Here is a 72089-nt window from a genome sequence, read left to right as displayed (position 1 = left end):
TGGCCTGGCATCCTGACTCCCCATATTTGGCACCGGAATGACTATCACTCCATAACTGGGCCAGTGTCCAGGGAAAGGAGAAATGGCTCATGGTAGGGGACATGCACTTGGCATCGCTTGGGCCATTTCTCAACATTTCAGTAACTGGAATGCCTCATTTCTCTGTGTCAACAGTCCTGAGTAACATAGTAGTACCCAGGAGATCATTTAAACTCTAATTTTATTTTTTTTTTTAAATAGGTAGCTTTTCCAGGCAAGCATAACATTTTGCATCTTAAGCCCTGTCATCACCCATGGGGGGGGGGGGAAACATATATATATATATATATATATATATATATATATATATATGATGTATTTCCTTTCATGCATTTAAGTTCAAGTTTTTGAGGTCATTTTTTTTTTCAAATAATCACTGGATGCAGTCCTTTCCCCCACCCTCTTTCTAAGTTTCGACAGCTTACCCTTAAAAGACATAGATGAAAGAAATGTTAAGTTTCGCATTTTTTTCTAAAATGAAGATTAGTACTCATTGTATGAAGCTAATATCCTTCTATAGGAAAAGAAATCATAACCATTTGAGGATTTCTAAATTGCTGAATAAGAACATGGTGAGTTTTGTTGTTTTTTTTTTAAGTGCATTCTGCAATCTCGCGATGTAGTGTATAGCAAATACAAAACAGGACACTGTCAAGGTAACAGAGAAGAGAACGGGGTGTCCAAATTGCTTATTTCAGTTTGAGAATCCACTACAGGTCTATAACGAGGGTCCGCTGGAAGACCCCAGTATCATGTACTCACTGGAGTGATAAGAGAATAATGTATGATCTCTACGATTCTTATGTTAATTACAAAAGAAAAATAGGGTTCTTTTTAGCTCGGTGTCTTCATAAACACTAACCTATGTGATGGCCAGAATTATTAGTGTAGGAGGAAGAAAACCTGACCAGAATAGCATCAACTTGGTCAAATCATGTTTTTTGAGGTCTTCCATTTGTCCTCACCTGAAATGTGAATACTCACTCTGGGGCGTATTTCAACAATTGATAATTAAATTACAACTTAAAAATAATTTTTGAAACCTTTGCTTGAGAACACACACACACACACATACACACACACACACACTTACATGCATACTTTTCATATGCTAAGTCTATTAGAATAACTCAAGATCAAAAAAATGAGAATGGGCTCCCATATATTAGAATATTCTTAACACTAGCAACTAGAAAATACTGTCATATCAGATCTGTAAGCAGTAGCTCCATCCCAAAGAATGGAAAGGTGAATTAAGTTGGGGGTAGCTAACTTTTTTATTGTAGAATAATCACTTCAAGAGAATTTTAGTTACGGAAGTTCAAATCAGGACCTGGGTTGGATTTGGGATGGGAGAGGTGGTGTTGCAGAGTTTCTAATATTTTGAACTGGTTTTACTTAACAGAGCTAAGTCTGCACAATATTCTTCTTTGATCTTCTTTGATTTTGTATCCTCTTTATCATATTATAATGTCTTTGGGAGGAAAAATGTGTCAGTAGGAGTTAATGAATTTGGTCATTCGTGATTTGGAGTAGAAATGCTGAGATACAATGAAGATGCAATCCTACCCTTCCTCTCCAACTGGGTGACAGAAAAGAATGGACTCAGATAGCTACAGTGCCACATTGTTGCTGTCCTGTGTGCTGCATCTGTAGACTATATGGGCTATCCTTGGGAAATATGTCAAGGTACTTCCTCTTGTGTAGTAGTTAATAAGTGGCATAAGGGAGACCAGAGGGCAAGGCTATCTCTTTAGCTAAAGGTGGGTTTCTATGAGGCCCATGGGCATGGCAAGCTTTGAGGACCCTCATTAAATCATTCCTGAGGATACCAGCTTGGACCATGGCTGTTCTGGGCCCTAAGAGTTTCTGTATCTAACTATTGTCATGAGTTATTTTTTGTATTTTCTTTTCCTTCCATATGTTCTGATGCAAGACATTTCAAAAGGTGCTTCATGGGACATGGGAAAACAGAGAAACCACCCTGATCTTACCCTCCCCTGGGAGAACGTGGATAAAAGACCCAGCAAAACCCAGCATCTTAAGGAGAAATAGGGAGTTAAATATGGCAGACTTCTCCTTCTCCTCATACCTCAATAAAATCACAGTAAAGTTAACATAAAAAGAAGATTACCCGCAAACCCCTCCCCAAAAATTGGAGAAGATTCAAATGCAATTCAGAAATTTCAACAAACTTTAAAGAAACTGCAGATTCAGAGTTCAGGAAGGGAACAGACTTGGCAGTTTGTAAGAATTTGCAACCTGAGTCTGATGGGAATTTGATAAGGAAGTGTTTCAACTGGCCCTGAAAACCTCCTCAGAGTTAGGCTACAGACTATGGATACTATCCAGAGGTGGGGTAAGGGGGAGTGCTAAGTATACAGAAAAATAGTTGAATTTAATATAGTTTGGACTCCCAGAGGCTGCAGAACCCAATGACCACCTCTCACCCTCTTCCTTGAAGATTCTTCTTTGAAGAAATTAAATCTGAGAGGTCCTAGAGACACAAATTCAAAAACAGAGAACCAATATGTAATGAACCATGGTCTCTATGGTAGACAAACCCTAAGGGAAACCTACCAGCCCAATGAGTCTTGTCTTCTAGATTAATACCACTGTGGCATGAATGGGACCTCTGCATTGTTTTGGCCAATAGAATATGGAATGACATGGGAAGTTACTCCCATGATTATGTTACATTATCTAGGACTCAGTCTTAGCTGACTGGAGCTATAGACACTCCCCCTCACTGGCCTTGCAGAAGCAAATTGTCACAAAGTAACTAGCTATGTTGAAGGGGCCCATGTAGCAAACAACTATGAGTGGTCTCCCTATGAATGAAAGGCAGCCTCTAGAAGAAACGGGAGCCTCAGTTCTGAAACAACAAGGAAGAGTTCTTCCAACACTGTGAGGGATCCTGGACGTAGATCTGTCTTCAGATGAGCCTCTGATAAGACCACAGCCTTGGACTTTAGCCTGTAAGCAGAGAACCTGGAGCAGAAGATCCAAACGAATCATGTCCACACCTCTGACTTACAGAAACTGAGTGATCTTAAATGTATGTTGTTTTAAGCCCCCAGGTCTGTGGTAATTTGTTATGCAGCATCAAGAACTGATACAGTCTCTCAAACTCTTTCCCATATCCTCTACCTGGAATACAGAAGTAGAACCCCATCTCAACAAACTGAAGATTGAAGGATTGTTTGCTTTAAAGCCTAAGAGATGTGATTTGCTTGCACAGAGGAACTTAAACTAAAAGGCCAGCCACAGTCTGATCATCCCACATGCAAACCCATTAACTAACATGCATCTTGTACATTATATGTATGTAACAGAATTCCAAAGGGTTTTTCTTGAGTTACATGAGAGGATCGCCAGAATTTTGCATGAGAATTTCCAATCTGAAGTCACCAACAGATTAAAGGTATCCAGAGAAAACAGAGGCAATTCGGGTGAAAGAAAGAAAAAAGAAAAAGGGAGAAAGGAAGAAAGAAAGAAAGAAAGAAAGAAAGAGAGGGAGGGAGGGAGAAAGTGAAGGGAAAGAAAGGAAAGTCAGGGGAGAGGAATGAGAGAGAGAAAAGGGAAGGAGGGAGGAAAGAAGGAAGCAAAGAAAGAAAGAACGAAGGAGAGAAAGAGAAAAAAATTAAACTAAAGGTATCCAGAGAAAACAAAGGTAATTCAGGACAAAGAAGGAAGGAAGGAAAGCAGCAAAGAAGGAAGGAAGGAAAGAAGGAAGGAAGGAAGGAAAGAAAGAAAAGAAAAAGGAAGCTAGAAGTCATGTTCTTAGTTTAAAAAAATCACCTACTTTTTTTCCCCAGATATCCTTTTGATGCTCAATGATATCTGATCATTTGCTGGCTAGGTACTATAATTTCTTTATAAGGGAAGAAAAGAATTTTTTTTCCTTTATTAATTCTTCCTGATTTGGAGATCAATGTTAGTTCAAAACACAAGTCATTTTAATTTTGTCATAACAGAGATCTAAATCAAAAATCTTTTCAAAGCCACATGATTTTTTAAATGTCAAAAAATAATGAATAATGTTTTTCTGAAAATAATTAAATTGAAAAAAAAATGTCAAACAAACACAAAACCAAATTATAATTTTTAATCTGTGATAGCCGAGGGCCGAAGGGAATGTTAGGGTAAATGAAAAGGGTTTTGTAAGATATTCCTGAAGGAGGTATTTTTAAATGTACTAACTTTGTGATATCATATGTCAGATGTATTATAATCTGCTGTAATCTTCTCTGAACGCTACTTTTTTTTTTTTAAGATTTTATTTATTTATTTGACAGAGAGAGATCACAAGTAGGCAGAGAGTTAGACAGAGAGAGAAGGGGAAGCAGGCTCCCCGCTGAGCAGAGAGCCGGATGCAGGGCTCGATCCCATGAACGCTACTTTTTAAATTTAGCTCCAATAAAGCATAAACTGCTAGAAGATTTGCTCATTACAAATAAAAGGAAAAGTTCTTCTGTCGAGTCTCCACAAAACCTGGCACCTCTGTTTTTCATCTTCAAAAAAAATTCATAATTTTTTTTTTCTCAGAAAAAAATACTCTGAAATGTTGAATTAGATAATCAAAAAGGTTCTTCATTATAACATTGTGATGGTGATTTCTAGCCTGTGTGATAAAAATATATAAGGGTACAAAAATTAGATACATATATACTTACATTTTCCCCAGAGTATAAAAATCAAATTAGAATTCATTGGAAAACTCCTGGTCTCCCATTTCTTTTCTTTAATTAGTATTTATACATTATTTAAAGTATTTTCCATTTTTATATTTGGTTGTTTTGATTTTGAGCCCATCATCTGATCTACGGATTGTGATGTCCTGGCAACAGTTTAACAACCAGAAAAAGATCAATAAAGCCCTCCTGCGTGGTTTTTACAGATTTCCTACAGGTAAATACTCTCACAATAGCCTATTTTAAGCGATCAACGTGCTGTCACTGAATGCAAATTTGGGAGCAGAGGCTCACAATTGGTTCTCATGAGCCAGTGCAAGTCAGCTACAATATACCATTGTGTTTAACCGGCCTTTCTCATATTACAGTCCCTTTGACTCTCAGATGCTTTCATTTAAACATGAGTATATGTTTGATTTTAAAATGTGAGTATGTATAACATTTCCATAGAACTTCTGCCAGTGGATGACATACTTTTTTTTTTTTTTTTTTTTTTTTTTGGTGGTGATTTGAAATGTTTAAACTATTTCTGATTTCATGCAAAATAATACCAGGATTGTTTGGATGATTTAATGTTGTTACATATGTTGTTGGTGCTAATGGAAATGATCAAAATTAAATTTTGTAAATTAAAATTTGTTTCATTTTCTCTTCAAGGTTTCTCTAACTCCAGAGCATCAATATACACATCTTTCTAATCTCTAGAAAATATGAGAGAAATATGCCTTTATGAAATTGATAGCATTTCCCACATTGTTTGGAGTTTATAACTATATAAAAATTCAGGTCTACACAAGATTCGTAGGCAGATGAAAAATCAGAGGATGTGATTTGAATGTGGCCTGATTACAAAACAATTCTATGATGACACAAACTCCGAACTCACCAGGCCTAATTTTTCTACATTCTCTTTCCACTATTAACCAAGGTGATCTAATGATGCTCCTGGCTTCACTTCTGCTCTTAAAATTCCTCATGATTCTTAAAGTTAAATGGAAAACAAATATGGAAAATGACAGCACACAAAATTCTTGTGTACTAGTTAAGACTGATACGTGACAAAAAAATGCACCTGGTGATCTCAGAAGGAAAGTGAGCCAAGTTTGTCCCTGAGAAAGTGCTACCTGTTTCCTATACCTACATATTAATAAATCAGTCCCCCACCACCCAAAAGAGATTCCTATGCAGACATGTGTTACAAAAGATTTGCTGGGGAGGGTTCTTGAGACCATCACCTGTAATGAGAAAGAACGGAGGGGGGTGCAGGTGTATCAAGGGCTTTGGTCAATCCCAAGGAAAGCTTGACAGCTGGAACGGTCCTTATAAGATGCCTCAAGTCAAGGCAAGGGAGTTAGACCTGATGCACAGAAAAGTCACTGAACATAGACTGTCCCAAGGGAGGAGACATAACCTCTCTTCAGCCAAAGACAGTCCTAGGGAGGGACTCAGCTGTGTCAGCAGGTAATCCTTCCAGCATCTAGAATGAGTACCAGGAACTGGGAGGGCTGAGGATCCTGCTTAGTGCAAGGACAATCTCATTGAACCACAAGCCTTTTTTTTTTTTTTTTTTAAGATTTTATTTATTTATTTGACAGACAGAGATCACAAGCAGGCAGAGAGGCAGGCAGAGAGAGAGGAGGAAGCAGGCTCCCTGCTGAGCAGAGAGCCCGATTTAGGGCTCGATCCCAGGACCCTGAGATCATCACCTGAGCTGAAGACAGAGGCTTTAACCCACTGAGCCACCCAGGCATCCCTAAATATTCTATTTCAATTTTCAATATTTTTCAATATTTCAATTCAAATTTTTTGAAGCAAAGTAGATCATAATTTGACTCTTAGTCCTTTACGTCCTGTTTGATAATGAACAGTTTCTCTACATGTAATTATTTCTAAAGCTATTTTCTTAGGGAATAACATCCCTTGGTGTAAGATGTTAAAGCCAATGAATGCAAACAGGTAACAGACACATTTTAACAGGATTAAAATGGGTACTATGGGGGCGCCTGCGTGGCTCAGTGGGTTAAAGCCTCTGCCTTCGGCTCAGGTCATGATCCCAGGGTCCTGGGATCGAGCCCCGCATCAGGCTTTCTGCTCAGCGGGGAGCCTGCCTCTCTTCCTCTGTCTGCCTACCTCTCTGCCTACTTGTGATCTCTGTCTGTCAAATAAATAAATCAATCTTAAAAAAATAAAATAAAATAAAATAAAATGGGTACCGTGTTAGAGAGCATGTTTCACTTTCTGTGTTTTTAGAAATGAATTGGTTAGAGTATGATTTTTATTACAGTGCATCATGAATGTCAAAAGTAGAAAAAGCCCTTTGATGTTTCTTAATGAGGTAAATCCAAGCCATTTACATTCCAGTTAACTTACATGGTAACATCAGTCGGGTCATAAATAGTGGGTTGTATTTCACAGGAGCTAACCATAATCTTTTAAAATAAAGATTTCCCAAGGGTACATCTTGTGAACTAGCTACGAAGCTTTCTTGGTAACAAGAGAGGGAACAAGTATTAATTGGATAAAAGATGGTATCCAACATGGATTACAGCTTATATTCTTAGAGTTTTCAAGGTGAATGTCTTGCAGACATATCCTCATTTTTGTGCATGTTGAACAAGAGGTAGCCAGGAATTTATTTCTTCAATATGCTTGTATTAGAACCTGTTTTATTGAGCTGGTGTGTGTGTGTGTGTGTGTGTGTGTGTGTGTGCACATTTGACAATTCTGGCTTCAGTCTGATCTCTCAGAAAAACTAAATTAATGGATATAAACCTACACTTTTCCGCTATGTAGCAAATGTGATTTTCAAAGTGAGGGAAATAACTATTTAGCTTAATGTGGTTAAAGGATTTTAGGGTAGGTAACAGCCATATTTTCTACTTCTCTTTTTCTTTGCACACTGGATTCAATGTTAAACTCACTGCTTTCTAGATGAAGCATATGCAACTTAAAAATTACAGTTCTTGACACATAAGGGCTTAAAATAGTTATTCGTGATATTCTTTCAAAGGCAATTTAATAATATCATCATTGACATCTTAGATCATCATAGATAGCCTAGAATCCTGAATTTTGCCTGAAACAGCATTTGTTCCCAGGTAAATTACTGACCATAATAATCCATGGTGTTCATCTTCTATGTATATGCATGTATACAGTTTTTCTTGATTGGGAAAAAATTTGTGTAATTTATCCAAATATCCCTAATGCATGAATAGAAATATTGTCAACATCTGGTGGAAAACTCCCATCAGAAATTAGCTACATAGTGAAATATTACATTTGACCGTTTCCAAGAATCCACAACTTTTATCATGCTGATAATAGGCAATTGGGTACTCAGGATATTGAGACAGAATAATTTCCTAGGCATTACCCTAGAGGAGGAAAACAGATTTCCATTGGGCCCAGAGCTATTGGAAAGGAAACAAAGAATAAAATTTCCTAGTCTATCTCTTTCTCACTTCTAAAATGTTTAAAACCACAATTCTCTATCCCTCATAGTATTTTATTTTGATTCGAAGTATATTATCTACATATCCTCTATATGTTTACTAATTACCTCTCTAGTTGTTTTAGAAGTTATTGAAAGAGGGCTATTTAAAATTCTCTATAAATACTGTTGGAACAATTGGATGCCCATATGGAAAAAAGGGAACTTTGAGCCATGCTTGTGCCATATACAAAAATAAACAGAAAGTGGATCATGGACCTAGATGTAAAAATGTAAAGCTGCAACATTCCTTAAAGAAGACCTAGAGGGGAAAACAAAAAAAAAAAAAAAAACAAAACAACAACAACAAAAAAACTTTGTTATAAATGGCTTTGTAGAAATTTCTTAAACTCAACACAGAAACCATGAGCCATAACAAAAATTGATAAATTGTACTTTATCAAAATTAAAAATCTCTGTTCTTCATAAGACATTGTGAAGAGAATAAAGTGACCACAGACTGGCAGAGGATTTTTGCAAGCCATGTATCTGATATAAAGGACATGAATATCAAGAAGTTTTGAAACTCAAAAATACAAAAGCAAACAGTAGATTTTTTTTTTTAAAGGGGGAGTATTTAACAGACACCTTACCAAAGAAGGTACACAGATAAGAAATAAACACATGAAAATTTGCTCAACATTATTAGTCATTCAGAAAAAAAATTTTTTGAAACACCTAGGACTATGACTCCGTACCTCATAGAATTGCTAAAATTCAAAGACTGACCATATGCAGTTTTGAAAAAGATGTGAAAGAATTGAACTCCCATACACTGCTGGTGGAAACATAAGCAGATAGAACCACTTTGGAAAAATCATTTGGCAGTTATTTAAACATTTAAAAATAAATCTACAGTTTAACCCAGCCATTCTACTCCTTAGTATTTACTCAAAGGAAAGCACGTACCCATATAAAAACATGTACAGGAATGTATGCCAAAGGATCCCAAACTGACAAAAGTGCCTTTGTCCATCAATAAGCAAATGGATAAAATAATTGCTACATATACATAATGTTCTATTATAATATATTATTATAAAATAATACATGGTGTATATAATTCTATGATTATTGTATAATTATATATTATTATATTTTGACATATAAATATATAAAGTTATTTTTATGATGGACTATTACTCAGTAATGTAAAACAATGACTACTAATAAATACCACAACTTGGTTGAGTTTCAGTACAAACGCGCAGAATGAATACAGAAAGACAAAGAGTACAACTGTCTGATTCCATTGATGCAACATTCTGGAGATTCACACTAAAATATAGGGACAGAAAAAAGATGATTGGCAACCCGGGGATGGAAATGGGATAGAAAATGTCAGGAGAAGAATTATAAAAGGATACAGGAAAAGTTGGGGGCTTCACCTATAGTTCATTGTCTTTATCATGATAATTGCTTTTTTTTTTTTTAAGATTTTATTTATTTGACAGAGAGAGATCACAGTAGGCAGAGAGACAGGCAGAGAGAGGGGAAGGGAAGCAGGCCCCCTGCTGAGCAGAGAGCCCGATGCGGGACTCGATCCCAGGACCCTGAGATCACGACCCGAGCCGAAGGCAGCGGCTCAACCCACTGAGCCACCCAGGCGCCGTATCTAAATATAGCAAAATTTATCGAATTGCAGATTTTAAATATGTTCAGTCAATTATATGCCCATAGAGCTATAAAAAATTTGGTGAAGAGGTTGCCATCAGGGGAAAGGGAGGAGTCTGTGATTGAGAAGGGCTTCTGGGATGTAGGCACATTCTATTTTTTTTTTTTATTAAAGTATAAATAACTCAGGTGTTCTTTTTATCCTACTTCATTCAGTTGAATATAACATGATTTTATGTTTATGCACTGTTTATCTGTTAATTATATGTCTTAACTTTAGAAGCTTAAAAATTAATATACACATTATCTTTGGAAACTATAATTTCAAAAAAAGGTAATTACCCTTAAGACTCATGAATTCATGAATTCTATCATGATTCCTTAATGACAGGTTAATAATTAAATAGTAATACTTTTATAATTATTTCTTAATAGTTGTATAATTCCTTAGTAAAAGTCAACCTGGACCTTAATATGTAATATACATTCCCCTTTATGTGAGCTTATAAATTATTTTAAGTTTCTTTTGGAAATTGAAATTGATTTTTACTCTACATTCCTATGCAATCTGCATTTAAAAGATAAACTAGGAAACTACAATTCAATCATATCTCTCCCAGCCTCTTTAGTGGTCCATGCATCATGGAAATGTCTGTTCATTTTTTCCAGTGGTGCTGCTAGGTTTATGGCAACATTCGGGAGACTGGACCGGCAACTGAGAGGAATGCAGCATTTTATTGTATGTTATTTTTATAGCTTTACCATATTCTGTAGCCATTAGGTACAGTGACTCTCTCATCCCCTGGGGTACAATATTATATTGATTGTACGCATTTATCTTGTCTCTGGTGGTTCATTTTCTTTTCCACCCGTGGTGAATTTCCTTTCTGCCTTCCCCATTACATCTAGGAGTCTTTCCATTCAACTGTTCAAAAGACAGTCTATATGAAGGGCCTGGGAGAAAGAGTTTGTCTCTAAAAATGACTCCAAGAAAGTGTCCTCAGTAGTCAAGGAGAATGACTATCATGTGTACAGAATTTAGAAGGGGGAAAAATCTTATAAAACAGTAGGATCCATAAAGCAAAATGAGAAACACATTCTGATGTTAGGAAGGAAAAACATAGCAGATTAAAAAGAAAGAAACCTTTGACACAGGGATGGGGGATGGCTTTCTCAGGGATGGTCCTGGTCTGCGGCACTGAAGAGTGTCATTTTTCTTCTGAATATGCCCTAGATCTTACGGGTACATGATTAGTTCCATTTTAAAATAGGGGATTTAAGCCGAAGAGTCTTAATGCTCAACGCTAACAACAGAGAGAATCGGATTCACAGTGGAGGTTTGGATTTTTGTACTGTGTATTTTGGACACACAGTAAGATCAGCGGCTATACTAAAATACAATCTATTGTGGCCTAATGAGAGAAAACACACAAATCTGGATATAGGAAAAGAGTATCCCAGGGAACAGGTCCCTTTAGACAGAGAACTAGCATGCGCACTTCAAAGGATAACATTTCCCATTTGCACCATTCACAGTCATAGACTCAGAAAGACATGTTCAAATAAATTGTGTGCTGCAGTGAACTTACTCTTCCCCCCATTACCTTTCTTTTATGCATATTTTTCATTTAACTGTGTACAATCATCTTTTGATTTCTCTTTTGCAGCCCACATTTGAAAAATAGTTAAATAGAAGGTCTGCTTGAGACTTTCAAATTACTTCTCACTTAAATAAATAAATTAATTAATTAAAAAAATTAAAAAACTCTGTTAAGCAAAATGACTAGGTAAACCAATTTAAGTGTTTCAGGGCAACATGGATTTCAAAGACATTTTTCATTTACCCAATAAAATAATTTACCTCTTTTGTTTATGAGGGAACACATTTCACTTAAAGGATTCCCAGGCATCTCCCTACAATTCGGTTGTTTCTAATTTTTTCCAGCTGTAATATCTTAGTTGGGGAGGGGCTGGCTTTAATAGGCTATACCAATTCTCAGAATTACACTGTCACTATTTGCAGATGGCATGATACTATATATAGAAAGCCCTATGGACTCCACCAAAAATTAGAAGTACTAAGTGAATTCAGGAAAGTTGCAGGATAAAAAGTTAATACCCAGCAATCAGAAATGTCTTTATACACTAATAACAGAGTATCAGAAATAGACATTGAAAAGACAATTCCATTCACAATTGCACCAAAAAGAAGAAAACTCCTAGGAAGAGACTGAACCCAGGAGGTGAAAGTCTTGGACTCTTACAACTATAAAACATTAATGAAAGAAATTGAAAACAACACAAACAGAAAGATAGCCCATGCTCATGAAATGGAGGAATTAATATTGTCCAAATGCCCACCCCACCTAAAGCAATCCACAGATTAGATGCAATCTCTATCAAAATACCAGAGTTGGGGGGCACCCGGGTGGCTTAGTGGGTTAAGCCTCTGCCTTCGGCTGGGGTCGACTCTGGGATCGGCTGCCTTCGGCTCTGGGATCGAGCCCTGCATCGTGCTTTCTGCTCAGCAGGGAGTCTGCTTTTTCCTCTCTCTCTTCTCTCTGCCTGCCTCTCTGCCTATTTGTGATCTCTGTCAAATAAATAAATAAAGCCTTAAAAAAAAAAAAAAATACCAGAGCATTTTTCGCAAAACTAGAGCAAATAATACTAACGTTTGTCCGGAACCACAAATAACCCCCATTAGCCAAAGCCATCTTGAGAAAGAACAAAGCTGGAGGCATCACCATTCCAGATTTCAAGATACTCTATAAGGTGGTAGTAATCAAAACAGTCCAGAACTAGAACAAAAACAGACCCTTGAATTAACTGCTTTAAAATGGCAATATATGTGTCCACGAACATTTCAGAGCAACGGGAATTAGAGAGGCAAATGTACATTTCATTCTTATTTGAATCATTAAAAGACAACAACAACAAAAAAGACGTATCAGTTATGTCTGATGAGGGTGACATTTGACACTAATTAATTTCTTATTAAATTGAGAGGAGGAAGGTTGATATTTCTTTGTGATAATCCTACAGGTATTTATAACTCCTGGGAAATTTTTAATACTTTGATTTTTTTAAGAACATATGACACATGTTAGAAAATGCATTGAATTATATTACTTTAGATATATATATATAGTTCTTCCTAATGAAATTTGCTCATGTACAATGCAGGTTTAGATATAAATGATCCCTTTGCCTCATTTTCTACTTGAAAATCTAAGCATGCAACATCACTTTTCATCAGGTTTATGCAAAAGCCAAAACTCTTCATTCAATCAATGGGTTCAATATTTCTATCCTGAAAATTTTCCTGGAATGGAACACAGATCTTGTGTTTCATTTTGAAAATAATAAAATAATCCCCTTTTTCCTAAAATGTCTTCTGAAGAGTTCCCCCACCCCAGAACCATGACTTGTGAATAATACCATGAGTTTGGCAACAGTTTTCATCTTTTCTAGAGAAAAAGAAGGTGGGGAAAGCATATATTGTTTCTAGAGTACATTTTTTTAGTATTTAATAAATAATAAAATGAGACTGATCTTTCTCTACCAGCATTGAAGGTGTCAGTGTAGAGGGGGGCATACCCATACATCTCTAGAGGAAATCCATCTTTAAGAAAAGAATGTTGGATGACTTCAGGTATGATTTTGTCTGCAGGGAGGCCCTAGAGAGGGACATAATCATAACGGGGTCATACGGCACAACAGATCTTCCTAATCAGTCAACTGTTAGAGCAAAACAAATGAGATACTGTTTCATGCTAGCCAGTGTTTACTAAAGGCCTAGCTACATTGTTTTAAACCCTTGAAACATCACAGGCAAGGTCAGTCTTAATATCTCAATTTCATGGATGAACAGACAAAGGGTTCAGAGCGGTGACATAGTTGTTAAAAGAACTGGGTTTTGCTTCCAGGTCTGTCTGGCCCCATATCACATCCTTTTCCCATTCTATTATTCCCATTGCTTCTCACTTTGAAAGCAATATAAAGAAGCTATTTTAAGAGTGGGTGAAGAGGTCACTGGACCTCAGCCTTCCTGTATATTAATGCGCAGAGAAATAAACAGAAGGACAACAACCAAAGAATATACCCTTACAGCCAGCATCTCAAAAAAGAAGCATCCCAAGGGGAACCCAAGTGGATGCCTTCAGCTTTCTCAGAGTTATTTCACGAATGTTCTTTTTATAGGAAGCTGCCCTCAACTTTTTAAAGAAAGTAATTACAATCGTGATGGCGATGATGTTGAAACTTTACATTTCTTTTTTTTCTTTAAATTAATTAATTAATTAATTTGACAGAGAGAGAGAAAGAGATCACAAGCAGGCAGAGAGGCAGGCAGGCAGAGAGAGGGGGAAGTAGGCTCCCTGCGGAACAGAGAGCCGGATGCGGGGATCGATTCCAGGACCCTGAGACCATGACCTGAGCTGAAGGCACAGGCTTAACACACTGAGCCACCTAGGCACCCCTGAAACTTTACATTTCCAACCAAATCCAATGAAAGCTTTGAAATCAGCCCTGATGCACGAGAAATCTTGTAAGAGTTGGAAGGAACACATGTCTACAAGCCTACTCCAATTACGTAACAATAGCACCGACGATAGATGTACTGAGACGTGAAACAATAGGTAAAATTCAAGGGACTTGCATATGTCATTTGTGCCAAATAAAGCACCGAAACATGGAATGCCTTCATTTTTAACTGATTTCTTAAAACAAAAAAAAGCATATCTTGTTGCAAAGCTGCAGTGGTTATGGTATCAGAGTATCATTACTTTATAAGCACAACCCAAGAAAATGATGAATAGTGGAGCAGTCAAATCCGTGAAATTGTTTATCTCTGAGAGATCATGTCTCGACCCTCATCTAGCCTTTGTTGTAATGTTGGCAATTTTTTTATGGATCTTAAGGTTTTTAAAGCCATGTTTTATCTTCTGCCAGATATCGGGACTATTGTTATTCTATTCAGTTCTCTTTTCATGAATTCAGAAAAATTTGAAAATAAAGAGGTTAATTAATTTCTGATGTCTTACAATTGATTGACACAGTCCAAGAGAAAAAGAAATACATTTTTTCCAAGTTTAAAGGCCTGAAATGGGATTTCAGAATCAAACGTGCCTGCGGATTGCTTTTCAATGGTGGGCCTTGCTCTGAGACTGTCCTTTTTCCATTCACCATTCCAGGATTTTTTTCCAAAAATATCCTGTGAGGTCCGAATGGTAGCCAGCATTCTGTCTTTGGTTGATGAGCCTGTACCTTTCCCAGTCCAACACTTCTCCTAAAAAAGAAACATAGAAAGTATATTGCAATTAATTGCAATGGGGGTGTCCTACAATGTTCCAAACCCTTGGAATCTTGCCAGATATTCTCTTTTATTCCTTGGTTGAAAGCAGAACAATCAAAACCTTGGGAAGGAAAAGAGACCAGCAAGCTGCTGGGAGACTCCTTCCCAATCTTAATCCCTGGGCGTCATTGTGTTTTTATGCCATTTAAGTATATTTGTTCATACTAAAAAAGGCTTTCAAAAGTGCAACAATGTTGCAAAACACGTGTTCCTAGGGCCAAACATCACTTTCTCTTTTTCATTCGGTGTGACTCCCTATACATCTGCTTCCATACCTAGTCACTTGTTTCCCAGTGTCTGCCTTACCTCTCCTGCCTCTGTTTCCAGCTGCACTCAGGGCTGGCATGTCCCTGCTTCCCCTACTTCTGCACTGTTTTCCTATCCCTCTTCCTCTGTCTTTTCTAAGAATCTAGTTATTTATAGTCATTGTTGCATACAACATGGAAACTCAAAATGGCCATAGAACCGGCCAGCCACTCCTCTGTTCTGAAGCCCAAACAGGTTCATTCGACCACAGACTCCCTGGAGGTTCCTCGGGTTCTTGACTTCTCAGTTTCAGCGAGGCTGCTTGGCCCCGATGAATTTTTGGGGTAAGTGACAACAGCCTTCCGTAAGCTTGAATTCACTAAGTGTCTAACATGAGTCTAATGCTGGGTGAGGACTTGCAGGCAGTAAAGAATTGTATCAAACCGTCCTTACCCTCAAGACTCAGTAGCAATTCAAAACAGATAATTTTTAAATAATAATAATAACAATAATAATAATGATGATGGAGGAGAAGGAGAGAGAGAAGGAGGAGAAGAGTTTGTGGCTCTTGGTAGAAATAGTAATAGTAGTAATAGTAGTTGGATTCTAATCTTGGGAGTAATTTTTAGGAAAAAAAAATATTCACTGTAAGTCTGGGATAACCAAGGAGGGCTTTATTCACTAGGTGAAACTCCAAGGAGACATCAAAGAGAGGGTAGAAAGGGTCGAATTTTCATGGGCGTTAAAGAATAGAAATTATATTGATTCAAGAACACATGAATCCCCTTTTTCGGGGAACCTGGGTGGCTCAGTCAATTAAGCGTCTGTCTTCGACTCAGGTCATGATCCCAGGGTCCTGGGATCAAGCTCCAAGTTGGGCTCCCTGCTTGGCGCGGAGTCTGCTTCTCCCTTCCCTCTGCCTGTTGCTCCACACTTCCTTGTGGCCTCTGTCTATCAAATAGATGAATAAAATCTTTTTTTAAAAATCCCCTTTTTCCTCTCTGTATTCAGTCTGCAAACATTCCCTGAGTACATGCTAAGTGATATTTTGCTATGGCCTCAGACAGACAAAAAAAAATGAGCAAAGTTCCCACCCCAGCAAACCACAGCCAAACTTACTGAGAACACAACAAAGCAATGGTAAAAATAAATAAATAAATAATAAATAAATAAATGTGACGCCTGCTTGTTTCAAGGAAGTACAAAGGTTTCTGGGAGCAAGGAGTGGAAAAATACCAAAGTACTTGCAGAGAAGTAAATAGTGACCATCTGAAATGCGAGGGGTCATGTGACTGATACTATGATTACTTCAAATATAAATTAAAGAACCAAAGCCATTTGGCTCAGGTCATGATCCCAGGATCCTGGGATCTAGCCCCGCATCAGGATCCCTACACCGGGGGAACTTGCTTCTCCCTCTCCCACTCCCCCTGCTTGTGTTCTGTCTCTCCCTGTGTCTCTGTCAAATAAATAAAATCTTAAAAAAAAAAAAAACAAGAGCCAAAATGTAGGATTCATGCAGAACCAGAGATAAGGAGAAAATCCTCTAAGATCTTCTTATGGAGTCAGTAGTAATAACCTACTGAAAGTGGAAGAGGCCTCACTGAGTCAGATTTGGAGAGTTAACGTTAGAAGGTCATTTAAATAAATATATTCCTGTGGGCTCTTTATTCACCCTAAGCCACAGCTCCCCTTCGGCGGTGTGCTAAGCCTCGAGTGCCTTGTCAAAACTCTCTTGACATTTATCAGCTGATTAAATCCTCCCAACATTACGATGGTGACGATAATGACGATGGCACCCTTTTTTACCAAAGAGGAAACTGAGGCAGAGGACAATTAAGCAGCTCTCTTAAAGGCTCCGGGCTTCAAAGTTTGAGAGGTGGGCCAAGAACGTGGGGTCCTAGAGCGGGTTCTGGAATTCTAAACTGTCCTGCTACCGGTCCTCGGGCTTGAGCCCAGAGAAGGGAGGAGGAGGAGGCAAGAGGACAAAGTGTTGGTTCACAGACTGGCCAGCACACAGAGGGAGGGTCAGGAGAGACAGAAGACAGAGCAGGCAGGGCCACTCCCCATGGGCAGGTGGCAGTTTTAAGTGGCAGAGGGACATAACTTACCGGGTTTGTCTCTGTTGCCGCCAGACCTGTACATCTCCACTCCATCCCCTGAAACACTTCTCCAGAGGCCCTGAAGGGGTTCCATCATGCATCTCATCCTTCTCAAGACTGTATCCATAGAAACGGTTCATTGCAGGGGGTTGAAATATACATTGTGCATTTCAAGGACAGGGAGGGGTAAGGAACCGCTGGTGGGTCACCTTGAGGTTATGTCCTCTCCTTATCCTCCAACTCTACTGAGAACCAACTCCTAGAATCTCTGATGCACCCTCTTCACAACGTGCCCCAAGCAATCGCAAGTTTTGTTAACATGAGGTGGCTTATTTGGTGACTGTCTGGCTTCATTGGAGGTAGATGCTACAGTAACCTTAAGAGAATAAGTACCTTTTTTTTTTTTTTCTTCCATCCAGAGCCCTATAATCCAAACCACTGATTTATTAAGCCCCCTCGGCTGGGGGTAAGATATCTCAGGGCATTCACTTGTGATCTCATGTGATTTAATAAAGATGTTACCTTAGCAAACTCATCAGATCTGAACACATAACGCTGCTTGGATATTGGTGTAGGTAACTCTTGGAGAGGCAGTGATAATGTCCAAGGCTATTCTATTTTGGAGGACAGCTTTTCCCATGGGCGCTCTCTTCAGTGTTCAGTAAGGATGGGTTTTGTCAACTATTATTTAGGAATTGTTGGGTGAATTTATTAAGCAGTTGTATGTGTTCTAGAATGGCCACTGAGTCATTGGAGGGAATAAAGACAGCAGCCAGATGATCTTATCAGAAGAAATGAGACTATGGCCACCAGGTTTTGAGGAGAGGGAAGTTGGCAGCTTTAGGATCTTGACCTGGTTGTATATACCATACCTGTTGGCTGCGGGAGGCAGCACTGCCAGGTGTGAGGAGATGGACAAGGAGCCAGATATGCCGGTCCAGAACCCCTGCTTTCTTCTCCCTTTCAATGGTGCATGTTCTATTGCAAGCACAGTGCATTTCTACAGGTCCAGATGGCGGTAGGACAACGGGACCCCAGTAGAGATGGAGTAGTTTTCCCTCCTCTAGAGGGCAAAGGAACTCCCCATTCCTAGGGGGAAGTCCCACTGCGAATTCTAGGAGATAATGGCTTTCCCAGATATGGTGGGAGTTGGCGTTCTCAGCAGCATGCCTATTGAATCCAGATGAGGGGCAATGATGGTTTCTCGAAACATCTATACATTCATTGAGTGTATTAGCAGGGGTTCCCAGTCTGGTATATTGAGCATAGATCTTACCCTTGTGGCAGAGATAGGAAAAATAGATGAGGAGAGCCTGGGTGGCTCAGATGATTAAGCATCTGCCTTTGGCTCAGGTCATGATCTCAAGGTCCTAGGATCGAGCCCCGAGTCAGGCTTCCCCCACTCTGGGGAATCTGCTTCTCCCTCTCCCCCGACCTATACCCCCCCCCCGCTCATGCTCTCTCTCTCTCTCAAATAACTGGGTGAAAAAAATCTTAAAAAGAAAAATAGATGGTATTTAAATTTTAGCTGTGCATTAAGAAGGCATTCCCTTTCCTTTTATATTTTTCCCTGGAGACCTAAAATTAAGATTTTCATTGCTTCCCAATATAACCTCTGTTAGAGTACCATTTCCTCGAAAGACAAGAATTGCTGAGTCCCAACTATGAGTAAGAATGTGTGATTTGCACATACCTTGGAATCGACTACTTGTAAAATAACTTCTAATCTCCAAGACATATGGAACCATCATGAGTGACAACCGTCAAAGTACAAATGTTTTCCAAAACTCAAAACTGTGACTTACATAGAATAAACACCTATCAAAGATTTTCTGCAACTTATTAATTAATGAGGAACCCAGTAAGATGTTAAAAACAGTTCCAATGAGAATTGGACTCACAAAAATGTATTTTCTCTAAGAGACAAAAATAATTTGCATTGCAACGAACAGGAAACATCTACATTCAAAGTTCAAAGTTGTTGATTCGGCCAAATCAATGGCAAATCACTGAAAAATGATCACCTAATTCCAAGACCCGTGTAATTTTTTTTCCTGACATGAAATTTTTAATAATAAAAGTAGAGGAAAAACTCATAGGAGGAAAATAAATTAAGACAAAGCACAGAGATATGCAACCACAAATATGTTATTGGGCAAGAAAATAAACATAATGAAAAAGCTTTTTATTTAAAATATTAGGTTGAAACCACTGAGTTCTGCAATATGAAGTTGTTATCACTGTTGCTTTTTTTTAAAGAATTTATTTGTTTATTAGACAGACAGAGGTCACAAGTAGGCAGAGAGGCAGGCAGAGAGAGAGAGGAGGAAGCAGGCTCCCTGCTGAGCAGAGAGCTGGGTGCGGGGCTCAATCCCAGGACCCTGAGATCATGACCTGAGCTGAAGGCAAAGGCTTTAACCCACTGTGCCACGCAGGTGCCCTGATGTTGCTGTTTTTAATCTGAAAGTCTTCTCCTTCGCCTGAGTAATGGTAGCATTCTTTTCTGATTTATCTTCCTCCCTTCTAGCTCTGCCCAGACTAGACATTCTCAAGATGTAAAGCTTCTCCCCAGGAAGGTCCAAATAAAGAGGTTGGAATGGCTCTGGAAACTTCTGCTATGGCTGGTGTTAAAAAAAAAGGGGGGGGGAGATCTAGAAATTTTAGGGAAAGTCAGCTGACTAAGTTCTTTAAGTATAGGGAGAAACTTGGTTTCTGTCATCAGAGTACAAAGAAAATCCAAGTAACCAAGAGAATTGCTGAGACTTTCAACCATTTAAATATGTGTAAACCTTCAGTTTACTGAAAAGATCTCCCATCATGCAACAGAAGACCTCACTTTATATGATGTCAAACTGTCAGAATGATTTCAGATGAAAGATTTCTATTTTCCTCCTGGTGTATATAAAACAAAAATTAAAGACTTTTTCCTCCCCCTTTTTCATTTCAACCCAATAAGGCTTAAGGCTTGGGATGCAATTCCATTTATGCTTTGCCATGTTTGGCTGAAAGTTTAAACTTGAACTAGAATTGAGATTGATAGCACTTACAGTCTACCACACAGTGTAATTGTTATCCAGGTTCTGGAAGCCAGACACAATCTGAGAATGGGACTTGCATTGTATATTTTAAAAGCTAGATTCTGTTTCCTCTCATTCACCCAACCCCCCCCCCACACACAAACCCATCTAAAAGGTTTATCAACAGCCTTAAATGTATAATGTACAGCTTATCCTTGCTTTTAACTACTTGGGTGGTTACAAGTAAGGTCAATTTGTTTCTCTCCACATTAAAAATGTATCTTTCAAAGAGGATTTTGTCTGCAAAAAAAAAAAAAAAAGGATTTGAAATGATGATATACAGTTTCTTTTGCTTGGAATTAGCAGCTTTTCTGCAATGGAGTTAAAAATGCTTTATCTTGCCATTCAGAAGAGATTATAAATTAGCCCAACATTGGCTGGCTAAAATTGCATAAAATCATGAAATAAAAGTATATCACCTAAAGTCATGGGATAATCACCAAGAGATTTAAAAAAAAGAGAAAAGAAAAAGAAATTTTTAAAGGTTTGATTTATTCATTTAATAGGAGGGAGAGTACAAAGCATGGAGAGCAGTAGGCAGAGTGGGAGGGAGAAGCAAACTCTCTGCTGAACCAGGAGCCAGATGTGGGACTCGATCCCAGGACCCTAGGATCCTGACCTGAGCCAAAAGCAGCCACTTAACAAAGGGAGCCACCCAGGCATCCCAGAGAAAGAGCCTTCCACTGTGGTTGCTTCTACAGAAAATGAGAGACTGAAGCTAATAGTTGGGAAGGAGGTAGGAGAGAAGGGAGACGTCCTTCATTTTTCCAAGCCCTCACTTGGATACACATCGCTTCTACACAATACTAATAAAATGAACTGAATAGTAACTATATAAAAATAAAGATCATGGCACTTCTGTAAAATTAAGAACATGTCAGGGCACCTGGTTGGCTCAGTCAGTTAAGTGTCTGACCCTTGATTTTTGACTCAGGTCATTATCTCAGGGTGGTGAGATCAAACCCTGCCTTGGGCTCCACTGGGCATAAGAACCTGTCCAAGATTCTCTCTCACTCCCTCTCTCTCTGTCCTCCCACTCTCCAAAACAAATTGAGAAACTTTTGCAATAAATAAATAAATAAATAGAGCAAATTTTGTAGATTTATGTCAACTGTCACAGCAAAGTTGTCATAATATTTGAGTGAGAAGTTCAAGGCACAAATATAAATATGTTTATTGTAATAATCCAACTATATGAAGCCAAAAAGCATTCACATTTCTCTTTACACTTTTATGCAAAACAGGAATCAAATTATATTCAACGATGTCTCTTCCATTTCTTTATTTGGTTCATTGACTCCTTCTTGTTTTCGTTTTGCTGCATGATAATGTAAGGAGTTGCTACTGCTCCTCTTTCTAAACCTTAAATTTTTAAGCTTTATTTTTAGTAGAAGAAACTTTCCTTCCAACAGAAAGCTTTTTTGGCAGGTGTGGTGGGTTAAACAGTGTCCCCTCGAGACGTATGTCTGCTCAGAATTTCAGAATGTATTTATTTGAGAGCGAGAAAGAGAAAGCATGGGCTCGGAGTATGGAGAGCAGAAGGAGAGGGAGAAGCAGACTCCCCACTGAGCAGGGACTCCCCTGACCCCAGCGAAGACAGGGCTCGGATCCCAGGACCCTGAGATCATGACCTGAGCCAAAGGCAGAGGCTTAATCGCCTGAGCGACTCGGGACTCCTTCTTGAAGATTCTTCGGCATGCTAAGAATCTGAAAAATCCTGAGGAAAAGCCAGTTTATTTTTCATTAACATAAATTCTACACTTTTAGAAAAATATGGAATGGAATTTAGAAAAACAGAAATTAGTTGGGCCCCAAGAACACTAGATCTTAGCCCAGCCACCTATGACCACACAAACCAACTATACACACAACCTCTGTTTTCTTCTCCGAAGACAAGAGGTATTAATTGCCTTGTCAAAGCCATGGGACTGCTAGAATGATCAGCCCCCATTTCTGTTGTTCTACTTTATATTTCTGATCCTTACAGGACCGCATGTCTGGGCTGCTGCTAATACCTCTACTACCTATCTAAGAAATCAGATGCAAAATACTGGACTTAGTAAAAGCATCTTGGAATACAAAGTAAAATATGGTACAGGTAGAAGATTGAATTTACTACTTATTTGACTTTTCTCATTTATTGACGCTATGTTAGGAAGTTAAAACTTTTTTTTCATTTATGGACAACGCAAACTAGAAGAAAAAAATCAGTCATTACCTCCATTCCAGTTCCGCGTAAACCTGATGCCGCTTCTGAGGTTAGCACACTTCCCTTGCAGTGATGTTGATAGATGTAGGGACACTGATGACATGTTATCTATCTATCTATCTATCTATCTTTCTACCTATCTATCTATCTATTGTCATCCCTCCTCCAAAGCATAGGAAAAGGGAAGTATTTTCACGTGGTTCTTTTGCACTCTACATTTCTATACATTCTCTGCATGTCCTCGGCATGAGGTGTGTAACAGATGTTTCCGACTGGGAATAATGGCTACATTCCTATTAATTTCACTGGAAAATGAAATATACATATATATGTAATACAGGAACTGTTTATTTTGCTGTGTCACGCCACCTAGCAAAAGGGATCAATGTACCAAGGCCTACAATTGGTCTATAGAGATCCTTCATTATATCTTCAATGGAACATCACAACAAAACAAAAAGCTACCTTTTTCAGAAGATATATGACTCCCACCAAGCAATTAGAACAAAATGAATATTACTAAGGGTTTGATGTACCAACAAACAAAATCTCAAACAGATTAAATATACATGCAGGCAAGCAGACATGTGCATATATAACTGATTTAAGACGATACCTTGTCTAATGTCTTTTAAAGAGATCTTATTTATTTATTTGACACAGAGAGAGAGCACAAGCAAGGGGAGCAGCTGGCAGAAGGAGAGGGAGAGAAGCTGGCAGAGGTGGAGGGAGGCAGGGACTCCTTGCTGAGCAGGGAGCCCAATGCAGAACTTGATTCCAGGACCCTGTGATCATGACCTGAGACGAAGGAAGATGCTTAACTCACTGAGCCACCCAGCTACCCCACATTGTCTAATTTTATTGGTTTCTTAACAGATTTCTTTCCAAATCAAAGATAAGTCTCTCCTTCTGAAAATACGAAGATATTAGCAAAAATACACACATACATACACACACACTAGATACATATATTTAGAAGACTAAACAATGTGATTCAAAAGATCTTTACACTTAAAAGAGAGGATCAGTTCCCTACATAATTCTAATTTTCCAGCTAATTTTTAATTTTGTGGTTTACTTTTGTTCATTTAGAAGTAAACTTTTAACAAAAAAAATGTACTATTTACTGCAGTTCTATACAGATCAAACAGAATTTCACACACACAAACAACAGTATCCAGCTTCTAAAGTTCTTTTTCATAATATATGCAGAGAATGACTTATTACTTGTCACTTAAGAAAAAACACATATTTCCCCTAATGTGGGGCATTTCATGAAACCATCTCTATAACATACTGCCTGTCCATATGTAGACAGTGTGTAAAATAGACTTTGGATATTTTGCCATGGTTAGTAGTAAGTGTGTTGGTGTTCCCTGCCAACTTTCCATTCTCTTTACCAAAGAAGATGCCTAAATTGTTAATGCAGAATATTTTAAACATAGAATGTCATCCAAACCTATTTTTCCCTAATATACTTTTTAAAGGGGAAAAGGTCAGAATATTCCAATCAATTGACGTACTCAATCTAATTTATGCACTGAGGAGCTCAAAACTGTGCGTCATTTGACCATTTTCCATTTGTTGCTGGTGAGATTAGTGATAGATTTCTTACTGAATTTATAATCCAAATTACAAGTAAAGAAAGCAAACATATTACGCAAGACCTGTAGTTGTTGCGGTATTTTGTTTGTGAAGGGCCAGTGACAGACACCTGGAAACTGAATTGGAAAGATTTGTGGGGAAAACAGACAAATCATTAACCCTTTCCATCTTGTCAGAATAAAGAGTAACTTGGGGCGCCTGGCTGGCTCAGTGGGTTAAGCCTCTGCCTTTGGCTCAGGTCATGATCTCAGGGTCCTGGGATTGAGCCCTGTTTTGGGCTCTGCTCAGCAGGGAGCCTGTGCCCCACCCCACCGCCTGCCTCTCTGCCTACTTGTGATCTCTCTCTCTCTGTCAAATAAATAAATTAAATATTTAAAAAAAAAAAAAAGAATAAAGAGTAACGAGTCTGGTAACCTAGAATGATTTTAAGGAATATGGACTGCTTTTTGAGGACATAGCTAGTGTCATCTTTCCAGGGGAGAATATTGGCCTTGCGGAAATGATGGGCAAAATGCTAAAAACGGATTTTCACCACTCGCTGCTATTCCAAATGAGGATGCTACATTTCCAAAGAGTCTTCCATGGAAAGAAAAAGTAAGTTAGCGAAAATAAGAATTTCCATGTGTCTATGAAAGAACCACATGTCCTTGCCAATAGGACCGGTAGCATTCCCCCTCCTCAAAACATAAAACGATAACTACAACAATTTTTTAGAAGATGAATTATTTTTAAATATACATGCTTAAAAGGAAAACAATCAACACTGAACTTCCCACCCCCCGCCCCCCAAAACTGAAATACCAGATTTACTTCTGTGTGAAAAATCTAAACAAATCCAGGCCTTTTTTCAGGTACGTTTAAAGTTTCTCAAGTTTTGTGTTTGTATATCTGGTTTTTTGTTTGTTGGTTGGTTTTCTGTTTGTATCTGTTGCTCATGGTACAATGAACATAGACAAAGTTTGAAAACGGCCCCAACTTTTCACACAAATGGAGTATGCCTCTTTTTAAATCCAAGAGAATCGGTGCAATCCAGTCCAAGAACCCAAGGAACATGGGTTCAACCATCTCCACATCCACCATGGATTCCTGTTGGTCATTTATCATTGTGGATAGGGGAGGGGCATCTACCTCCATTTCAGTGGAAAGGCACGCATTATAATTCCATTTTCTTTTACCCGGTTGTTAATAGGCCGGTGGCTTTTATTAGGTACCTGAGGAAGGTCGAAAGAGGCCGTTTCCCTGTGGATTCCTTGTTCTCTCTCATCTGTAACCCAGTGGGTGGGACTAGTTGGCCTCAGTGAGTCCTTCCAATTTAACTTTTGATCTAAGATGCCATCTCAGAGATGAGGGTCAACTCTAATGAAACAGTGGTCAAGTCCTTGCTTCTTTACACCATGTTAACTCTGTTTTAATTCCAGAATTGTGTGCCTTTCTAAAGATGTCAGTGGCTGGGTGCCGGGTGGCCCCATCATTTAAGTGCCTACCTTTGGCTCAGATCATGATCCCAGCATCCTGGAATAGAGTCCACCCTCCTTCTCCCTCTACCTCTGCCTCCCTCTCTCTTTCTCTCATGAATAAATAAATAAAATCTGAAGGGGGGTGGGGGGTTGGGTGAGCCTGGTGGTAGGTATTAAGGAAGGCACATATTGCATGGAGCACTGGGTGTGGTGCATCAACAATGAATTTTGGGAACACTGAAAAAAATAAAATTGAATTAAAAAAATAAAAATGAATAAATAAAAGATTTCAGGGGCCACAGAGACAGGCCCTTGAGAGGTGATGTAGCTCAGAGTTAAGGGAATTAAGGAAGGAATCAGATTACAAAGGTTTGAATTCCCAGTTTCTTCTTCCTCCTCCTTTAGGAAATTACTGCATTTCTCTGAGTCTCCATTTTAAAAGTGGGCTTCTATCATCTCATAAAGCTGGCTCAGGAATAATGTGTATGCAAAGTACTTAGGGAAGTGCCTGGTGGGAAAATCAGGGCTCTGTGAGTGTTTGCTATTAGAATCATTCCCTCTTAATTCTAGAACTCAAGGAATACGCTGATGGTAAACATTTATATTTAACACAGTTCCTAAAGTACTAATCAATTCATTAGAACTTAACATTCAGTCAAAAGTTAAAAATAAAATGGTGGTAATAAGATTATCATAATTTTCAAATGATAGAGTTGTCTGTGTTGAAAACCCAAGAGACATAAATGTTCAATGATTACAAACATTAACATATTTTTTTAAAAAGCTACCATAGTTTTTCTGAAGTATAATAATAAATGTTTGGAAAAATAATGGGCACAAAAAATCTCATTCACAATGGGAGCAAGGTATAAAATACCTAGGAATAAATGTAACAAATGTTCACTTAACAAATGAAAAAAGAAAAAAAATCTACTGAGAAACAGGATCAAAAATAATAAAAAGGGTAGGCATACACTAATTATAGATGGAAAACAGCGCTCTGTATTCTCATGTACAACAGAGCAATGCCACTAAATGACCGCACCTACTTGAGATAGTGAATTTTATAACATGTAAAATATGCATTAATAAAAAATTCTCCTCATGTGTTTTCAAACTGACAGAATATTTCTGAAATTTACCAATGAAAATAAAAATTTGAAAAAAAGCAAGAGAGGAATAAGTTGAGATGCATTATCCTATTTTAAATAATAATGCATATTTGAAACCCACAGGGATATTCAGTTTCATGGTAAAGAATGGATAATTCATTAATAGATTCAACATGGTAGCCAGCCTCCAAGATAGCCCTGATAGTCTTGTCTCCCGATATTCATTCATGTCCTTATCTTTCCTTTAAACATCGAATAGTGCTGACCTTTGCAAAAATAGGATATTGTAGAAAGGTATATGTATGGCTTTTGATGTGAGGTTATGAAAGACAGTGTGGCTTCTGTCTTATTCCCTTTTGCATCACTTGCTTTGGGAGAACCAACCACTATGTTCTGAGGATATCCAAGAAACCCCAAAGGAAAAGTCCAGGTGACAAAAAACTTAGATTTCTTGCTAATAATCAGAAGCAACTTGCAAGCAATTTGCATGAGCCATTTTGGAAGTAAATCTTCTAACCTCAGTTCAAGCCTTGAAATGACTACAGCTCTGGTAACATATGGACTATAATGTCGTTGAAGACTCCAAGACAGAATCAGTTCAGCTGCCCTCAAATTCTTGAACAATAGAAACTCTGGGAGATGTATAGTTGTTTTAAGCTAAGTTTTGAAGTAATTTGTTATCCCAGCAATAGGGAACAAATACGCCCAGACATACAAGGAGACACATATGGCTTGCACCTTGATAGGAATAGAGAGGCTATCCAACAATCATATCTTATCAAAGATGAATATACCTAACACAGATGTAAATCTTAAGAAAAAGTATGAAACTATCAAAGTATTTAAAAATCACATATTAAGATGCATGATCCTGGACTTGAGGTCTTTATTATAAGCATTACATTGAAAACAGATATCCAAATAAAACTTACTAATATAGTTATAATCACAAAATATAAACTATTTTGCATTAAAATGTATGTAAGCAAAACGAGAAAAGAACATACATACACCTGATAGGTCATTCATATATATAAACATAAATTTAAAAATTTTAAAAAATTAACATACATAATGTAACATTAAATGAAAAAGCTAATACATTAAAACCAATGTGAGTTTATCCCAAGAATAAGTGGATGGTCTGCATTAGAAAATATGCTTTGGAAATTATGATTTTAAAGTAGGAATAGACATTGTCATCTTAAAAATGCAAAAGGACATAACAAATCAATAAGAATTGAAGAGCTTACTAATGAGATATTAAAAGATGTTTGTATTTTAATGTGCAGCACAACAAGCATGTATAACATTACCATTTGTATTTAACATTCTTTTTTTTTTTTAAAGATTTTATTTATTTATTTGACAGACAGAGATCACAAGCAGACAGAGAGGCAGGCAGAGAGAGGGAGAGGAGGAAGCAGGCTCCCTGCAGAGCAGAGAGCCCGATGCGGGACTCGATCCCAGGACCCTGAGATCATGACCTGAGCCGAAGGCAGCGGCTTAACCCACTGATCCACCCAGGCGCCCTGTATTTAACATTCTAGTTGGGTTCTAGCTTCGACCCTTAAGAAAACAAAAACAACATAAACAGTATAAAAATAGAAAGGAATAAAATAAATTTGTCACATTAATAGATGCTGTCATTGTTGTAAAGGAAAGAAAAACATGTAAGGAAATTATGAGAAGAAACTTAAATATATTTCGTTGTCTATACAACGAAATGGACCAAAATAAAATGGAGAAAACTTCACTGATAGAAAGTATCATATTTTTAAGGATGTTTGTTTTACCAGGTTTGACCTACAGATTCCATGCAATTCCAGTATAAATTTCAGCAGTATATTGGCTTTTACAGTATACTAAAGAGAATAAAATATAGATCTGCATGCTGAGGAAAACAAACACATGAGTCATTTTTTTGATGCCACACTGTTACTCGAAAAACATCAAGACTCTGACAGTGAACAAAGCATATATGTATTACTTTTTTAAATTTATTCATTTGACAGACAGAGATCACAAGTAGGCAGAGAGGCAGGCAGAGAGAGAAAGGGAAGCAGGCTCCCCACTGAGCAGAGACCGCCCCCCAATGAGGGGCTCGATCCTAGGACCCTGGGATCATGACCTGAGCCGAAGGCAGAGGCTTAACCCACTGAGCCACCCAGATGCCCCAGGTATGTGTATCACTTTATTTTTTATTTATTTATTTATTTTTTTAAGATTTTCTTTATTTATTTGTCAGAGGCAGAGGGAGAAGCAGGCTCCCTGCCGAGCAAGGAGCCCAATGTGGGACTCGATCCCAGGACGCTGGGATCATAACCTGAGCCGAAGGCAGCTGCTTAACCAACTGAGCCACCCAGGCGTCCCATGTGTATCACTTTAAAGAAATATGTTATGTCCAGTTTTGAAAACTGCTACAACATTGTAACATTAGAAGTCAGAATGATATTAGTCTTCTGGGGCTCCCATAACCAAGGGCCACAGGCTAGGTAGGTGGTTTAAACAACAGGAATGTATTTCTTCACAGTTCTGGAGGCTGGAAGTCCCAGGTGAGGGTATTGGCAGGGCTGTTCCTGAGTCCTCTCTCCTTGGCTTACAGAAGATTCTCTTCTCCCTGTGTCTTCACACGGTCTTTCCTGTGTGCATGCCTGTGTTTTAACTCCCTCTTCTTGGAAGGACACCAGTCCTTCAGGACTGCAGAGATACAGGAATTGGCATTCGGGAGACGATGCTTTGGCTATATTAAGGACTGAATGTTTGCATCTCCCCAAAATCCGTATGTTGGAATCCTAACCTCCAAGGTGGTGGTATCAGGAGGAGGTGACTTTGGGAAGCTATTAGGCAATAAGGCAGGACCTCTCATGAATGAAATTGGTGCCCTTATAAAAGAGATCCCAGGGGCACCTGGGTGGCTTAGTCAGTCAAGCATCTGACTCCTGATTTCAGCTCAGGTCAAGATCTCAGGTGCTCAGTGAGATTGAGCCCTAAGATGGGCTCCACAGGGAGGCTGCTTAAGATTCTCTCCCTTCCTCTTCCTGTGCCCTTTCCACCATCCTCTCTCTTGCAAATTAAAAAAATAAATCTTTAAAAAATAAATGAAAATATAATAAAAAATAAGAGAGGTCCCAGAGAATGTTTTTCTTCACCATATGAGAATCAGGGAGACAAAGGTATGGGGGTATTTGGTAGATAAATAACCAGGGGATACAGGGAAAATCCTAGCAGTAAGCATTACTTTTAGTAGCTGATTTTTTTTTTAAGATTTTATTTATTTATTTGAAAGAGAGAGAGGAAGAAAGCATGAGCTGGGGGGAGGGGTGAGGGGGGGACAAGACAACTCCCCCCTGTACAGGGAGCCCAATGTGGGGCTCCACCCTAGGACCCTGGGATCATGACCTGAGCCGAAGGCAGACACTTAACCACTTGAGCCACCCAGGCACTCCAGCTTCTAATAGTTGAATTTTTAAAAGCACAGGACAGTTATAGACTCCATGTGAAAAAAATTCTGAGATCACTTCCCAACCCAAATTTATGTAGTCCTATAAAGCATAAAGCATCAATCTCCTCTTGGCATCCAATCTATAATTTTCTCAAGGATTTAGGAAATGATTGCCCAGAGGATGGACAGAGAGGTTTTAGTTCTCCTCCGTCTTTATAGTTCTCAGAATGATTACTCTCTTCAAATATCAGTCACCTCTGTTTTGAGACTCCTATTTACATATGACAAGCTTAGACCCTCTTTCCCTAACACCAGTGTTGAAGCTCACATATCATTTCATTTTATAAGCTGGGTGTCCTGAGCTGGTCTGTCAATGAATTTCCTGAATCACAGTAATAACATGACTCATGTCAGCTCGAGTGTATTTTATGGATGTGTTGGGAAATTTTAAAATTAGAAAAAAATCAGTGATTGTTGAAATGAAGAGACGTGTTGATAAAAATAAGGCCATGAACTTGTGTTTGGTTTTTAAAAGGCTCTGGCAGTCACAGATCACAAATTAAAATATCATTCTATCTTTTAAAATGCTAAATGAAGGAAGCCTGATGTAATCTTGGAAGTAATTCTGGAAATGTAATTACCTTTTAAAAATAAACTTAAACACACTTTATTTCTTGGGACTATTTCTAATGTCATCTAATACAGACAATGAACATGGGACTCCCCTCGGGCCCACAAAGAAAATAAAATCTTTTCAAATCTTCAGTGTTTGAATGGAATGGATTAAAATGGAACTATCTGGGTAAGACATAAAAGTCAAAATTTGGTTAATATCTGTTCAGATTTTTTTTTTTTTTCACTTTAACCAGGATCTGTGTTTAGAGCTTCCAGGACAAGCGTCCAAACTCTAAAATTCCAGGGAGAGATTATTTAGCAGAATGTTTGGCCTCTTCAATAAATGAAAAGACAGGTAAAATAACACTGTTATATGACATTTCCACCATCGATTTCCAGCTCAGAGAAGCTTAGATGAGTGTCTATTAGTCTGCGTTTTCCTCCTTGTTTTTGCATAAGGGTACATGAGAATGGCGTGGCCACTGGAATTAATTTGGGACAAAGATTTGCTACAGGATCTCACTTTTCCTCTGCTCTTTCTTAGCTGCCAACTCTGTTTTTTCCCTCTGGATTCTATCGACAAAACATGATGTTAAGGGACCTGGGTGGCTCTGTGGGTTAAAGCCTCTGCCTTTGGCTCAGGTCCTGATCGCAGGGTCCTGGGATCAAGCCCAGCGTGGGGCTCTCTGCTTGGTGGGGAGACCGCTTCCCTCTCTCTCTCTGCCTGCCTCTCTGCCTACTTGTGATCTCTGTCTGTCAAATAAATAAATAAAATCTTAAAAAAAAAAAAAAAAACACCATGATGCTAAAGACATGACTGTGATCCCCATTTCACTTTCTTTCCACACTCAGTCCTCCTAGCTTTTTATTTATTTGAACATTTAGGACAACATGTCCTAAAAATGATCACGGGTGGTTTTCTTTCCAAGGGATCAAAGAGAGGGTTTAGCTGGTAGGAACATATGCCCCACTGTTTTCTGACTATCTGGGCAGCTTTTGTTTTTTGTTCTAAATAATAAAGGTTAAAAAAAATCCTTACATATAGCATGCTAATATTTATTCTAAAGGGCAGTTTTGTTTGAGGAAACGATGTCTGTTTACATCAATTGGAGATGGTATTAGTACGGGCACTCCGTGTCTTCAAACAGTCAATGCACTCTTGTCTAAGGGGTACAAAGGCTTCAGCATAAAACCTCAGTTAGAACTGGACAGTTGCACAGCTTTGCTTTTGTCTGACTCCATTCTAATCTGTTGACTTTAAAAATTGAATGAGAGACATTGTTTCTGGACAGAAGAGTAGGACATGAGAGCCTCAGAGCACAATGAGGAGTGGTATGACTCACCTTGGAGTACCTGATTTCCAGGTGCTTGATGCCTGATTATTCTTGTCACAGGTGAAGGGTTCAGCGGGGAGGTGCCCTGATTCCTAAAATGAGTGATGATAGATAAATTTCAGACAATGAAAATCCTAAAGAGGAGAGAGTAAGTGAATTAGGAAAAGAAAAGAAGAAGAGAAAAATGAGTGGAAATTGAAAGCATAAAATGCATAAGAGATGTGTCCATTCCAACTAGAGAATCATAAGGTGCCCCTGAAAAAGAGGATAGTCATATAACCCAAGTAGCAGATTGGCTATTTTGGGGGTATCTTCTGAAATCCTTAGGCTGAGAGGTGTTTTGGGGGGATGGTATTTCATTAAGCTTAGAATACTGCTGTGGATAATATTTGGGAAGAGACAATGGAAGATGAAAACATGTAAGTAAGTAAGAGTAAAGATGAATGAGAAAGCGTGTGAAACAGGTGGTGTGTATCTTCAAAACCAAACTACCAAATCCTGAAAATTTCCTGTGGGTGGTTCCTCTGTTGACCCGTCTTCCCTCTTCCCACCAAGCCCCTATGGCCATTTGGGTCTGAGTCTTCTTGGCAGCCACAATGTTTATGTGAAAGCTACTTGTTTCCTAAGGCATCCCGTCTGTCTAATGGCATGTATCTTCAGACGTTACATGGGTCACTCTGTGCTTCCAAGGTACAAACCACCCATGGGACAACATGTCTTCAGCATGGTAGACATACTGCTTCTTTCAATATTAGCATTTTGGATAGAATATTGTAGTCCTTGAGATCTAGACTTTCAAGGTAGATACAGATAAGGTAAAGGAAATACTTAGGTATTTTAAGATAAAAAGCTCCTGGCTTGGGTCCTCATACCAACTCTTTAGGCAGCTATGTATGGGAAAGAAATGAAGTCGAGTGGTTGAAAGTAGGGTTTCCCCAGTCAATGTTTTTGCGTTGAAGCTCTGCTTCATGACTTGCTAGATGAGAGACTTTAGCCAAGTTACTAACATCATCTGCAAAATTGAAAGAATAATTGCAACCCCTTCATGGATGTGTGCAAGTCTACAACTGAGCTAAGAAGAGAGATAAAATACCTGGCATGTGCTGAGCATTCCGTCGGGCCTTAGTAAGCTACTGGTATTTTTCTGTGGTGCTGATGGTGATCATATGACTGATGAGAAGGAGAGGCACCGATTGATAGGGTCGTGGCAAGGAGGAAGACCAAACCAGGCATTTGGTCCGGAAGCACAATGAACTCAAAGGGTTAATGTGAGAGAGTTCAGTGGAGGGAACATTGGCTGGAAGGGCAGAATGAACAGAATCATAAAGGAAAGGCCAAGTGCCCAGAAGTGTCTACTGAGTCTCACCAGCCCAGATTTAAACCCTCTAAGCCTGGAGAGGAGAAGGAGAACGTTGGGTTCCTGAACCCAGAGAGAGTTGCAGATGTTAACGAGGGTCACCCTCAAAAGCCATAGTGGAAGAGAGACTGCCTGGCAAGAAACTGTCAGAGGGCTCTCTAACCACTCTCTGTGCCTCCGCTGATAACTCCCATAGGGAGAGCACAGCCAGAGGCCGGGGAGAAAGATCCCAGGCTTTGCAGATCCTCTAGTGGAAGCTCCCCACATGGAAAGCAAGGCTGAGCGTCCGTCTAGAAGGGCAGAGAGAAATGCTAGCGGACAACCACGCCAGATCTATTTATTTTTTATGAACTTCAGATCTTGCCAGTATTATGAAAATGGGATTTAGCACATGGTATTTGAAGAACCTCTCAAGTTGCTTTGTGAGGCCTTTGTGGATTGGAGCTGGGAGCTTGGACTTACAACTCTATCGTCGTATTGCTATCTCAGAGCTCCTGGGAGCACAACCTCTAAATACGTATATTTTGATTTTGACCAGTAAAGAGCCCGGTTCTCTGTTGCTAACAAGCAGACTCTCTATCGGTGTGTTAATTTAATGAAATGATCAAATTTGGAAGTTTCTATCAATAAAGTTAAAAGCGAATAAAATACACAAGATCCAGCTTACTTCTTGGACACGTGGACACATTGGTTGAACTGTGGTAACTGTAGAGTAAGTTCCTACTATGATTTCAAGACCGTACCACCTTTCAAATAAAGTTCTCCATTCTGCTTGCTGTGTTCCTTGAAAATAAAGGAGGCATTATAAGATAAATTTGGAAGTTTTCCTGCTGACTATATGATGAATACTTTATAAGCATTTTGAATGCACCTTGGCTGCTTGGACTTTCATGTTGGAGTCTAATGGCCGAATTAATTTGGGATGGATGCTGACTAGTGTTTAACATTTGCATTTTAAGTTGTGTCTCCCTGAATCATTATAAATCATTGCAAACTGACTTTTTAAAAAGTTTAAGCTAGTATATTCATTATGCTGAACAACTCGTTGAGAAGATGCCAGTATTTTGGAAGCCTTACTTCTCCAAAAACCGAACTCAGAATTTCTTGGAATGAGGTATCGCATCTGAATGCTGAGTCTCTGGAGGTAGGAGTCTTTTTAGCTAGCACTGATCTTTGCTATAATACTTATAAAATAATTGTGAGCTCCATGGACTTTAGGGTAGATGCAGAATGTAGATGCAGAATGAAAATGAAATTCATAACTACAAATACAAATGAATGTTTGCTATGTAATAGAAGTAATATACTCTACTTCAACATGCAATACATATAGATAAAATAGATAGAGTGTGGTTAAGTATGTCAAAGTCAAAAGTCAAAGTATGGCTCAATTCACATGTAAAATATTTCCAATAACACGTATAATGTCAACACCCAAAACTGTCATTCAACTTGTGTCCCACTGAGAACAAAAAATAAACAGTTCAAAGAGATGATCAGGAAGTATTTGGCATAATGATTCTACCACGATAAAATATTTATGATTCTCTCTTTCATCCAGGAAACTATTTGATACCATCATGGAGTGAATACAGTTGGAAGCGAGGAAAGCGTACTGACGTCAACACTTATTATATTAGTGAAACAAATATTGAGAGAATGTGTGGAGAATCCCGTGACAATGAAACGAGCATGTAGTCACTTCCAACTAACAGACCAGGAACATTTGACATTAGATGCATTTAAAAAACAATGCGGTTTTTCTTAGGAAACAGACTCTTTGCTTTATGTCATTATAGAAAAAGGAGTCTTAAAAAATTTGTAAATTGTGTAATCTCTAACCACTCCCCACCCAGAACACTGCCCCTCCTTAGAAATATCACTGCTATTAACCCAACAGGATTAGATCTTTGATTTCATTTGTCCATTTATATGACGGAGGCCAACGCAAACCTTAACAGAACAGTGAAAAGGAGCTGGCAAAGGCAAAGAAAAAATATGAACTCAATTGATTTAAAAACAGAGAGAACAGACGAGGAATTCAGCGATATGGAGCTGTCAGTACATATCATCAATATCAAGATTATCTCATTTAATTCCAATCAGCGTCCTAGTGCTTGTGACGTATGCCTTCCTGGGAAATGGCAGTTATCTTGGTTTCGCAGCTGTCTGGAGCTCATGCTGTTTTTACTGTCTAGTTCCTTGCTTTCAGGAACTGGATGAGAAAGTAAGTACTTCAAAAGCATAAGGACTGGAAAGCCATCTTGCTTGTTGACCTTTCCTATCTTGATGCAACATGTACTTCAAGTGATAAAAATTTTATGCGAGAAGTCGTGATCAGCTCTAAATTCTTTTTCATTCCCCTGGACTGTCATGAAAGACGGAAGGTTTCTGTTCCTTGGCTGCTAGGTACAGAATACATCTGATAGAAAGCTGGAAAAATGCTTGAATTCGATGTCTGAATGCCCACATTTGAAATGCTTGTCTTTGGATTATTAAGGAAATACATGGGTTTTCCAGCTTCCCGCCCCGCCCTGCCCCACCCCCCGCAGTGAGTATGCCTTTTGGGGAAAGTGCCCACAGACCCAAATAGATTTTGATAAGACATGAGAGGAGAGGAAGGCATAATCCAGAACAAGCCAGACTAGAGAGGGACACATAGTCTGGGCCTTCTGGACAGCAAATCGGGCACCCAAGAATCCCAGTTAAAAGGGAGAAGGAGAGATCTCTCAAGTGAAAGATTCAGTGACAAAATCCCAAGGTTAAACAGAACTTTAAAAGGGTATACTGTGAGGGCGCCTGGGTGGCTCAGTGGGTTAACCGCTGCCTTCGGCTCAGGAGAGCCCGGCGGGGAGCCTGCTTCCTCCTCTCTCCACTTGCCTCTCTGCCTGCTTGTATCTCTCTCTGTCAAATAAATAAATAAAATCTTTTAAAAAAAAAAAAGGGTATACTGTGAGAGGATTTTCATTTGTTTGTTTGTTTTAAGATTTTATTTATTTGAGGGGTATCTGGGTGGTTCAGCCATTAAGCATCTGCCTTTGGATCAGGTCATGATCCCTGGGTCCTGGGATCCAGCCCTGCTTAGGGCTCCCTGCTTAGTGGGAAAACCTGCTTCTCCCTCTCCCACTCTCCCTGCTTGTGTTCCCTCTCTTACTGTGTTTCTGTCAAATAAATTTAAAAAAAAAAATTTATTTACTTAACACAGAGGGAGAGATAGCATTAGCAAGGGGAGCCACAGAGGGAGAAGGAGAAGCAGGCTCCCCACTGAGCAAGAAACCGGACATGAGGCTCTATCCTAGGACCCCAAGAACATAACCTGAGCCAAAGGCAGACATTTAACCAAATGAGCCATCCAGGCACCCCCTGGATTTAACCACAGAAATTATAGGAGCCTAATTTCTATCCATTTGTTGAATTTAAAGCAAACATGATAGACATTTCTGGGAAGGATGCTACCTACAGCAGCGGTGTAGGGTTTTAATCTCCCTGAATCCCTTTCCAGAAATTAGCAGAGCAACAAGGGTAGGGTAGGAAGACCACGAAGTTAGAAAAATGTTAGAAAAAATGTTACCTGAGGGGCACCTGGGTGGCTCAGTGGGTTAAAGCTTCTGCCTTTGGCTCAGATCATGATCCCAGGGTCCTGGGCTGGAGGCCTGCATCAGGGTCTCTGCTCAGCAGGGAGCCTGCTTCCCCCCCGCCCCCGTCTGCCTTTCTGTCTACTTGTGATCTCTGTCTGTCAAATAAATCAATAAAATCTTAAAAAAAAAAAAATGGTACCTGAGCAGAGACATAAAGAACATGAAGGAATTAGTCACATGAGTATCAGAGAAAAGAGGAATCCAGGCAGAGAACAGACACTTCCAGAAGGCCATATGGCAGGAGAGAGCCTTGTGTGTTAAAGGAAGATCACGGGAAACATGTTGGCCAACCCAGAGGAAGTAAGCAGTGTCAGGAGAGGAAGTCTGAGTTGCAGTGGAGAGGCTGACCTAGCCTGGATTTTGCCTTTTACTCTGCAGGAAGTGGGGATTCATTGGAAGGTTTTAAACACTGGAGTAGTGAACTATGTTTAACAGCTCCCTCCAGGGGCCGTAATAGGACATATTTGTAGGAACTCTTCCAAAATAGCTAAGAAAAGGGGCATAGACAAAGGGTAGAATGATACACACTGAATTAGTGACAGTAAGATGTGAGGGAGCAGAAAAGGGTAAATTCATGTGTTTTTGTTTTCTTCTTTCTACACCTCTGATTTATTTTACTTCTTACAACAAGAATGTATTACATTTATAACAAGTATAATTGTATATCTATGTGTATATACCTATCAGATATATACGTAATTACATACAACCATATATATATAAGATTTTGTGTCCTGTCTCAACTCAGTGATCTCATTCTCAAGCAGCTTTTGTTCTTAAGCATATTATTCTAGTTCAAATTACAACTTCTCTCCAACCTGTCCGAGTTTTCATTGTTAGGAGGTAGACAGAATGGGCTTAATAATTCTCCAAGACATCTCATCAGCTTACTGCGGAGAGGTGCTGGAAGTTGGAGAAGCCTGGAGAACATTCTACAGATTTCACAACTTAACCGAAGGCTGGCCCCTCATAGTGGGCAGAAGTAAACAACACAGGATGAGGAGGAAATCAGCAAAGAAGGAAGTGTGGTGGGAACATGCACTTCTCTGGGATATAAAAAGAAACATGGCATCAAACATTGGGCAATCTTCTAAAATCGTAGGTAAGTGACCCAGGAAAGCTATTGAGAAATGTGAGGTTCTAGTCTGCTGTGGGAGGGCAGCACCCATGAAGAATGATTGAGAAATGCGATCTGGAGAGGGCTTAACACCCTCTTACTGGTTTCAAAGTGGACTGCTTCTCTTACCAGCATTATTTTTAGAAATGTTATCTCATATTTTCCACGCTTGCATTATTTCTTTTCCTTCTAATTTTACACCTGACTGCCCTGAGTGGGGGTGTGTGCAAGGTGGGGTGGGGGTCAGAGGAGGAAGTGGTAGTTTCAAAATGCAAAGGAATAAAAATCTCTCAGACTCAAGAATAAGAAGCCAACATCTCTCTTCCCAAGAAATCATTCTGCCGTGATTAAACCAACTTACGGGACTCTTCCCATAATTGGAAAAGCACTTAATAAACCGCAAACTATTATAGAAGGGTGGGTTAATTAAATATAAGGGAATGTAATATTTATCAATAAGTACAGAGTGCATTAATCATGTTTGTTGGGAAGAACTCAGGAGGCCAGAGATGGAGAAGAAAATATGAGAATGCCTTTTTCCTCTTGGAAATGAGAGTCTGTGCCCCTCACTGAACCAAAGAGATCCTACCACCTTAGGGAATGCTCTTTATAATAAAACTTTTAAGTAAAAGAGCATTTCTTTGGGGCACCTGGGTGGCTTAGTTGTTAAGCGACTGCCTTCTACTCAGGTCCTGATGGAGACCCGCATCGGGGGGGGGGGGTCCCTGCTCAGCAGGAAGCTTGCTTGGCCCTCTCCCACCCCCCCTGCTTGTGTTCCCTCTCTAACTCTCTCTCTAGCAAATAAATAAATAAAATCTTTAAAAAAAGAAAGAAAGCATTTCTTTTCTGGTTTATGTAAGAAATGGAACTAAAGGTACATAAACTGGAATTTTTTTTTTTTTCTGTTCTCCAGAAGTCTGTCAATGGCAGCCCATGTGCAAACACAAAACCTACATCATGAAATCGACAAGGGCAAACCAGTAAACCAGAAAGGCTAGTGGAAGACAGAACGATCAGAACACCAATGCCACTGAGACCAGTATTATAGGTAGAAAGAGACCTTGGAAATCAAAAAGAAGTTCATTTCTCAAGAAGGGCAACTCTTTGCTTACCAAAAAAATCACTTTTTCCCCCCACGCAAAGCTGAAACCCAGAAGAAACACAAAGCAAAAAGTCTGACATGTTTTTTTTGGATAAGTGTTATAAATACTATAATAATGTTATGCTATAATAATATACATAAACTATATTAATATAATAATATATAATAATACTATAATATACTATAATAATAACCACAACTACTGCCCTACCGTGGGTTAAGCTCTTTTTGTTTTCCAGGGATATGTCTACTTGTCTGATGTGCTTAAGTGAATTAATTCACTCAGAAAACCAATTTAACTTGTCAGAGATCACAATGTCTGGAGAGAAGAAGTTGGTCTGCTTGTCTCCACCACCCAAACTTTGCTATCATCAGTCTCCAGATGACTGTGGACATGTCTGTGTGTCTAGAAAATGATCTGCTGGGGTATAAGATTAAAATATGACAGAGGTTCCTTTTAATTTTTGTGTTTTGTTTTTTAAAAATTGTTTTTGTATATGATATACATTGTGCATAATATAGTAAGTTTGTATGGTGTATAAATATAAAAATTTACATATGCTGTGGGTTGCACTTAAAATATCTAATGATAGGAATGTACAATCTAAAAAGTTTGGAAAAGAATGCTCAAACTATTAAGCCATATGGTCCCCAGATTCAGACCAACCAAAAAATGTATATACAAATTTCTTTCAAGAATTTATTTTAGCACATTTTTATCAATTCTGTTGAACCAAATAAAAGTCTTCATGTGAAATTCAATTCTATTGCATGTTCTAGAAAAATTGTTAGCAAGTCTGCTATTGTAGTAGCTCAAGATTGTAATTGCCAAATGTAGGTTAGAGTTGTGATTTACAAGGGAAAGGGGACTTCTAGAGCAAAATGATATTGTCTAGAGGTTTGAACTGACATAGAGCAAGATAACTATAAAAACCTGTTATAAATAGCAAATATTAAAGCCTTAAAATAGTCCATTTGGGTCCAGTTAATGTATATTTCACTTCATTATAACATAATATAGCAGGCATTAAGCAAAATGAGGACCTTCTTTGTAATGAAATGCCCCCTCTTGGGGGGACCTGGGTGGCTCAGTGGGTTAAAGCCTTTGCCTTCAGCTCAGGTCATGATATCAGCTGCACAGTTTGCCACCAGGTCCCTAAAGATTCATGTTCCATCTCACAAATAGGCAAAATATATTCATGTCACCCCATGTTCCCCCCAAGTCTCAACCCATTATAGCATCAACTCAAATCCAAAATCACATCTAAATCTCATCAGCTCCCAAGTCCCAAATCTCATCACCAAATCATCTAAATTAGGTATGGATGAAGCTTTGGGTCTAATCCCTCCTGGAACAAAATCCCTCTCCATCTGTTGGGCCTGTGAAAGTTGAAAACGGGATTTTCTGCTCCCGAGATACAAGAGTGAGATGGGTATAGGTCAACAATTGATAGTTTCAGATATCCCTGATCCAAAGGGATAAAACAGAAGGGAAAATGTAGTCGCCAGGACCAAGCAATTTCAAAAATTCAGCAGGGCAAATTAGAATTCAAGGCTCATGAATTGAGTGTCCATCCTCTTTCTGGTCCTGTGGCTCTGTCCTCAGATTTGTTCTTTCTGTTTCTTGAAGGATAGGACACGTCTGAGGCAAGCATTTTCATCAGCCAGTTTCCTGCCTATAGGATTTGGGGGGATGTCCTATTTTTATTTTATTTATCTTGTCATTGTGCCTTGAGTCCATGCTTATAGTGTTTCCATTGATGTAACATCCTAAAACCTTTATGGGTCTCCCATTTGTGTCTGGGGAATTCATTTCATCGGACAAGAGGCTCCTTCACCAATCTTTCCTGAATAAACACTTCTCTATTCCTGGCCTCTACTGAGGTGTCTGATGAAATTCATCATCCGTACACCTAATATCTTCTAAGAGCTTTCTATGTGATTGAACATTCTGACCTTTTGGGCCTTGCAAGACATCAACCAAATGTCATCCAGCCACATCCTTGGCTTTCTTTCCAGAGCACACTTAGTTGGCCACGACTCTCCTAATTTTAACATATTCTGAAATTTGGATAAGCTGAGAAGTTTCCAAGTCATTAAGTTCTAGTTCCTTTGGGCTTTACAGTTCTTTTTTTTTTCAACTTTTCTCTTTCCTCACATATTTTATTATAAGCAACAAGAAGAAACCAGGTTGCACCTTCAAAGCTTTGCTTTGGAAATTTCCTCAGATAACTATCCAATTCATTATTTGCAAGTATGGCTTTCTACCTCATCTCAGGACAAAACCCAGTGAAGTCTTCTGTTACTAGCTAACAAGGGTCTTCTTTCCTCCAGTTTCCAAAAATTCTGTCCTCATTCCCTTCTGAGCCTCAACAACAATGATTGAACACTCATATGTCTACTAAAATTATACTTATGATGACATAGGTATTGTCTAGAATGAGACAGGTTTTTTCTGTTGCTTTTCTAATTTCCCTCTGTGTGTTCACCACCAGTATCTTTAATGCCCATATTTTTACCAATGATCTGTTTTTGCTGATCTTTGAATTTTCTAAGAAGATAGGATTTTTCCCCCTCACCATGCTCTTCCCTATTCTTCCAGCCATGGCCCCTTACCCAATCTGAAATCCAGTTCTACATTTTTACATATTTCTTATATACAGCAGCACCCCACATCCAGGGACCAAAAACTGGCATCCCATTTTGTTGAATGGCTGCCATCTTCCAGGCACTTCATAAACACCTGAATTAATTGTCTTAACAACTATCCGAGGGAAATAGCATTATGATTATTTTACAAATGTGAAAGATTATTTAGTATGATTGAAAACTCATAAATAAAAAAAATTAAGCCTTGGGGGTCAGCAAATGGAGATTCAAATTCTGGCTTCATCTTTCTTTTGCTGAGTATTCTTGGGAAAATCACTAGATCTGTTAAAACTTCCCTTGCTTCAACTTCCTCAAAAGTAAAACAGTGCACGTAAAATCTACCATGCAAACAGATTTCCTCCCTCCCTCCCTCCCTTCCTCCCTTCCTCTTTGTTTCTTTCTCTCTTTTCTTTTTTTCATTCTTTCTCTCCTTCCTTCCTTTCTCTCACTTCCTCTTCCTCCTTCCTTCCTTCCTTGTTCCTTTCTTCCTCCCTCCTCTGAGGCTTACATAATATATGCAATATGCTTGCTCATGGGTACAAAATAGAAGTTATTTTTCTCGAAATGTTTGTGTAATAGTGCTACATATGGTATTAACTCATTTGGAAAATAGTATCCCCAGAGGAGAGGAGGTATATGTGGTAAAGATGACCGGTAAAGCAGAATTAAATAAATACATTTAGAAAAGCAGGCTGTTATAGATGATGAAGTTTTCTGAAAGTCCTGTGGTGTTTGAAATACTTTTTATATTCCCCCACACATTTCCATTGCTTTCCTTGAGGATACTTAATAGTTAGGGTATCAGATGTCACGGGTTGCCTGGGTGGCTCAGTTGGTTGGCTCAGGTCATGGTCTCAGCGAACCCTGTGTCAGTTCCATGCTGAGCCCAGAGTCTGCGTGAGGATTTCTCTCCCTCCCTGTCTGCCCCTACCCTGCACTTGCTCTCTCCAAAGTAAATAAATAGATCTTGAAAACAAACAAACAAAAAAGACATCAGACCTCATTACTTGATTAGAGAAAATATGAATTCAGAAAAATTTTTATCTGATGAAAACTCAGATATAGAGAAGCTCTGTATTTCTGTGGAAATGTGTTAATGCGCAAGTGCCAGTATCAGCTTGAATGAAAAGAAAGTGTTATGATAATCTTTGGTTAAAATCTATCTTCTAATTATACTATTTAAGGAAAAAATACAATAGTTGGTTTGTCAATCCTGGGGATTTAAACTGTTTAATAAAAAGATGGTACACTAAGTAAACAGAAAAAAAAAAGAAAAACAAAAATGAAGCTGCCCCTGGGAGTATATTTATTACTTGCTTTCTCTGCAAAGGAAGAATTGTTTTGATACAGTCAGTTTTAACACAAACCAACTCAGGAGTCACCTCAGTCACCTTGGAACCTGTCTGAAAATGGAAGTTTTAGCACTTGTCTTTTTAAAAAGACACCCAACTAGGAAGAACACTTGTAGATTACAGTTTGGAATCCTTATAACATAATCCCCTGGCTTTTTTTTTTTTTTTTTTTTTTTGGTCAAAAAGACTTTTTGGCAGGCAACAAGGGAGGCAGTTAATTTATATATTTATGTATAAATATATATTGTGATAGAGACCTCAAATTATCATTATTTTGGTAAATCTAAGAGAAAAATTATTAACGCTCTTCTTTATTTTTTTAAAGACTTGATTTTTTAGAGTAGTTTTAGTTTCCAACAAAATAGAGAGAAAGACGCAGAGGTTTCCCAAATATCCCTTGTCCCCACATGTACATAGCCTTCTCCATTATGAACATCACTCACCAAGATGGGACTCTTTTCACCAGTGATGAACCTACACTGATACACGACAATTACCCGAAGTCTGTAGTTTCACTTGACGAGTACACAAGGGTTCATTCCTGGTGTTGTACGTTTTATGGGTTTGGACAAAAGTATAATGACATATGTCCATTATTATAATACTGTATAGAGTACTTTCACTGTCTAAAAAATCCTTGAGCTCTGCCTTTTCATCCCTTTTACCACTGCCACCCCAGCAACCATGGATCTTTCTTTTATCATCTCCACAGTTTTATCTTTTCCAGAACATCGTCCAGTTAAAATCATACAACCTTCTCAGATTGGCTTCTTTCCCTTGTATTTAAGGTGCTTCCCTATCTTTTCATGGCTTCATGGCTCATTTCCTTGTAGCGCTGAATAATATTCTATTCTCTGAATGTATCCCAGTTGATGCCTTCACTCACCTACTGAAGAACATACTTACTGCTTCCAACTTTTGGCAGTTATGAAGAACGCTACTACAAACATCCATGTGAAAGTTTTTGTGTGCATATAAGTTTTCACATCCTTTGGTTAAATACCAAGAAGTGTGATTGTTGGATCCTATGGTAAGAGCATGACTGTTTTTTAAGAAGTCTCTGAAGTATCTTCAAAGTGTCTGAGCCGTTTTGTGTTTTTACCAGCAAAGCATGAGCGTTCCCGTTGCTTCACATCCTCAGAGCATCTAATGCTATCAGTGTCCAGGATTTTGACCATTCCAATAGGTATGTATCATACGTCGTTATTATTTTAATTAGCATTTTCCTGATGACATCGGATGTGGAGCATCTTTTCATATGCTTATTTGCTGTCTCTATATCTTCTTTTGTGAGGTATCTGTTAAGATCTTTGGCCCATTTCTTAATGAAGTTTTTTATTTTCTTACCGTTGAATTTTAAGAGTTCATTGTGTATTTTGGATCAAAATCCTTTATCATATGTGTCTTTTGTAAATATTTTCTCTGTGGATTGTCTTCTAATTCTCCTGCTGCTGTCATTTGCAGAGTAGAAGTTTGTAATTTTAATAGAATCCAGGTAACCAATTATTTCTTTGATGGATGGGATCTTTGAAATCATATCTAAGAGGGCATCCCCATGACCCCAATCAACTAAGTTTTCTCCTCTGTTATCTTTTGGGGGATTTATAGGGTGTTTTGGTTTCATCTTTAGGTCTACAACCCACTGAGAGTTCATTTTTGTGAAGGGTGTAAGGTCTGTGTCTACATTTATTTGTTTTACATGAGTCATCAAAGTTCTGCCTTCTTTTCACCTCTACCCATTTCCTGGAGCTCTCCCTCCACTTTCCCTTATGAAGGACCGCATTCTCTAAGTCAGTTCTTTTCTCTCGTTGGCCACCACAGGCTCTGCAGGAAACACTGCTTTGCTAAACCCCTCCTGGTGCTCTAGCTTCTATTTTTTCTGTCCTGCAGAACTGGATGAAAATCTCATCCCTAGGTAATTGCTGGGGTTAATGCAGAACGTGAAATCATCCATAATACCTGGCTCTCTAAAATGTAACACAGAAGCCCCTGGGGGCGAGGAAAGGTTTCAGAGGAGGGCGTAGGTCTTTGGAATGCCAAGGCCTGCCTGATCTCTCTGCTGGAGGAATGCCGCAGGGAATTGCCTTCCCCAAAGCTTCCTTAGCTCAAACAGCCGCCCTGTGATCTAAGAGATGTAGGCATTGTCCCCTAGACTATGTTTAGCAGAATTCATAGCACACACTGATTAGCACATTGTATCTTTCCAGTAACCAATCCTCCTAGTTCCAGTAAGACTCTTTGTCACACATCACTTGTTTGAGAAACAGTGATAAAGATTTATGGTTGACCTGAAGCACCAAGAAAAATGAGAACTAGGAAGAGCATGAATCTTCCCCGCCCCCACTCCCCCACCCCACCCCGAGGCACCAGATTTGTCTCAGCCAATAATCACTCTTGACCTCTGTCTCCATCCTCAGGACACCTTTTGTTTCTTTCAGCAAAGTTCGATTTCCATTATGCTTTTGGGGTCTACTGTTAAATTGCTATTCTAAACATTAGAATACATCCACAATTGAAAGAAGAGTCTTTTATGCTTGTTGGTTTTAAGATGTCTAAGGTAGTATCATCAACAACAGCCAAATTATGGAAAGAGCCCAAATGGCCATTGATGAATAGATGAAGGAGATGTTTATATATATATATATGATGGAATATATCATCTATATCATCTATATATGATGGATATATATATATATATATATATATATGATGGAATATTACTCTGCCATCAAAAAGAATGAAACCTTGCCATTTGCAATGATGTGGTTGGAGCTAGATTGTATTATATAAGCAAAACAAGTTAGTCAGAGAAAAGACAATTACCATATGATTTCACTCATATGTGGAATTTAAGAAACAAAATAGATGAATGTGGAGGGAAGGGGAAAAAAGAGGGAGCCGAACCATGAGAGACTCTTAACTACAGAGAATAAACTGAGAGTTGAGGGAGGGAGGTGGGCATGGGGTGGGCTAAATGGTTGATGGTGTTAAGGAGGACACTTGTTGTGATCAGCACTGGGTGTTATATGTGAGGGATAAGTCACTAAATTCTACTCCTGAAACCAAGATTACACTATGTGTTAACTAGCTAGACTTTAAATAAAAACTTGAAACAAAAAATAAATAAATAAAAATAAATAACATCATAAAACAAAAACAGAAGATGTCTAAAGTAATACCAGTCTTATCATTTTTGGAAGAATAGAACCTCATGCCTAGGAGGCATCTCAGGGTCTTTCATACCCAAAGAGTGCTTTCCACTATACAACAATTATTTTAAGTGTGCCTACTACTCAGCTCTCTTGCCTTTCTAAGCTGGTATGTTTCATATTCAACTCAAAAAAATATATATACTGTATTTTTGAGCTAAATGACACACATTACTAATTGTTTATTTTCACTTATTTTTATCTGCCTCTTGTGGGTTGAGTTGCTGCCAATGTATTTAGCTCAATAAACGTTCTTGTTCTACTCTTCCTGGCTTCATAATCAACTTGTAGCTTCTAGTCACATCTCAAATAAATATTGGCAAAGCAATTCAAATCCTTAAAATGCCTCAGCAGATTGATACATTCTCAGTTAGAGAAAAAATAAAAACAGAAGCCTTGATATGCATCATGTTTGTCAGCCTTTATCACAGGGTTCTTTGACTACCCTGGATTCCATGAGTCAAACAACCTTTTCCATGTTTCTCTCAGGATCTGAAATCTTGGGCTATGCAAGAGTGATGTTTAATATCCTGTGAGTATATTTGTAGCTAATAGTAGTTTCCTGTGAAACAAAAGAGAATTGGGGAAAAATGACTTTATACATTGGCTCTAACCGAACACATTATGGGAAATTCAAAAGAAGCTGGGTGGCAAACATAGCTGTTGAACTGGCAAATGGCCAAGGTCAAGAATGTGTTCTGGGAATTATACTCAAGAAAAGAAGTTTATAAGCCTCTTTCTTTTAATTGGAGGACTTGACTCTCCCTGTCATCCAAGAAGAACCATTTCTACTCCTGTCTTTGTCAGAGTCTTCATTCCCTGAACAGTCAAGGCCAGGTAAATCATCATTTTTTTTTTCCTCAACAATTAACTAAAGTCAGAAAGACATGAAGACAGAACCAAAGGGAAGCCAGAACTCTGGTGTTTGGAAGAAGCTGGAATATGTATGACCATATCATAGTGGTGGCCAGTATAGATATATTTAGGTAAGATCTTCCAGAGTCTTGCTGACACCCTTTGGTTGGCAGAACTCTGCCAAATCCAACTTCTCTATTGGAAGTCAAAGACACAAGTGGCCCCTCCTGTTTTCTTTCCATGCTTGTATCTTTCTTTTGCAAGCTCTGCTTTTTGTAACCATCTCTCAATCCAAAATATAAATGCCTTCAAATCCATTGAAAATGTCAGTTTTATGCTATGTGGTTCAGTTGCTCCAGAGGATCTTGTGGTAGCTGCTCTGTGGGGGATAAATCCAAAAGAATCTGCAGGGTCCATGTGCATTGCTATCTTAGGGAACTCTACCATATAATATGGCAATTTGAGAAGGTAGCCAAACTCTTTCATGGAGGTCCTTGTATTTCATACATGTGTTTGAAAACAGACTAATATTCATGAGTTATACTCATCTTCATTTGCTCATGTGGAGTAAAGGCCTCAGAATTCCTTACGCAAGACAAAATCTAGCAAAATCTGGGTCCATTTTTTGAAACATACATATTCTTAGTTTCTAAAACAGAAAAACTTTACTGCTGGTTTAGATGACAATTCAATAAGAGGAAGTGAAATATCTTGACCTAATACATAAAAGAAAATGCTGAGAGTTTACTGCCTCTATGTGCATAATAATTTTGTAACTAAATCTCTCCCCCCTCCCATTAAGGACCTTTGTAGAAAAATAATTGTCTTTTTTTAAAAGGTTTTATTTATTTATCTGACAAAGAAAGAAAGCGAGACTACAAGCAGGGGGAGCAGCAGAGGGAGAGAGGGAAGCAGGCTCCCCACTGAGCAGGGAGCTCAATGCAGGACTCCATCCCAGGACCCTGGGATCCTGACCTGAGCCTAAGGTAGCTGTTTAACCAACTGACCCACCCAGGCATCCCTGAAAAATAATTGTCTTTGAACAGAGGAGTCAAAGTAATGTCTTTATTTGGAAACTGAGTGGTAATATGCTTAGCTATTCTGTACCTTACCCATTTTCCATTTAGGAGCAAACTGTTATAATTGCATCTTGTACAACAAAGAAGTACATAAGAATGAAAATATTGCAATATTTTTTAATAAAAGTATCATGAAGCCAGGGAATGAGGAGAGTATAGGCTATCATCCATGCTGATATAAATGTCAGGAAGAAATCAAAGTGTCAGGTGAGGTAGGTCATTTGATCTGCAGTAGAGAATTATAATTTTTTTTTTTGAGATTCCTTGACATTTCATTTTTGTGTTTGTTGGTGGCGTATAACTGGGAAGTCTAGAAAGCATACGATCCATTGAGGAAAGAACTTGACCACCTTTTGCAAATTGAAGAAATCAAGAAAAAATATAAACAAATATTCCTAGAGGACAAGAGCATGACCTCAAAATTTGTAAGCATTTGGGTTCAGTTCTCCACTTGGGATTTTACTGACCAAAAATATCAGCCTAGGTTTATCCGTGTATGGGCATAACATTTCAATTACTTGGTAAAGGAAAAGATGCAGTCGCATTTCAAAGGGGGGAGAAAGAGATCTCTATTTGTGTTTTTAAATGTCTTTATTTCTTGGAGCTTCCTGATTTTGGCGAGATGAGCAAGAAGAAGACCGAGAGAATTGAAGTAACTATTCTTATCGTTCAATGTGGGAGTTATTCCTGTTTGCTTCCTCTACAAAACCAGTCGCTCCAACCACATTCTGAGTTCTCCTTTACAAAGCATGTTTCATCTGAAAAACTGCTGGGAAAAGACATAGAAAAGTCTGAGCTCGGTCTCAGAAACACCTTCCATCCCTTCTCTCCCCTCAGAATGCTTCTTTGAGGACCCTTGGGCCTCCCAAAATAAGAGCTAGGAATGTTTTATTTGAAGAATTTGTGTAAGATCACTGAACATGAGGTCATTTGTATAAGAATGGACACCAGGGTATCTGGGTGGCTCAGGTGGTTAAGCAGCCCACTGGTGATTTCGGTTCAGGTCATGATCTCAGTGTCGTGCAATCAAACCCCATGTGGGGCCTCCACACTCAACAGGATGATTGCTTGAGGGCTCTCTCTCTCTCTCTCCCTCTCCGTCGACCCCTCTCCCCCACTTTCATGCACTCACTCTCTCTCTCTAAAATAAATAAATAATATTTTTTTAAAAAATTAACATAATACTCTCTAGCTCCGTCCACAACATTGTAGATGGTGAGTTTTCATTCTTTTTCGATAGCAGAGTAATAGTCCATTGCATAAATGTAATGGCTAGGCAAAAGAAGTCAGTCGGAGAAAGACAAAACCCAAATGATTTCAGTCACATGTGGATGTTAATAAAGAAAACAAACCACCACCATAGAGCAAAAAAAGAGAGAGGTAAACCAAGAAACAGACTCTTAACTTTGTAGAGGACAAACTGATGGATACCAGACGGGTAGAGGGATGGGTGAACCAGGTCATGGGGATGAAGGAGGGCCCTTGTCCTATTGGGCAGTGGGTGTTGTAGATCAGTGGTGAATCAGTACAATGTACGCCCGAAGCTAATATTACACGGTATGTTAACTAACTAGAATTTAAATAAAAACCTGAAAAAAAATAATGGGCAGAGAGTTCCCTTGGTCAAAAACATTAGGAATCTTCTCCTACCTTTCAAGTTTTGATAAATTATTTTTCTTCATTTCGGTGCCCAGAATGAGAACAAATGGTTGCATGATTTATGCAGATATATGCAAAAGCTCTGCCAACAGGTATGTGTGGGAGAATCAGAATCTGCTGTCTCCACATATTCCTTGCACCTCCCCCTCTGCTTCTCTCCAACAAGCACTGTGCTCTGAGCTGGTTATTTTTTCTCATTGGTCCCACTTCGCTTTTATGCCTCTGCCCCTGTCATTGCCCCCATTCAGATTACCTGCTCCTTTTCTTCTCTTGTAACCAAAGCATACCCTCTGCAAGTTTTGAATAAAGACCTCAGTCTTCCAGTAGCCTTCCCCGTCTGGATGCATGTTATCTCATTCCTGGAATATTTAGGAAGCACAACCCAATCGCATGCATGCGTTGTGCGTGTGTGTGTGTGCGCGCGCACGCGCGCTTCTCCATTCCACTTTTTGTTTTCGTTTCTCCGTTGCAAGCATTCCAAGCTTCTTCAACAAAAAGGAGCATATTTCAATAACAGTTACCATCCACTGAGGGCTCCTTATCTTAAAGTAGCAAAATACGTTGGCACAAACATCGCGAAGCAAGTGATGAATCAAACGTAAGCTTCTTATGTAACAGTTTTTGCGTGATGTAGAATAGACATCCAGCCCATTCACATACCTAATACTAAATGTGGCAATGGCAGAAAATTCTGGTCCCCACCGTTACTGTCTTTCCTTCTTTTATAGCCAGAGAGCCACTTCCACATAACGAGATGTGGCAACAGAACGAGATCTGGCTAATGGGATGTGAGCAGAAGTGCTATGTGCAATTCCTGTGATATGTCTTTACAGGGAGAAGGCAAGATCCTCTTTATTCTTTCCAAAATCAACCTGACAGATGAAGCACAGGCATCCATTCTGGGACAGGAAGGAGCTTGGGGACCTACTATGATGCATGCATGTTATCAGCCATGGATAGGTGACAATTTAAGAAAGGAAGGGTATTAAAAATTTATTTTAAAAAGGAGACAAGTTTTTGTTTGTTTTTGTTTTTGTTTTGCCACTGTTGGGTGGGTCGTTAGCATTTGCAGCTGACTATTATTCTTATACCTTTATTTAAGCCTAGAAGGTGCACATTTTCAGTCCACCTGGGACAGTCCTGGGTGGCAGTGGGCTGTCATTGCAACATTCTTATGACAGCTCATTAATCTCAAGAGTATCTGGCTTAGATGGTGTGTTTTATGGTGATGCTACAAAATCCTCTAGATCCCAAATATTTCTAGCTGCAGAAGCATTTATGGAAATGACATTTTTCCTAGGAGCTTAAATGTAAAACAGCTAAAAATGGAGTTACTCTAGGTTAACCAGTATTGGAATGGTTACAGTTTTGCTTAATAACTACACATCACAGGCTGATTAAGCATGTATGTGTGGTTTCTTGGGGGGAGGGCTATTTCTATATTCACTCACTTTTTTTATTTCTACACTGGATGGAAATTTCTAACAACTAAAATTATAATATTGTTCTTCAGGTTAGATGCAATGATAAATATTAAAAAAATGAGGAATATCTATGAGGGTTCAAAGGGCCTTTCCCAACTGTATTCTACTGAGTTCAGCCAATTTACTGAATTTACATGATCCTTACGCACTCAAGGGATAAGTACTTGGATGATCCCAGTTTTACCAAGAGAGAAAAGTGAGCCTTAAGTTTGAGTGACTTTCCAAGGTTGCATAGTTTCTGATGGAAGGACAAAGCTGAACTCAAACCTAAGGTCTATAGGTGAGGAACTGAGACATGGAAACTAGTGAAATACATAAGAAACAGGGAAGTTTGCTTCCTTAGAGCCAACTAATGGGATTCTGGCCTCCTGGGAAGTTTAACTGCTATACTGTCCCTACGGGTGGGAAGGAAAACAACTCTTTATTTAGTTTTGTGGAAATGCTGCTCACCACTTCCAGTTTTCCTAAGCAAGGCAACTGAAGTAACTACCTCTGAGTGATTCCTTCTTCCCAAGTGTTATCCTCAGAGCTGGAGGCTCCAAAGATTACAGATAAGATGGTACTCTGAGTGGTTTGAGGTCTCTGTGTTGTCCTAGTAATGGGATCTTAAGATATTCCTAACTATGCATTAGACTTTCAGGAGAAAGACTGCTGGCGGAAGACGTGAAGAGGGGGAAGCCAAGATGTGAAGCCTGTAGTCAGGCTTCCCATTTGCCATGTGTGGTGCATAGGCTGACACATATTGGGTTTTGGACCTGCCAAGAGTCTGAGCCTCTTTGCCCTTTGGATGGAGCTTGAAAAGCCCAATGTATAGAGCACCATGCGCTTCGGGTCTTTTGCTTGGCACCCTTTGACATTATGGGAAACCCTAGCCTAAAGCCCCTGGCACTGCAAGGACTAAGTGAATAGCAGTCTGGAAAAATTCTCTGAGCTGAAGAACATGTGATTGTGGTATCTTTGAAAATAGTTTCTGTAAATATAGATAGAGTCTTCCCTGTATGCCTAGGGCTTATTCTGGTAATAAACTGGTTGACTAAATAATTTGAGTGCAGTTAGCAAAGCTGGGAAATGCATCAAATCTGGCCCATCCTGGGGAAACTGGGACACACGTCCAGTTCATACTAGATGGGCATTATCTTTCCCCTGAAAACTCCCCTCCCAGAGAGAGTTATCTCAATGGACAGAAGCACAGGCAAGTATTTTCTGTGATGAAAATATTTTTCCTATGACTGCTAACACTCTGTGCCTAAATCCCTCCCAACAAACCGAATACTTCATGATGTTCCCATGAGCCTTAATGTTATTTGACAACGTATTCAGCCTCCCCATCCAGAATTTTCAGAGTAGATTGCTAAAATAAAAGATAAAATACAGGACAGGTTAGTCGAGAATGTCAGAGCACAGGAACTGGAACAGATGTTATATAACTGTTATCACTATGATGGTCCTTTTAGGTCACAGAGGTCACATACGCTATTTACATGAACAGGTGCTGTGTGTTTATTAGAAGAACAGACAGGTGGGCTTTTCCACACAGTGTCTCCCATGTAAGGCTCAGTGGGGGCTGGGCATACTTTAGGTCAGTGTTTCTCAAATTGTGATCTGTGCACCACTGTCAGCCAGGATTAGAAATATAATGTAGCTTGAAGACTTTGGAGTTTCCATAGTCCCTCATGGTTACCAGATGATTACTGTGCCTCTGTCACTGCATTTTCCTTCCAGAGAGGGGAAAAGAGGAACAGAAGAGGTAAAAGGTCATGTCAACCATGATGAAGAAAATAAAAGCATTTCCAGAAGCTGTCTTCCTCTTACATGTCACTAGGCAGGATTCATCACATGGCTGCCATCAATTCATCCTTGGCAAAGAGGAATAAGAGTATGGTGACCAGTCATGGCTAAGGAGACCACCTGTGTGTCAGAGAGTTTTGTTTCCCTTTTGTAATTGAGAATGTTATTGAGAAATTACCTTCTCCATGAGAGGAAGCTGTATTTTCAAGCGTCTCTGGAATGTAGGTGGAGACATGGGGCCAAATCCTGACAATTGAATGTGCAAGGTAGTAACCTTTTCTCTTCCATAAGGAAATGGAAAGGAGTAGGTGACCCTTCCCTGCCTGCTTGTTCTCTATCTCTGTCTCTCACTGTCTGTGTGTGTGTGTGTGTGTCCCTCCTGGATGGAAGGTAAGTACTCAAAGGCCAGGAGACATGATAGACCTGCAAGATGTCCGTGAATTACCATATAGAACACCCCTGGACACACACCCACTTTGATTCCTGTCAAGGAGAAGTGAGCTTTCATTTTGTTCTTTTATGGTGTTTTCTGGATCTACTTGTTACAGAGCTAGTCCTAACTGATACATTGGTTTAGGCCAATCATGATTCAGCTAATTGGAGAGCATCAGGGACTACTTTCTTTGAGTTGTAGGTGTCTCCCCTCTCTTGATTCAGTAATTGAGCTTTTGTTAACAGGGAATATTCAGGTAGAGATATTATAATGGCAATAGAAGGTGTCCACCCCACCAAATGAGAACAGTTTGGTATTGAAAATACCAAGCCCTGAATACTTTTCCTGGATTACTGAATTAGGCTCAGGTGTCTACTCCTTCTTCTTCTACTTCTTTTAAATTACTTGATAGAGAGAGAGAGTATAAGTAGGCAGAGTGGCAGGCAGAGGGAGAGGGAGAAGCAGGCTCTTCACTAAACAGGGAGCCCAATGTGGGATCATGACCTGAGCCAAAGGCAGACACTTAACTGAAGGAGCCACCCAGGCACCCCAGGTGTCTACAGCACTCTAAATGATTCTAATGTCCCGGATTTGGGAGCAACTTCATTGCAAAGTATCATAAAGCAGGAGCCCATAGATTCTCAATTTACAATCTATTATAGTTCTCCAGAGTTCTGATGAATTCGATGTAGAAGAAAGTATTAAAGGCAGAAAACACCTTGAAAAGCACTATGAGAGCAGAGTCTTGATGATGGTGACAGGACATGTAGGAGATCCTGTCTACCACCACCTGGATGGTATCATGAGCATGTAAAGTGCCAGGGAGAGGGGGGATATCCTCAAAACAAGACAGCAAGAAGCCTTCAGTCCATGCAGCTTGTCATTTGTCTAAACACAGTTACCATAGTAACATTACCCAACAGGTTTCAAGTTCATCCAGGCCACCAACAGCCTCCTGTATGCCACATTCAAGTTTTGAGAGCCCAATGCCTAGTAAGGGTGGTGACAAGAATTAGATAAGACATGGATCTTCCAGACAGAGGTGTTAAAGACTGTAGAGCAGGTCATGTAGAAGTGGGAGTGAGTCTGTTTTGATCATCAGGGCACCATAGTTAAAGACGGATCCTTGTCTGGTCCCAGTTTGAGCTGGAAGCCTGAACTAGATCACTAAGTCCAAATGGTTAAAATAGCAACAAGGAGCCAATGTAAGGGAAGAAAAAAATAATAAGTGAAGTCACATGAGCCAAGGTGAGAATGTTCATGAAGAAAGGAAACAGGAAAGGGAGGCAAGGAGGAATTCACTGGCTAATAAGCATGTGCAAGCATCTTTTCCAACGTTTGCTTCTGCCTTTTAGGTAGAAAATGGCCTCAAGCATAGGGATACAGCCTAAAGTTCTTCTGAATAATTCCGTGTTTCACTTGAACTACAAGTGACCCACGGGACCAGGGATGGCTTAATTTGATGAAAGCAGGAGGTTAAAAATGGTGTCGTCTATTTGGCAAGCAGCAGGAATAATACTACTGGTGGAGGCTCAGAGATAAGCTGAAGGATCCGCGGTCGACAGGGAAGGACCCACGGGGACACGGAATGGCCACACTGCACATCCACCGTGCACGTTAGGGAGATGGGGTTAGCGGCTCAAACAGGACTTCAAGCTCTCGGAAATGTAAGGTCTTCCGCCCTCTGGTGGTTACATTCTTTCTCTTTTTTTCATGTTTGAGTAAGAAAGTGGAGTGGGGAAATCACGGAGTGCTCCGTACAAGAATAAATGGGGTCACAAGGTTCATGCGCCAGAGCCACATTGATGATGCCCTACTCCTTCCTACTCCTTCGTTAAGAGCGGTAGCCCTTGAACAAGAAAGGAAAACATGCGTCAGCTTCGCAGAGGGCTGGGAAGCTACTCTCTCCCAGGTTTTCCTCTACCATTCTCCAGGAACATTTTCCCTATGCTTCCATCCTGGGAATCCTTCAGAGATTCCTAAAACTAAGACTACATTTGAGATGGCTCTGAAGTCCTGCTGCTGCTCAATATTCTCATAGAAAGGCCTTTTATGGGGGCACCTGGGTGGCTCAGCTGCTTAAGTGTCTGCCTTAGGCGCAGGTCATGATCCCAGGGATCGAGTCCCACGTTGGGTTCTCCCTCTGCTCCTCCCTCTACTTGTTCTCTCAGTCTCTCTTTCTCTCAAATAAATAAATAAACTCTTAAAAAAAAAAAGAAAGAAAGAAAAGTGTTTTGTGACTCGAAGGGGCATTTCTCAAAGAAATTTAAAACCAAACAAAGGCTTTCAAGGGGTGCTTATACAGTAATACAGTGAATGATGCCTAGCCAGGATTTAATCAAACTTATTTCTTTCCCTCTGTGTGTTTCTGGGAGACAGAAAAAGAGCCTGATCATTATCAGGGTAAACTGTCATTCAGTCCCATCAAATGCAAATAGTTGCGACTGACACCAGCAAACAAAAATGGGAGTCCAGGAATAAAACAGCACTTTAATGAAGATTAGTGGTCTTTAAGCAAGAGATTTTTAAGGGCTTAGGTTCCATAGCATTAGCATATATAATATTCTATATCTAATATAGTATATATTATGTATGATATATAAAATATATATCTAAAATAATAATGTATATAATGTAATAATATAATGTATTGCATATATATCTATAAAGTATATACATATATATTTATATATATATCTCCATTATATAAGTAAAATTTTGTTTTATATATAATATATATACATATGAAACCAAGGTGTGTATATTACTAAGAAGACATTGGCTAATATATTTCTCTTTTGCAAAAAAATATTGAAATTAATATATTTAACCTTGGTACATAAGGAGAAAACCAGCCACCATAATACAAGAATATGTTTTATGAGGGTATATTATATGTATAGCTATGTATTTCCCTACACAGCAAGCAATCTAATATGTTTCATAAATATTTATGGATGAATTAAAGAAAGAGGGATCTAAAAATGTATAATTTGTATCTGGATTTTTTCAAAAAGAAACTTCTTGACAAATTATACAATATTGCTGAATGGGAGTGCATTTCGATTCAGAGCAAAATGCAAGGTATTACAAAACCTTTTAATTAAAAACTTTATATTGTAAAAATCCTGGGGATTGTGTTCATAATGGCCACCACACAGGTAAGTCCTCCTGTGAAATACAGGTAGTGGAACCTTCCTGGACGCACTTCAATATTCCAAAATGGCTTTAAAGTGTGACTTGAAATCCCTGCCATATTCCAGTTAAAGTAGGTAACTCTAAAACCAAATTCTAAAGAAAAATGTCTTTCCCCTTGAGGGTCATTTTCTGTGTTGTTGGGAGGCCCTTCTCTTTACTCAGCACAACTGACTCTCTTACAGGAAGGGATGTACCCATGATTTCCCAGTCACGAGGAAAACCTTTCTCGCAATCTTTTGGGGTTAGTTATATTTGATTTAAGTTAGACTTCAATTTAACGTGCCCATTCTCCTTGGCTTCCAAGCATGAAGGAATCTCAAGGTTTGAAGTGATCATGATGGCTTCTGAAACACTTTCAGAGGATATGGGTAAAAAAACAAAATATGCTCCTTACTTTCATACATTTGCCCAGCAGAGATCCACAGATCCTGGCATATAACAGGTCACATTAAATAATTTTGAATTGAACTCCTATTCCCAGTGTAGAAAATAAATATGCCCATGAAGCAGAAACAAAAGCCTCACGGGATTCACACACTGGAGTTAGTATTTTGAGCATCAAATTGTAATTATCAATACAAGTCTATAGCAAATTAAAAACACCTTTTTCATGTCCATAAGTAATTATCAATAATCTCTCCCTCTCTCACACATAGAGGCACATATTATGTCCATGAATCATTCTGTGTAGAATTTATCTTCATTAATTATGGTGAGGAAAATATTATTTGATATGCTAAATAATATTGATCAAGGCTGTCTTACTAAGCACCTAAGGAGCATTTCAGTATCATTTTTTTAAAGATTTTTTTAAAAATTTATTTAACACAGAGAGAGAGAGAGATCACAAGTAGGCAGAGAGGCAGGCAGAGAGAGAGGGAATCAGGCTCACTGCTGAGCAGAGAGCCCAATGCAGGGCTCGATCCCAGGACCCTGAGATCATGACCTGAGCTGAAGGCAGAGGCTTAACCCATTGAGCCACCCAGGAGCTCCAGTATCATTTTCATTATACATGAATGTCAAAGAATTACCTAGTTAATTTATTAATTTTAATTAAGATTTATGGGTCACTTGTAGCCAGAAATACTATGATACCTCATTCAGAGTAAATAGAGTTATGCACTTGACTTGTTTCAAGTTTAACATGATAATTTCAGGAAACTTTTGAATTTATGGACTATGAGATACAAGGTTCATTTTCATTTCAAGAACTCAAGCGAACAGCTTTGAAAATCGCCTATGAAATGAAAAAATTCATTAACTAGAGAATGGATAAATTGTGGTCTATACACACACTAGAATAATATACAGAAACACAACTGACAGATTTTAAAAGACATGCAACAACACGGATGAATCCCAAAACATATTGCTGAGTGAAAGAAGCCAGACCCAAGAGCATATAAGCTGCACGGAAGTCCTCATACAAAGTAAAAAATCATGCAAAACGGTTCTTAAATGGGGGTGAGGGAGACAGGCATCATGAGAGGCTGTTTTGCAGTTAGTTAAGTCTCTTGAGATATTCTAAAGGTGGCTCTTAGAGTGTTCTTCCTTAAACACAAACACGATCATACAAATATCAAATTCAAAGTCTCATACCTGAAGGCTTCCTGTTGTTGACAAGATGGCGTCCCCCACAATCCTTACCATCGCCAATCTAGCCTTTAATTGTTGACTCTTCTGACCTCCACATCTTTCTCTACTCTGAACACCTCCCCCTTCTTTCCTTCTTTCCTTCTCAATATTCGTGTATGTTCAGTTGACATTGATTCCTCAGGACTGCATGGTTTCCTTATTTTTTCTACTCATTTCTCTTCTTGGTCACCTCCTTAGATGTTCGACCTCTCCCCAGACTGCTTAGGGACCTCTTAAAGTCCCACAGATTTCCTTTAATCTAGCTGTTACCACACTCCTCTGTAAATGCTTGTCAACTTCTATGTGTCTTCTGCCAGAACCCAAACCCTGAGGACAAGGACCTTGTTTATGTGTGATGCCAAGTCTTGGGCTTGGAATATAACAAACTCGGGATATGTGTTTGTTGTACAACTCCTTGAGTCAATTTCTATCATGAATGAGGTTTCGGAAATTCTTAATGTTACTTCTCTTTTGTCTTGCTATTTATAAGGTTTTTCATCATAGTTCACTCATGACATCTATCTGGTGAAGGAATTATGACTTACTGTGGAAGGTATACATAGGAGAATACTGACATAGTATTTATCTTCTCACAAGCAATATGTGTTGTACACATACCTACTTGTCTATCAGTATGTGCCACGAGGGCAGAAGATACTACCTTTCAAAGGGTTTAAAGTATTATCTTAGGTACTAACTCAATCTCCCTCAACAAACTTGCAAGGTAGATATACAGTGTAGCCTTCTGATGTCCCACGTGTCCTTCCATGTTATTTGTTCATTCACCTGTTGAGAGATAATTAGATTATTTCTAGCACTTGGTTATTATAAATAAAACTGTTATAAACATTCTTGCACAAGTCTTTTCTAGGGACACATGTTTTCATTTCTCGAGATAAACACCTGAAGAAAGAATTGTGGGGTCATAAGCAAATAAATATTAAAAATAAAATTTTGTACATTAAAGCAAAAAGAATCTAAAAAAAAAAAAAAGATTCTTCTGGAACTGCCTGAGCTTTATTTTTAAGTGCCATCTACTGCATTATTTAGATTTTTTTTTTTTCTTGGCTAGAGATTTGTCTGACTTATGGGAATTTGGAATCGCCTCTGGCATTGCGTGTGGCAACACAATTGTACAGAAGCTTCTGTGAAAGTTTTTGTTTCCATGAATGTTGAGAACTGCCAAAAGTAAGAATTATGTACTCTGAGTGAACTCTCACATAGCTGAAGTTGGTGTCACCAGGTGACAAGCCCAGGGCTTACACAAATAAGGTAAAACAAGAGTTTTCTTTTTGTTTTTTGATTTTTGTTTTTCCAGAGTGTGTCTCAAGAACCATCGAATCAAGCCATCTGGGTAGTGGATTAGACACACTTTTTACCAAGCATCTTTGGGGACCCTTATGACCAGAGAAATCTAGGAATCAGTGGATCAATCTAGAGCAGGGATACCCAACTCTGATTGCACATTAGGATCTCATGGAGAGCTTTCAAAATCACCATACCCTCCGCATACCCAAGACCAATTGGGTCAAAATCTCTGGGCCTAGGCATCAGGCATCCAGATTCTTTAAAACTCTCCAGATGGTTATAGCGAGTACTGAGTACTCAGGGATGAGAACTCCTGATCTATTCTGTGCCATGTTTGGCCCAGTTGAGAGCCTCACTACCTGATTCCCCAGCCTGTTGTACATTCATACTCCTGAGCGTACTGGAGGCGACTCAGATTGAAACGTTGAGTGGGCAGAACTCCTCAGGGGAGTTGTTATACTTGCTTGCCCTAATCTCATTTCATTGTAAAAAAGCATAACATCTTCAAAAGTTAATCTATACTTGGAATGGCAAAATTAAACAATATCACATTCACCTAATAAAATAATATATATATTGTTAACAGCAAGACAACAGACTTGTCCTAATCTCATTTCATTGTGAAAAAGCACACATCTTCAAAAGTTAATCTATACTTGGAATGGCAAAATTAAACAATATCACATTCACCTAATAAAATAATATATATGTTGTTAACAGCAAGACAACAGACTTGTCCTAATCTCATTTCATTGTGAAAAAGGACACATCTGCAGAAGTTAATCTATACATAGAATGGCAAAATTAAATAACATTCCATTGACCTAATAAAATAATATAAAATTTGTTAACAACAAGATAACAAACCCAAAGTGGAATCACTAATGTGAAACCCCATGTCAACAGACTGAGGTTTCATGGAATTATCATTTTGGTTCTCCTAGAAATGGAAACTTACACCAGTCAGTCAGGAATCACCTGATCGGTACCAGTTAGGTAATCTTACCTGATGGGTCCCTACCATCCCCTAAAGGAAGGTAACTTTGCAAATAACCAACCCGCTTTTTGCCTAGTATAGCTTCCTTGTTCTCATTTCCTTCTGGCTATCCAAATCTTTCATTCCGTACAGCTTCTTGGAGCTTCTTTCTATCTGCTAGATTGGAGGCTGCCTGATTCGAATGGATTTTTGCTCAAATGAACACTTTGGATTTCAAATATTTCTCCATTTATCTTTTAACAATGTCAAGTCAGGAAAGGAAAAACAAAACAAACAAAAAAAAAAAACCCAACAATGTCAAGTCTTCTAGGTAGTCCTTGTTAACCCTTAAAATAAAACTGCCAGGTCTTTTACCAGGAAAACTGGGCTTATTCAGGAATAGCAGAGAATTGCAGGCCAGGACAAGTAAGCTAGCAAAGAGGGCAAGTTCACAGAACAAAAGAGAGGAACTCGAGTTTATAAATGCAAGGGAGGAAGTTGAGAAGGTTGTTATAAGCAAAAACTCCATAGTGTGAACTGAAAGTTCAAAGCATAGGGGCTTCTCACTGACCCAGGTGTGTTTGTTTCTCATTGGTTGATTGTCGTCAGGGAAGGAGGAAAGCCTTTCTTCCTCCTGCAGGCACGGAAAAGCACGTGCACTGTCCATCTCTTGCTGTTGGGTCTGTAATTGACGGAGAGTGGTAGGACATAAGAGCTCCCCCTGCTGGCCTCCGACTCCATTTTTGTGAGGTTTCCCTTTATTAATTTTTACATTGTCTCCTGTCCTAATTTTATCCATGAATCAACATGAATATTGTTGTGAAACCAAAGAAACAGAATCTGAATATATGCCGCATAAAGACCTCCTTCCTCGGAATCAAGTTAAAGGCATGTCGTTTCAGGTCTACTGACATTACTGTTTGCCTTAAAATGATGAAATTTCAAAAAATTAAAACATAGAATAAAGAAATATATGATGAACTTTTTAAATGCACTACCGTGCAGTGGCTTAATTATTTTTTTTTAATTTTTTAAAGATTTTATTTATTTCATAGAGAGAGAGATCACAAGTAGGCAGAGAGGCAGGCGGGGTGGGGCGGGGGGAGACAGGCTCCCGGCTGAGCAGAGAGCCCAATGTGGGGCTCGATCCCAGGACCCTGAGATCATGACCTGAGTCCAAGGCAGAGGCTTAACCCACTGAGCCACCCAGGCGCCCTACAGTGGCTTAGTTAATGAACATGTATTATATAAAACTCACATTTCAGGAATGGATACATTTTAGAAAATGAAATTCACTCTTTGGGGAAAACTTGCTAGGATATTCCATTAGAATTTACTTTGATAAAACGTACTTGATAAAGTCCATTTCTGCTACACATGATTGGATTTCTATTTTAAGGCTAGCCTTCCATTTTTTAAATTTGCTAACAGTGGCCATATACGACTTCACCTAAAAAGCAACTTAAAATCTATTTCTATTTTATATTTCTAAATGCAACTTTCTCTATCTGTCATGCCCACATTATAACAGCCTTCCCCAAGGAAGTGGATTTTATTCTTCAAGGAAATCATTTGATGGAGGGCATCCAGACAAATACATGAGTCGATTAAAGCCACATAATTCCAGCATGCTAACTAAAAGGGGACAGAATTTGTCACCCCAAAAGGGGCATTTTTGGTGTAAAGATTACTTCTTGGCTGATTATTTCTTAAAAACAGTAAAAACCAGAGAAGCTCTGAAAACAGGAGAAGTTATTCTTTTGTAAAACGAATTTACATTTAGGAGGAAAATTTCCATTTGTAAGGGTGCCTCCCTTTCTGTGCAGGGAAGAGAATGACTAAATTTGTAGAAACTCTTACTAATGGGGAAGGCAAAGACTTGATCTGACTAACAACCATACCCTTGTTGACTGTGCTTTGCCTGAAAACCTGGCTCTCCCTACCACCTCCCACAACATCTTTTTTTTTTCTTTCTTTTTGTCTTTACCTGGAGATGGTTATTTCAAGTGATGGCTTGGTTTCGGCCACTTCTTGAGTTATTTAGTTATTTATTTTTTTTAATACAGGAGGTATACATGTCATTAACCATCTGTTTTTCCCCCGTTAAGCTCTAGTTTATTGTAAAGGGGTCTCAGCCAAGAAACTAGAAGGATAAAGGAAAAGCTATTTTTTTTTTCTTCTCTCCAAATAAACCGACATTTGCTTTAGTGAAGAAAGGGTTTTGATTACCCAGGTAAGAAACTTGGGTCTTTACTACCTAAATTTAATTACTTGTGTAACCAGATACAACATGTGGGAGTAAGAAGTAATTTGATTTAATTCTTGGAAGAGGGCTTTGGTTGTCTCCATTTTGAACTCAAGCTTTCTAGTTGGGTTCTTCTTTCCAGCTTGTCTCTAGGCTCAGTTGGAAGACCTTGAAGGCAAATGAGCTATCCCCTTCAGCATAAGGACTGCCCCGAGCCAGCAAGAACCCCTACCCCATGACTGACTCCAAGACAATGATGGATTTGACCTTCACTGCCCACAGGCATGTACCCACTCAACTTTGCCCTCACGTTCTTCTATTATCAGCACTTTGGAGGCCGTTTTTTTGAGATGTTAAGTCTGTTGTCTTCCTACCAGCATTGGCCTCACTGAAATAAATTCCTTTCCTGTTTCACCACTACTCATTTCTCTGCCCTTGGATTTTGTCAGTGAGGCGTACCAGACCTCACCTGTTTGGGATCCTCCGAGGTGATCGCTCCTACACCCCTGTACCCCAACTACACTGTGATCAGGAGAATTGGTCACACTGAAGAAAAACCCCCTTTTCTTTGTCTTCTCCAAATGGGTTTGGATTGCTGTTAACAAAGAGGCCAGTCACCAGTATGTGGTGACTCTCCTGATTAAAATCATGTTAATCATGTTAAAACTTTGAATAAATCATTCTCTTTGTCTCGAAATTCCCATCATACACAAGGACTTTGAACTAAACGTGAAAGAATAGTTTGATTGGCACAGAGTAGAAGTCATCTTTGAAAGAGCCTGGTCACCCCCCCCTTCCATCTGTCACCATGCCAATCATGTCTTTTTGGAATTCCACAGGCTGTAGCCTTTGCTATGTGCCCTTTAAGCAACCCCTGTCCATCCACCACGCTGTTGGCCTTCCGCCATCTTTTCTAACAAACTTAAAACAAACTATAATTGGCATTTGCTTGGCTGGGAGTCTGTTTTTCGTCTTGCTACCCTTCCCAGTTGCCTTAACCATCAGATGCCTTAACAGTTGGCAAATGGAGACGGCAGGTCTGAGAGGTCACAGAAGATCTGTTGGATGAATATTTTCCTCTAGGAAAGAGTGAAAGTGAAATCCCATCCTGACCCACCCTCTTTCCAAAACAATAAACATTTCCTGGCTGCCGTGATTCCCCTAATCATTTAAAGCAGTACAGTTGTTACGGAATGGGCAGCTGAAATTCGTACTTGCCCAGACCATCTGTTCTAGTATTCAGAACTTTAAGAAGATTACCTAAGCGACTGTGGTTCACTTAGTAAAAGAGGGTGGGTTCCATCAGGGGATGTTAGGACACTGTGTCACAGAAAAACAGAATTCAGAGACTCTGGAGGGACTATTTTTGTCGTCGTTTTATTTAGCAAAAGTGACCATCATTGGAAAAAATAAGACATTTCCTTAAATACATAGGTAATACATGAATGAACTTGTTACCAAATTTTTTTTTAAGATTTTATTTATTTATTTGACAGAGAGAGATCACAAGTAGGCAGAGAGGCAGGCAGAGAGAGAGGGGGAAGCAGGCTCCCTGCTGAGCAGAGAGCCCTATGTGGGGCTCGATCCCAAGACTCTGGGATCATGACCTGAGCCGAAAGCAGAGGCTTTAACCCACTGAACCACCCAGGCACCCCAACTTGTTTCCAAATTTACAGCTCATGTGAAGTTGTTGATAGTCATGAGATACGGTGGTTGAGGAAAGCCAAGTAGCTTGACTCCTCTACTTTCTTGAGACATATTTTCCATTATGGAGAGGAATCTTAAGTCGAAAAGGTCAGATAAAGGGAAAAATTTACACTTCATAAATGTCATGAAGTAGGTAGGCCTGAAATATTGAGACAGTGGATGTGAGGATGTTTTTATTAAGTGAAAATACTCACATAGATTTTCATTATGATTTTTTCCACTGTATTTCTGGCCTGAGACATTACAAATAATGAAGTTACTTTTAATGTTGTTTCGAGAAACTTGACCACAAGAAAAAACAACTTCTGGTTTTTTTTTAAGGCCAGCAGAGGAGAAGATAAAACTTTATGCAGGATTCACACAATCCTTCTGTTATCTATAAACAATACAGATATTAAAGGCTATAGCCCTTCCTTGGACAAGGTAAATTATTTTTATGTGATCTCATATCAAGGAAGTATGTCCGTTAGTTCAGTCAAACTTCCAGTATAAGAATAGAAGCCAGGGGAGAGATTACAAGTAATAGAGCAACAGTTGGTTATAATATAGGAAGAATTTTCAATCATGAAACATCCCTCAATGGGATTTTCTGCCTCTTCAAGTAGCAAACAAATCAAATCTAATCTGGAATCATGAGAAAAGGAGACTGTGACTCCCTAAATGAGATATGTATTTTGGGTGTGGAATTTGACTGGCTGGACTTTGTGATTCCAGAGGGTTGAACAAATCGTAACTCAAAATTATTGAACTGTGGACATTTGTAGTATGTAGGCAAAATAGGTTCATGAAAGACAAGCAGTTTCCTTTTTCTATTTGTCACTGAGAAAAATCTATTGGTTGATTTACTCCCCTGCATATTTTTTTAAAACATTTTATTCATTTATTTGACAGAGAGAAATCACAAATAGATGGAGAGACAGGCAAAGAGAGAGAGAGAGGGAAGCAGGCTCCCTGCTGAGCAGAGAGCCCGATGCGGGACTCGATCCCAGGACCCTGAGATCATGACCTGAGCCGAAGGCAGCGGCTTAACCCACTGAGCCACCCAGGCGCCCCAACCCCTGCATATTTTTTAATGGAAAAAAAAATGTCGTCCTATAGAGTTGACAATTCAGTGAGTAAATTGGGGGCAGAATTAAAGATATTGGAAAAGTTGAACAACATATTATGAAATAATCTTCTAGTGCTTGTGACTTTTGTTTTTTTATTTTGTGAATCAAGTGTTTGTGAAATGAGAAGTAGGTTAGAGTAATTTCGAAGAAGTAGAAGTAATTTAGAAGAAGTAGGTTAGAGTAATTTAGAAGAAGAATGTTTGGGGGGTGCCTGGGTGGCTCAGTAAGTTAAGCATCCAACTCCTGGTTTCAAGTCAGGTGGTGACCTTGAGGTTCTGAGATCCAGCCCCTTAGTGGGCTCCTTGCTCAAGACAAGTCAACTTGTCCCTCTCCCTCCCTCCTCTGCCCCTCCCCCCATTCTCTTTCTCTTTCTCTCTCTCTCTCTCTCTCAAATAAGTAAATAAGTAAAATCTAAAACAAAACAAAACAAAAAAGAAAGAAAAGCTAATGTTTTCACCCTCTTACGAAGGCCAGTACTCAGCAGCAGGTCAGCTGTAGGGCTGCATAGGACTAAGTAGGTCGCTAAGCAGATTCCCCAGTAGCTCTCATGTTCATGGAAATATTAAAGACAGGTAATGCGTAAGAGACACATTCTCTACCATTTCCCTCTGACATTTTTATTAGCATTCCTTCATTTTGTTGGAGATGATGACGACCTACCTTAAAAACTACATTTCCCAGACTCACTCACGGTTGGAGGGGGCCATGAGATTAAGCGTTAGCGATGGAAGAAAAATTCCTCCTTTGAATGAGGCTTCCAGCAAGCTCCATAATAGGACTGACTCCATAACAAATTCTTCTTTCTTTTTCTTGTTGCTCTTCCCTTTTGGGGGTGCAGACGCCAGTTTGAAAAGACAAAAATGATACAACAGGAACTAGAAGGACACTGAATTTTTATTTATTTATTTATTTTTAAATTTTTTAACAATTTTATGTATTTATTTGACGGAGAGAGAGGTCACAAGTACACAGAGAGGCAGGCAGAGAGAGAGGGAAGTAGGCTCCCCACTGAGCAGAGAGCCCGATGTGGGGCTCAAACCCAGGACCCTGAGATCATGACCTGAACCAAAGCAGAGGCTTAACCCACTGAGCCACACAGGAGCCCCAAGGATGCTGAATTTATAATGGTATTACATGCTTGTTAGACCATCTCTGGGTAGCCTCTTCTAGACTTCTATTTGAGGGAAAAAATAAACTCTTATTTATATAAGCCACTGTTTTTCAGTGTTCTGTTTCTATCGGCTGAAAGTGATTTCTGACAGACAGCCCCAAGACCTCTTGTCTTGAACTCCCTGAAATGTGTTTCATTTATTTTTCTGCTTGTGGGGATCAGCGTTCCTATTTGCTCTAACTGTTCTGCATCCTCTGCTATAGGGAGAAAACCTTTCTCAATAATCCAGCTTACCCCAGAGAAGGCGTTCAATAACAAATTCATGAGAAAGACAACCAGAAAAGACTTTCGAAGGCATGTAGGGAAATCAAAGAGGAGGATGTCTTGAATACTTTTTTGCTCTGATTTTAATAGAACCAAAACATTTCCCTGTGTCTTGAAAACAAGTGGCCGTCTCAGTTTCTCATATGGTAAATCTCTGCTCGGGAGAATGTTATCCAGCATTCTGAAAATCTGCTACTGACTTGAAGAACTTCATTGTAGGGAATTCTCTTCATTCTCTTGGCTCATGTTTTTCATTATCCCTTTCTATTCACCCAGCACTTACATGCCATAAAAGTGTACTATATAACTTATGTTGTATTATAGAGGAATCCGTAAGAAAATACACAAAAAATGCCATTCACTTGGAAGATGTCATGAATCTCTATAGTAAAGCCTATGTAGTACTTTGTAAAATAAAGATGGTAAATAATTTTAAAAAGTTGAATTGCTTGGTCTGTATTTACAAGTTAGGCATGACAAAAGAAAAATTCTGCATTCTGTATCTGAAGAATCACCTGCTGAAATGCAGCTTAAGGAGAAGCTTGAATTCAAATAGTTCAAGAAGACAAATGATCCTGCCCTGGCCTCCCACCACCAAACAAAGAAAATAAAACAAACAAGCAAAAAAAAACAGGGCGCCTGGGTGGCTCAGTGGATTAAGCCGCTGCCTTTGGCTCAGGTCATAATCCCAGCGTCCTGGGATCGAGACCCGCATCGGGCTCTCTGCTCAGCAGGGAACCTGCTTCCTCCTCTCTCTCTCTGCCTGTCTCTATGCCTGCTTGTGATCTCTCTGTCAAATAAATAAATAAAATCTTAAAAAAAAAAACAAAAACAAAAACAAAACACACACACACACACACACACAAACAAAAACAAAAAACAAAAACAAACAAACAAACAAACAAAAACCAAAAACAAAAACTAAGCACACAAAAATAAAAGGGGCACCTGGGTGGCTCCGTCGATGGAGCCTCTGCCTTCAGCTCAGGTCATGATCCCAGGGTCCAGGGATGGATTCCCACATCCGAGTCCTTGCTCAGCAGGGAGCCTGCTTCTCCTTCTGTTCTCCCTCTGCCTACTGCTCCCCCTGCTTCTGCTCTCTCTCTGTCTCTCTGATAAATAAATAAATAAATCCTTAAAAAAATAAATAGACCTAAATATTCAGTAGAGGTATGTTTTGACCATAAACTTGTCCAAAAGTTTATTTGAACATAAACTTGTCCAAAAGCTTGATCAAGGGCTAAGCAAAAGATTTCAAGGTCATATATTAAGTATGATACTAATGACTGAGACTTACTGACATTTTAGTAATGGCTTGACATATTCTATATCACTTATGTTTTCCTGCTTAATAATAGACAGTAATATTGTCAGTATATCTTGTTCTTGTGAATCAACTTCCAGAGAATAATATATAAGAGCAGGTAACAGTTTTAAAAGCCTGAACAACATACCTCCCAAGGAAGAGTTACTGGGCTGGGGAGGTTCAGAAATCATGGCCCATTAGATCATGTGGAGGGAAATAGTGAGTTCAGAACATTCACAATCAGTGTCCAGATCTTAACCCCCAATTCTACTTAATCCAATAAAAGCAGCTGATCGCTAAGTAACCACAGACTCCATCAACTTCAAATATCTTTGAGACGTGCAAATCTTCCTGGTCGTAGTATTTTGGAAAGGGTTACCTTGACACTGGCCCAAGGAACCACAGTGCTTTTCTAAAAATGGCTATCGTCGTTCTTTCTAAGTAGTTCCAGGCAAAAATATATAACCTAGACTTTTCAAATATACCATAGAAGATCCCCCTGGGCTTTCTGGCTTACATGCTGGGACTCTGAATGGTTGAACAAAAAGTTCATATTCATTTTCTTGATTCATTGGAAAAATTGTCTCCTCGTGGTTAACATATTTACAAAGGCACAGATTAGGACCATTTGTCTTGGCTTCACCTGTTGACATTGATCTATAAGCTGTTCTAGCACTCAACTACATAAAAGATTTACGCTTTCTTTCCATTGGAAAACATTCTTTGAAATCCACACAGTCATTTTTAGGATCTGCTATAAAGACTCCTTTTTCGTGCCATTTATAGAAACACAAACCCAAGCACTGAATATTTCAGGCATGAAATAACAATAATAGAAAAATATTATTCTGATCCAATCATTAACATTTTTAATTGTTTAGACAGTTGGATTAGCATACCATTAGCATGGGCTGTTTTTAGAGTCTCAAAATTAAACTATGAATAACAACAATAATAGTAACAATATCCTAAAGACAAATATATAGAGATTTAATTTCAAGGTTTTGGCAAGAGGAAACTTCAAAATAGTTTAGTCAAGACTATTTCAGTCCATGATTTTAGTTATGATCATGTGTAAAAAATTACATATGTTTTGCATATATTTTATCAATAAACATATAATCAATTCAATAATGGAACAATATTTTGCTAAATACCATGGGAATATAATAAGATACTTGCCTCCAAGGAGGTCACAGGACAGCCAAGTTTAATGACTAAGGAGGGGATAAAGTTAAGAAGTGCAATTGTGGCAGAAGAACAAAACAAAGCAGCCTATAGATCATACCTATGAAACCAGAATTCTTGTTTGTCTTCTAAAGTGGCTCTAGAGACTAATCCAGAAGAAGAATTCTGAAAATGGTTTGAATGATGACAGAGCCCTTGGAAAAATGGAAACATTCAGGAGATCTTGATTTAAGATCTTTTTTATGCTGACCATGTAAGGACAACTTACTTCAATTTTCTAAGTCTGATTTTTCCCATTAAAAAAAAATAAAGATGTTAAGAATACATCATTAATTAATATGCTTTCGAGACCCCTTCAGATAATTGATTTATGATCATTTGGAGACAGGTTCGAGAAAAAAAAAAAACTCAGTGGTAAAGACTAATAAACTATCTTTAAATAAAACTAAGTTGCTTTCTGTGTTGCGATAATTCTCTTGTATCAGCATATCAGTGTGTGTGTGTGGGTGTGTGTGTGCATGCATAAGTCAGTGTGTGTGTGTGTGTGTGTGTGTGTGCATGCATAAGTCAGTGTGTATGTGTGTGTGCATGCATAAGTTGATGCTAACTTGGGCCCCATCAACACATGACAATAATTGGCTGCTTCCACTTCATCTCTAACTTTCCACTGCTGAAAACTCCCACGTTAAGAATCAGAGGAAGAATAATTGAAAACCTATTAGCACCTTACCCTGGTTAAGCTCTCTAGGGCGCTGAAGTAGAAAACATGTTCAGAGGGCCTGGGCTTGAAATGGTGTGGGAAGAAACAGACAAAGGGCATTTGTGATTCCCATCTCATTAATCACCACTGAGCCCATCTTTGCAGTCTATGTTTTAATAAGAATCCAAGTCAATAAATTAAGAAACTGACAAACCCAGTGAAATTAGCTGGTGAAGTCCAATACGTATTTTTTTTCTGAGATCTTTCACTTTTCCACATGAAGGCACTTTGTCTACTTAAAGAGTGTACAAGCATGAATGGTAAAAAAGAGAGAGATTGATAGATATGATTTATTACACTTTACAGAGGAAATATTTTCTAAGGCAGCAATTCAGACCCTGCAGTAAATACCATTAAGTCAAAGACACCATAATCCTGTTTCAAAACTGTCCTTATGCCCCAATGACCGACTGAATATTGTAGGGTGAATTAATTGCTTCCACAGGTGCTACCTTTCATCTATTCTCATCCTGTGCTCACACAGGTATCCTCACATAGTTCAAATGTGAGCAGGAAAAAATATATTGTAGACTCATCTGTGAAAAGATAAACACAGCAGATTTCCCTTTAATGGAAACACTTTTCTTGGATGTCTGTGGGCATTAATGAATGCACATTTGATTAAATATCAGATTTCTGGGAAATATCACTCAATTAATAGAAATCTAAGTAACTGGCATTTAGAAGATAGGGAGTGCGTCTAGTCCGTGGAGAAACAGAGACCTTCGATGGAGCCATCATCAACCTAGCAGCATTTTACTGGGTAGCATTACCAAGATAATTTTATATGAAAGGAAGGAACTACTCATCTTATTAAGCAAATAACAATTTTCTCACTTAAAAAGGGGTGTGCATTTTCTGATTTGCCCATCTACACTGATGTTATTTTAGTTTTGTTAAGGTTTGAAGCACTACCCACCATCTACATCCTATGACTCAAACTAGTACCAAGTGTGCCCTCTCTTGGTAATTGATTAACACAGTTAACACTTCAGGTTTAATTTATAAGAAGGGATGAAAAGCAGAACATTGTAATATTCTTTCTGAACTCATTTCCTGTGATGAAATATTTAAGTCCTACTAAGTGACATGATGGGGAAAAACA

This window comes from Neovison vison, chromosome 5 (assembly GCF_020171115.1).
Source record: "Neovison vison isolate M4711 chromosome 5, ASM_NN_V1, whole genome shotgun sequence".
NCBI lineage: Eukaryota > Metazoa > Chordata > Mammalia > Carnivora > Mustelidae > Neogale > Neogale vison.
The sequence above is the reverse complement of the archived record's forward strand: the minus strand, read 5'-3'. Positions refer to the sequence as shown.